The sequence below is a fragment of the Chenopodium album genome, chromosome 5, assembly GCF_948465745.1.
Source record: "Chenopodium album chromosome 5, dcCheAlbu1.1, whole genome shotgun sequence".
Taxonomy (NCBI): domain Eukaryota; kingdom Viridiplantae; phylum Streptophyta; class Magnoliopsida; order Caryophyllales; family Amaranthaceae; genus Chenopodium; species Chenopodium album.
In genome coordinates this window covers 45,746,884-45,818,972 of record NC_137838.1, presented here as the reverse complement: position 1 = coordinate 45,818,972, position 72,089 = coordinate 45,746,884, and the positions used below count along the sequence as shown (strand labels likewise).

The 72,089-nt window shown below is 40.1% G+C and overlaps 1 protein-coding gene, 1 long non-coding RNA gene and 1 other non-coding gene across 4 annotated transcripts; 1 reads left to right on the top strand and 2 right to left on the bottom strand.

Moving 5' to 3' along the window:
- The first annotated feature begins 35,223 nt into the window (after positions 1–35,223).
- LOC145632087 (GTP-binding protein OBGC, chloroplastic-like) lies at positions 35,224–52,791 on the top strand. 2 transcript variants are annotated; one of them, XM_081684362.1, is made up of 6 exons: positions 35,224–36,310; positions 43,974–44,247; positions 45,423–45,714; positions 49,934–50,108; positions 51,067–51,175; positions 52,184–52,791. In XM_081684362.1, the coding sequence occupies exons 1-6, from the start codon at positions 35,295–35,297 to the stop codon at positions 52,277–52,279; spliced, it is 1,962 nt and encodes a 653-aa protein (XP_081540488.1). In that variant the 5' UTR covers positions 35,224–35,294; the 3' UTR covers positions 52,280–52,791. The 2 variants fall into 2 exon arrangements, with proteins under 2 accessions (XP_081540488.1, XP_081540489.1); XM_081684363.1 differs by having other exon boundaries at positions 35,225–36,310; positions 49,949–50,108.
- Positions 38,852–41,760, bottom strand: LOC145630710 (uncharacterized). Its single transcript, XR_014112197.1, has 2 exons — positions 41,287–41,760; positions 38,852–39,232 (listed from the first exon to the last, which is right to left on the bottom strand). It is a non-coding gene; the product is annotated as an uncharacterized LOC145630710 (long non-coding RNA).
- A 7,482-nt stretch (positions 52,792–60,273) lies between the features above and the next one.
- LOC145633423 (small nucleolar RNA R71) lies at positions 60,274–60,380 on the bottom strand. The gene has a single exon (XR_014112749.1). It is a non-coding gene; the product is annotated as a small nucleolar RNA R71 (small nucleolar RNA).
- Between the last annotated feature and the right edge of the window lie 11,709 nt (positions 60,381–72,089).

The following is a 72,089-nucleotide window of genomic DNA, read 5'->3' as shown; positions in this document are numbered from 1 at the left end:
GTCTGACGGGTTGTCGTACCGTGGCACGGGAATGTTCACAGTGGCACGACAATTTCCGGGTGGATTTTCCAAAAAAAAAAAAATTTTGTCGTGTCACGGTACAGTGCACCGTCTGACGGGGTGCCGTACCGTGGCACGAGAATGTTCACAGTGGCACGGCAATTTCCATCGTGACACGGTGGATTTTCCAAAAAAAAAAAAAAAAAAAATGTCGTGTCACGGTACAGTGCACCGTCTGACGGTGTGCCGTACCGTGGCACGGGAAAGTTCACCGTGTCACGGCAATTTCCACCGTGACACGGTGGATTTTGGCAAAAAAAAAATGTCGTGTCACGGTACAGTGCACCGTCTGACAGTGCCGTACCGTGGCACGGGAATGTTTACCGTGACACGGTGGATTTTCCAGTAAAAAATTAAAAAAAAAAAAAAAACATGTAAAATATTCCTTTGACACGGGATTTTATCCCGTCTGACGGGAGAAGTTCCCGTGTCACGGCAAAAAAAAAATAAAATAAAAAAATTCTCGTGTCACGGCAACAAAAAAAAAATCCCGTGCCACGTCAGCATCTACAGTGGCACGGGAATGGTTTTCGCGCCACGGGAAACTCTACCGTGTCACGGCAAATTTCCACCGTGACACGGTGGAATTTTCAAAAAAAAAAAAAAAACAGCGTCAATCAAGTCTTCCGTGTTAATTTGGTCCTCGCGTCAGTCATTTTGGTTATTGTTCACATGTCTAGCCATACGATCATACCCCCGAGTCTTATGACATCACTTAGTCACTCACGAGTCAAGTATAGTCCACACACTTTCTTTATGTTCCGACTCGAGTCATGTACCAGGTCGTTTATGATCGTATATTAGGTTCATGCACCCTTTTTTCGTCATAATAAAAAATGAGTGGAGTTTTCTCACCTGTTTTCAAATGTCTATTTTTTTTCCTTCCTTTCCTATCTTGAGCAATGAGTCAAACAATTAAGTGAATTATTTTATTTCACAGTACTTGGTCAAGGAACAGGGATAGATCAATACGGTTCGAGCCATTACCGCAACAATCTCTCAGATCTAATAGGCGTTCAAAGAGAACTTTGTCATCTCCGTTACTCATCACCTTTCAATGGCCACTAAAGAAGACATTGAGAACATCATCAAATCCATTGAGGCACTCTCTTCCATGATGCAAACCCTTACCACTAGGGTCACTACCATGGAACAAAACAAGGTCACTATTTCCACCCTTGACAAACTGAAGGAACAAATGAGTAAGATCTCTGAGGATTTCACTTATGTGGAACGGCCTCCCACTCCTTTGGATGTGAAGGATAGACTCCCTGAAAAGTTCTCCACTGCTGATATTCCAAAGTTCAAGCCTACTGACAATCCAATATTCCATTTGAAGGCGTTCTCTGCAACCATGGCTCTTAAGGGATTGGACGTAACACTCTTCCCTACGGTGTTCCCTCTCTCCTTAGAACATGCTTGCCAACAATGGTTTTATTCCTTAGATGCCAAGCATACTGCGACTTGGCAAGATGTCACCAAAAGTTTCATGAATCGTTACAAGTGTAACATTCAAACTAAAACTTCTGAACGTGAACTCTCCATTCTCAAACAGAAAGAGAATGAAGGCTTCACCGCTTACCTGAACAGGTGGAGGGAAACAGCTTCACTCTTGGTAGATCCTCCCAAAGAAAGAGAGATGGTTCGCCTCTTTATTCAAAATCTTACTCATAAATATAGGGAACATCTCAAATTTCTTCCACTAAACACTTTCGAAGCTGTATACGACATCGACATCAATATCGAGGATGAGCTAATAAAGACTGCTGGTAGTAACAATAATAACACTTGGAAAAACAAGAAGAACGACCATCCTTCTTCTTCGTCTTCTAAGCACGAAAATACTACCAACAATATAAGCCGAGTTGATATCAATGAAGTGTTAGCTCTTGATGCTCCATTGCCCAAGAAGAAAAGAACTTACACTCCTTTAGGAATGACTTATGATGCGGCCTTTGATCGCCTTTACAGTCAAGGCTTGATCACACCTATTGGGCCATTTCCAGAGCCAAAACCTGAAGAAAGGAGCGCAAAATGGAATCCCAATGCCTATTGCAAGTACCATCAAGGAAGGGGCCACACTACGGAGCAATGTTGGAATTTGAAGGATGTCATTCAAGACTTGATGGATGCAAACAAACTTCCTGTCCCTCCAGGCGGCAAGAAGTAATGAATACAAGGCACACAGATCCTTCATGCAAGATTTCATGATTTCTTTCTTTATCATTCTTCTCCATTCCCCCATTCATGTCTAGCATAGGTTTTCCACTTTGAATTTTTTATATGTTTCATGTGTTTCGTTCACCTTTTCCATTAATAAAATGAGCAATTTTCCTTTACATCTCGATCATAGAATTTTTCATTCATTCATTCATTCTCAGTAAAAAAAAATTAAAAAAAAAAATCAATTACCGAACTAAACCCAAGGTACACCAATGACTTGAGGCACCTTTGCAACCCTGTCATTCCCTGTTAACCATTCAATCACATTCCATTTCTTCATCAACCACTTTGAGCCTCGTCTAACGTTTGGCCTTCATTTCTTCAGCCCACATTCACTTAACCCTGGGATTGGAAGATGTGTAATTGTATAACATTCAAAAAGCAAGTAAAAAAAAAAGAAAGCAGCAAAGCAACAATAAAACAATGTCTAAAGGCAAGTGTTCCAATGTCTTTGATATGAACACGTCTCAAATTGCGTCTCTCATCGAGTGCTTGGTACCGTGCCTGAGAAACATGAATGCTAAGTGAGTGATGGACCGCATGATCTGAGATTGCCTACATTGATTCAAAAGAATGAAAAAAAAAAGTTCAAAGCAAAAAAAAAAATATGTTGAAAATAAACTTGCAAAATTCAAAATTTTCAAATACACAATTGCATATCTTGGGGATTCTCTCGAGTCTTGAGCCTTTTACCTCTTTCTTCCTTAAACCATCAACTTAACCACATTACAACCCTTGAAAGACCTCTTTGAGGTGTACATACACTTGTGCAAAGTTCGGTTAGAGCTACGTTCGGCCTGATTCCTAACGGATACGTAGGCAACCTCACATCGAGGTGCGGCCACATTCATATTCATATCCATGCATGATCGAGTCAAAGAATATCCAATGCTTATCCCTACCCATTTAGAGCTAGACTTGGGGGCTTGAACCCAAATCACATTAGCTTACCCAGCCTGAAGAGTCATCATCTTTAACTCTTCTCACATCTCTTTCCATCGCTATAACCCTTGCAGCCAGCCTTAGTATCACATTCACACACTTCACTCACACATCCATATCCATATCAATCATCCTTCCCTTTAAGAGCTCTTTATCATGAAATCTTGTTTCAACACTGTGCATGCTTCATCATATTTAAAGACAACATTCAGTAGAAGAAACATTGCATACTTGCTTAGCTTCCTGACCTGAGCAATGTTCATTGTTTCGCATAATGTGCTAAGAAACATTTATATATCAATGATTTTTAATCGTGCTTAGCTCCTTGACCTAAGCAACGTTCATTATGCAATAATCACTATACGTGCTTAGCTTCCAGACCTAAGTGACGTTCAAAATCGCTTCTTTACACCATATATGATGCTTAGCTCCATGACTTAAGTTCATTCATCTATCGTCTCACATGATGTAATTGTCCTTAGCCTCCTGGCCTAAGAACATGCATCATGCATACATTATTTTCAGGACAAACAATTCAATCCATACGAATCATTTCGTCTTGCTCAAGGAGGAAGTTCAAAAATTCTCTCCCTTTTCATTATTTTATTTTGGGGAAGTTCAAAAAACTTTTTCCAAGTTTTCATCGAAGGAAGCTCGAAAATAAAAGTTCAGTTTTCACATCTTTCTTTTTCGGGAGAAAGTCGGTACCCTCCACTCATGACAAAAATTGACGGAAAATTTTCGCTTTTGCATCTTCGTTTGCTTGTGTCTGCACACACACATATATACACACACACACACACTCACAAGTCATACACATGTCATGTCAGATCAAGTCAAACTTGGTCAAGTTAGTGGTCAAGTCAATCACAGTATATACGAGTCCATTGGCAAATTTATTTTTGCAGGTCTTATCTACAGCCCACGTCCGGGGACAAGCGGACTATCTACAGCCCACGTCCGGGGACAAGCGGACCATCTACAGCCCACGTCCGGGGACAAGCGGACCACCATCATTTCATGACGCAAGGTTCTCGATACAGAGAGACTTGCAATCTCATCACCTTTCGACTTTCCTCGAGCATGGAAAGTATTATCCGGTGGATTTTTCTTCAAGTATAGAAAACCGCCAAGTCGGCTTTCCTCAGGCTTGGAAGGCGTTATCGGTGGATTTTTCTTTAAGTATAGAAAACCGCCAAGTCGGCTTTCCTCAGGCTTGGAAGGCGTTATCGGTGGATTTTTCTTCAAGTATAGAAAACCGCCAAGTCGGCTTTCCTCAGGCTTGGAAGGCGTTATCGGTGGATTTTTCTTCAAGTATAGAAAACCGCCAATTCGGCTTTCCTCAGGCTTGGAAGGCGTTATCGGTTGATTTTTCTTCAATTATAGGAAAACCGCCAAGTCGGCTTTCCTCAGGCTTGGAAAGCGTTATCGGTGGATTTTTCTTCAAGTATAGAAAACCACCAAATTCCTTTGTCGGCTTTCCTCAAGCATGGAAGGCATTATTGGTGAAATTCTTCAAGCATAGAATGACACCAAATTCATTCATCGACTTTCCTCGGGCATGGAAAGTATTATCCGGTAGCTTTCTTCAGGCTTAGAAAGCTACCAAACTCTTCAGTCGGCTTTCCTCAAGCATGGAAAGAATTTCAACAAACGTCATCCGGTGGATTCCTTCAAGCATAGGAAAATACCAAACTCATTTGTCACCAATACACTGGTGCCAGATATGTATTCTATCCCTTTACTCTTTTATCTGTGGAATTAACATTTTTCTACAGGTATCGGCATATACAGAATGATTTAGGATCGCAGAACGTCTCAAATCATTCTCCGTCCCTATCAGCTACTTTGACTATCGTTTTCGAAACTGACGTTTCTACAAACTCAGTCAAAGTGAGGGCTTCTGTAGACACTTAAAAATGTCTCCCCAAAACCAAACCCGATGATGAACAACCTTTCACCGCCACTATTGGTCGAGTTTAGTATTTAATCCCGAGAGTGCTTAAAAAATCGTATTTTATTAAAAGGTCCATGGATTAGTCTTGATGTTTGGTCAAAGCATAGTTTTAATTTCAGCCCAAACTTATTAATTAATTTTAAGCCCAAACCTTTTTATTTTATTGTTTTATTATTTATTTTTGGCCCAATCGCTTTATTTATTTTTATTTAATTATTTTCTTATTTTAGCCCGAATAATAAAAGTCAGAAAAAAGCCCGAAATTATCAATCGACACTTAAAAAGCCGAAAGAAATTAGGGTTAAAAATGAATTTGGACGGAAAAATGGACTGGAAGTTCCCGAGCCACGGCAGACTGCCACCGTGTCACGGGAACCCTTCCCGTTTGACGGTGGGACTTCCCGTGACACGGGAGGTCTGCCGTGACACGGGACGTTCCGTGTCCTTTCCGCGTAAACCCTTAATGCGTTTTTTATCCCATTTTCTGAAAATTTCCCGCGACACTCCAAAACTGTACCGTGTCACGGGAAAATGTACCGTCTGACCGTGTCACGGGATACTTTTTTAGAGTTTTTTTTTATCATTTTAGGGTTCCATGTGCTCCCTCAGCACATTTTCCCTATAAATACCCCCTCATTTCTGATGTACGGGGGCAACCAGAATTTTATTATTTTTATTTTCTCTCTTCTATGCTATTAACCTAAACACTAGCCTACCCTTTTTACTTCAAAATCCCTTCTTCAAGCACTCAAAGGAGTCCATATTTTACTCGAGGTTCTGTCCTTAAGCCAAGGCGTGAAAGGTAGAATCGTTTGAGGGTTTGGCCCCAAAATCAACCTTATTTTATTTAATTTAATTTAGTTATTGTTTTATTATTTCCTTGAAGTTACTAACTCGTTTATTATTTTGTAGTTGCAAACAAACAGAATCAAAGTAAGGATCATGCTCCTTTTATTTTTATTATTTTTCTAACGATTTTATGTTGTTGGAATTGTGATTAAATTGGTTTTAATATTAATGTTGTTTTATTATATTTATGATCACCATATTGCATGTTTAAAGGGAATATGTAATTGAAAATCACGCCTAATAAGATAATTTGGACAACCGGCTTAGGATCCTTTTTAATCTTGTTATTAAATCAAGTGATCACAAATATTTTCGAATAATGTGTTGCATTAATATTAAACTAATTTAGTTAAATAATAGTTTGGAGCGAATTGAATTATTGTTTGTATGCCTTTGAGATCGCAGGAATGCTTTTCAATATAAGAATCGAGTAGAGGCCAATACGGGCGAATGTGACTCCATGACTCACTTCGTACCATCATCCTCGATCCTCCTTTCGTGGTTCCGAACCATATGGAGTTAGTAATCTCATGGATTATGAATGGGGTGTAACCTTCACGGGTCAATCGTTGTTGCCTTCGTTGTCCCTTATTCGTGGTTGCCTTTTATGATCCGTGAACGGTTTACAAGTTCCTTAAAAACTTGTTGGCGGCTCCCTACTTTATTTGTCCCTAATCGTATTATGTCAGTTACCACTTCCTATGAGTGCCAAGCATATTCACAACATGCTTTAACGTAGGCGCACTTCGAGCGACGCCTACATCACCAAAAGTCAGGCTGGCCCAAGTAAAGGTCAGTCGGCGAAGAAGACTCCTCCAGAGAAGGGGAAGTCAGTCAGAGACCGGCAGCCCACTCCTCATCCAAAGGAGAAGGCAGCGGGGACCATTGATTGGTAAAAAATTCTCCTTCCTGGGAAGAACACCAATAACACTCGCCGGACTCAGCAGCCGGTGAGAAGTAAAAAATCAACTCTTGATGCCCGGGAGATCATTAACCGGAAGAGAAACCAATCGCTGTCTAAGTTGGCTTCAACGTCGAACTTTCCAGACAGCTTCAACAATATTTCTGCAGGGAGTGCACCCTCCTTGCATGAGAGTCAGACAGACGGTAATACCGTCCATTCTGGCCCTCACATGATTGGAGTTGTACCGTATGTGCCTACTCAGGCTTACGGACAGTATCCTCCTCACTTCATGCAGTCGGCCTTCTTTGGAGGTCAGGCGGCATATCCAAATGTCCAGCCATTGGACTGGCAGCTTCGTCTGCTGCGCCTGGGTGAACAGCCTTCTGCGTTCACCCGGGAGATAACCGAGGCGGCCTAGCCGGCCAAGGTTAAGAATGTATTGGTTGGTACCTATGATGGTACCACCAATCCGAAAGACCACCTCATGGCTTACACCAACCTCATGCATCTGCAGGGGTTGGATGATGCCACTTGGTGTCGATGTTTCCCGGCTACATTGAAGGGCATTGCCCAACAATGGTTTGGTAATCTGCCAGCCGGGTCCATCTATAGCTTCAGAAAGCTAGCCTTCCTGTTTGCTTCTAACTTCTCAATGAACATCCCTGCTAAGAAAACAAGCCTTGATTTGAGAACTGTTAAGCAGGGAGAGAGAGAAGGGCTGCGCTCATATGTCAGGCGGTTCAATCTGATCAGAATTCAGATTCAGGGACTGTCTGATGAGGTAGCTTTTACAGACTTTTTCAAAGGTCTGAGAGACGGGTCGACCTTTAAGTTCGACTTGGTCAGAAAAGGGGCTTTCACCCTACAGGCGACCCTGAGGGAGGCGGAAAGCTACATTCAAGCTACCGACATCTGCTCGCCTGGTAGCCAGTAGGAGTCTAAAAAGTCCGACAAGCAGAAAGACAACCGGCCTGCTCAGCCGGCTAAAAAGAAAGAAGAAAGCAAAAAGAGAAAAGAAATATGGGCGGTTAGTGATTCTGACCAGCCGTCCCAGAAGAAGAAGAAAGATTTTAAACCGTACGTCCCCAAGTACGAGTTTAACAAGGACTGCAATTCCATCCTCATGGAAATTAAGGACCGGCTGTCCCTAGAGAAGCCGAATCCAATGAAAAGTTACATTCAATCAAGGAACAAAAATAAATTTTGCCAATACCATGAGGAAGTTGGCCATGACACCAACGACTGTTTCAGCCTTCAAAGGGCGTTGGACCGTCTGGCTGACAAAGGAATGTTGAAGTCCTATATTTCTAAGTCCCCAGCCGGGGCAAAAAAGAAAAGCAAGGGTCAGTCCTCCAAGACTACCCCCCAGCCTGCTAGTAGCTCGGATACCGACAAGGAGCCGGTCTACACAATAGCAGGCGGGTTCTCCTGTGGTGGCCCTACCATCCGGGGCACCAAGAGCCATCTTCGAAAGATGGACAAGGATGAGGATGAGCAGGCGTCTGCAAGCACCTCCTTCCTAGACGTCTTGATTACTGAGAAGGATAGGGGCAGCGTCCGCCGTCCGCATGATGACCCGGTTGTCATTGAATGTAAGGTTGCCAACCAGCTGGTTGGACGGATCCTTATTGACACCGGCAGCTCATCATACATCATCAGCCTCCGGTGCCTGCAAAATCTGAAATACAATGTCAGCAGCATGCATCCGGTCACCCACCCCTTGGTTGGTTTTAGGGGTGGGATGGTCTACCCAGCTGGAAGAATTGACTTGCCCATCCGGCTGGGAGAGAAAGGTCAGGGACAACATATTGTCGTCAGATTCTTGGTCGTTGAGGAGTTGACCGCCTACAACATTATCCTTGGCCGGCCAACCCTCAACGTAGCCAAGGCAGTAATCATCCCGTCTCTGATGCTCATCAAATATGAGAGGGATGACGGCTCTGTTGGTTCCTTGAATGGGGATCAGAAGACGGCCCGGGAGTGCTATCTCTCGGCCGTTAGGGACACTGTGGCCCTAGGCGGTCAGGAACCAATTCACCTTGACAATGTCAAGGATGCCGATCCAGCACCTGCCCCACCAGCAGCCGGAAAGAAAAGAAAGGCACCTCTGCTGGTGGAGGTGAAGAAGGAGAAAAAATAGCAATCACTGACCGGTGAACGGTCAGATGAGCTCCGTCCCCAACCGGCTGGTGAAAACATTGATCTCGTCCTGGATGACAGCCGTCCAGAACGTAGTGTAAAGGTTGGGACTGTTGCTCATGCTACTTTGGGTGCAGACTTGCACCTTCTGCTGAAGGAATTCAAAGACATTTTTGCCTTTGAAGTGGAAGAGATGCCAGGCGTCAGCCCGGATCTTGTTGTCCACAAGCTCGCCGTGGATCCTAAAAAGAAGCCCATCCGGCAAAAGAAAAGAAACCACTGTGAGGAAAGAAGTCAGGCGGCAACTGCCGAAGTCAAAAAGCTGCTAGACGCCAGGTTCATCCGGCCTTGTAATTTTCCCGACTAGGTGGCCAATGTGGTCCTTGTTAAGAAACCGAATGGGACCTGGCACATGTGTGTTGATTACACAGACCTCAACAAGGCGTGTCCAAAGGATAGTTACCCGCTTCCAAAGATCGACAGTCTGGTCGATTCTACAGCCGGTCACGCCTTGATGAGCTTCATGGATGCCTACTCCGGCTTCCATCAGATACCCCCTGTGGAAGAAAGATCAAGAGAAGACGGCCTTCGTCACTGATCATGGGTTATTCTGTTATACTGTGATGTCGTTTGGCTTGAAAAATGCGCCTGCCACTTTCCAACGGATGATTAATACGGTCTTCATTAATCAGATTGGGAGGAATGTGGAGGCGTACATTGACGATATGATAGTCAAATCCAAGCTCCAGACGGATCACCTTGCTGATCTCCGAGAAACATTCACCACCCTCAAGCGGCATAAGGCTATGTTAAATCCTAAGAAATGCATCTTTGGTGTTGAGTCTGGGAAGTTTCTCGGATTCCTGATTGATCAAAGGGGGATAGAAGCTAACCCTGAAAAGATACAGGCGGTGATAGACATGAAGTCACCTCGTTCTGTCAAGGAAGTGCAGAGACTCACCGGCTGTCTGGCCGCCCTGGGGAGGTTCCTCAGCCGGTCAGGCGACAAGTGCCTCTACTTCTTCCAAGCAATCATGAAGAAGACCAGATTTGAATGGGGGGATGATGCTGAGACGGCATTCCAGAGGTTGAAAGAGCATTTACATTCTCTACCTAGGTTGGTCAGTCCTTTACCTAGGGAGACGTTGTACATGTACTTAGCCGTCTCAGATCATGCCCTCAGTGCCATTCTCCTTGCTAAGCGAGACGGCGTGCAGCTCCCGGTTTACTTCATTAGCCATGTTCTTAAAAATGCTGAACTCCGGTATCCCATGGTGAAATTTTTGGCCTTGCTCTGTATATGGCTTTCAAAAAATTGAAGCCCTACTTTCTGGCACATCCGGTAGTGATTTACACCGACCAGCCACTCAAGCGGCCAATGTCTACCTTGGACTCTTCCGGGAGAATGTTGAAATGGGCTATTGAAATGCAAAGTCTTGAAATCACTTACGAACCAAGAAAGGCAGTGAAAGGTCAGGCGTTTGCCGACTTCATTGTTGAAATGACCCGTCCGGTGGCTCCGGATAATCTTGATCAGGTTTGGAAAGTGTATGTAGACGGGAGCTCTACAAAGAACGGCTGTGGTGCAGGCGTAATCTACGAGTCTCCTGAAGGGGACAGATTTGAGTATGCACTACGCTTCAAATTTCAAGCCTCTAACAATGAGGCGGAATATGAAGCTCTGCTAGCCGGCATTCGCATGTGTAAGGCGGCAGGGGCCATGAAAATTGACGCCTACTCTGATTCTCAATTGGTTGTTAGCCAGTATGAGGGAAGCTACGAGGCTACTCATCCGGCTATGATTAAATATCTTCAGGCAGTCAAAGAAGAGACCAAGGCACTTGAGGAATTCCGACTGAGTCAAGTGCCTAGGTCGGAAAACAATCAGGCGGATGCATTGTCAAAACTGGCGTCTTCCGCCTGCCATGATACGCCTCGGTCAGTCTTCTGGGAAGTTCTTGAAAATAGAAGCATCTATGAGGACCCCATTGGAATCCTGGACCGAAGCTCTACCTGGATGGATGGCATCCGGGCCTATCTTTCAGACAGCACACTTCCTGATTCGCCACAGGAGGCAGCCGTCCTGAAAAAACGAGTTGCAAGATTCGAGTTGAAAAATGGAGAACTCTTCAAGGCGGGGTTTCTAAAGCCTTTGTTGAAGTGTGTCACCCCAGAAAAGGGGAAAGAAGTTCTCGAAGACTTGCACTCGGGATTCTGCGCCTCTCACATAGGCGGCAAGTCCCTAGCCGTCAGAGCCAGACGGCATTATTTTTAGCCCACTCTTGAGGCAGACGCCAAGGAGTTGGTAAAGAAATGTGACAAGTGCCAAAAATTTGGCAAACTCATTCACCGTCCGGCTACTAATCTGACGGCCATCCACAGCCCAATCCCGTTTTCAAAATGGGGCATGGACATTCTAGGTCCTTACACGCCTGCTCCAGGCGGAAAGCGCTACATCTTGGTGGCTGTGGATTATTTCACCAAGTGGGTAGAAGCTGAGGCGGTTAAAAACATCAAAACCTCAGACGTGATTTCCTTCATCTGGAAAAAAATTATCACCCGGTATGGGGTACCTATGTCTATGGTGTTTGATAATGGTCCTCAGTTTGAGACGCCTCAGCTAAAAACTTGGTTGGGAGATCAGGGGATCTCAAGCTATTTTGCATCTGTTGGCCGGCCCCAAGCAAACGGCCAAGTTGAAGCCTTCAATAAACGCATCTCAGACGGCATTAAGAAGAAAATAGAAAGATCCGGTGGCTTATGGGCAGAAGAGTTAATCCATGTCCTATGGGCCATCCGGACAACAACAAAAGGGGCAACCGGTGAAACCCCATTTCTCATGGTTTACGGTGCTGAAGCCGCCTTGCCCATCGAACATTACGAGCCGACCCTCAGAGTCATGCTATATGATGAAGAGGCAAATTGGGAAGCAATGCGCTTGGCATTGGATTCACTCCCAGAACGGAGGGGCAATGCCGCCTTGCATCATGAGATTTACCGTCTGAGAATGACGAGAGCCTACAACAAAAAAGTACACAAGCGTCTTTTGAAAGTTGACGACTTAGTGTTACGAAAAATGGAGGCAACCGGTAGGGCCAATGAGCTGGGGAAGCTAACCCCAAATTGGGAAGGCCCCTACCGGATCTATGAAGAAGTAAGGGATGGCACCTACCGCCTGGAAACTCCAGACGGCAGGCGTCTGCCTAGAACTTGGAATGTAGACAATCTAAAAAAGTACTAATTCTGAGATTGTAATTGTAAACTTTTTGTTAACGAAGATTCAGACTCTGTTTGCAAAATTGAGTTATTGTCTGATTATCCATCTGGGTAATACCCAGACGGACTCTTCATTTACCTAACTAAGTTTGATACTTAGTAAAGGTTACATATGATGGACCGCCTAGGTAATACTCAGATCCCTTGTTTATTTAAGTTTGATACTTTGTTTATTCAACTACTTGATTATCCGCCTGGGTAATACTCAGACGGATTCTCCATTTATCTAACTAAGTTTGATACTTAGTATGATCAAATATTTGCCTATCCGTCTGGGTAATACCCAGACAGACTCGTTTGTTTAAAAAACTAAGTTCGATACTTAGTGTAAATTCAATACTTTGACTAAAAACTAAGCACAAAAACGTTTAGTGGCTATACAACCGGTCTCAAACAAGACCAGAGGCTAAAATGGCCTAATGGTTGCTCATTTTATAAAATCGCCTGTCCCAACATGGACAAAGGCGTTCGGCGACACCCCTCCGGGTGCAATCGTCGCAGAGAACAGTATTTGTCGGTTCTACGTACCCATGCAGACGGCAAAAATTGAACGACCAAATTGGTCAACTCATAGCCGTCTGACCAAAATGACCTGTGAAGAATGATCAAGTTGCCGAATACCGAATGCCCTGGGGCATCAGTCGGTCACCGGCTGAAGATCTCACTTGGTTATTTATTCCAAAATTGCAATTCCTACCTCAATTGGGGCGAAGGAGTCGTGCAATGGCAATAAAATCTTTACCAAGACGGATAAGCACCGTCTGGGTAGTGACTGGAACGCCTGTTGGTGTACGGCTGTGCACTTGGTTTGGGGCAATCACTATTGTGATTGATTGACTTGCAAACATATCGTGCTCTTTACAGCATCAGACGTTTTCAAGTCAATCAACCAACTCCACTTGAAACCAACCACACAGCCGTCCAGGGGCAAGGACAGCCGGACTATTGATTAGTTAGGCAAAAATGAAAAATCGCCGCATGCTTCTGATAAGTTAGGCAAAAATGAAAAATTAAAAATGATCAAAACCGACTCAGTCGGTGCATTTCATAAAGACCACCCAACCAAACGGTTGTAGTGGATTAAAATGTTAACCAGACCCCGTCCGGGAGAAAAAGAAATTGTTAATTGACCCGGCTCCTCAGCCGGTAAATACAAATTTACTCGGCACGCAGGCCGGAAAAACAAGTTTTGGCATACTGCCGCTGAATAAAAGAAAAAGACAAAAAACAGAGATTGGCATACTGCCGCTGAAAAGTCACTTCTGGCCTGCAGGCGGCTCCTCCTGGTCCTCCTCCTCATCATCTGAGGGTATCTCCCGCGCTTCACCCGGACCAGGTAGCTGAGGTACGAGGGGCTCATTGTTGGAATTAACCCAGGTACTCTCAGCAGCCTTCTTCTAGGCCTCCTCTGCCTCCTTCCGGGCCGTCTCAACATCAGTCGCCCGCTGCTTGGCCGCCTCTAGATCTGACTCCAGCTGCTGGATTCTAGACGCTTGTGTCATAATGATTGCTTTAGTTTCAAGTTCATTTACGATAGTTGAGTGTAAAGCAATATTGTCAGCGTCTATGGCGGACTTCTTGGCCCTTTTTACCTCTTCCCGTTTGCGGGAATAAGGACGTTTGAGCCCGTCCACCCGCAGCATAGCCTGCAGAAAAGCAAGCGGTGTGAGTATCGCAGGCGGGATAAAACACTTGGAAAAAATAAAATTGAATTGACAAGTTTCTTACCTCAGCCAGAAGGGATAGAATGCATTCAAGATTGAACGTCTCTATCCCAGGGATACTGTCTTTATCCCTCTTCCGGACGGCTTCCAGCATGGCCTTGGCGTGCTTCTGGACGTCTAGCCAGCGGGGAGATTGATCTGCACCACAATCAATATGTGATGAGTGCGAAACTAAATCAGCACCTATTTGTTGCCGACCGTCTGAAGATGACGTCTGTTGAGAGTGGGATTTCACCCGCAAAGGCCTCCCCAGCTCAAGCGGGGATTCAAAATGGTTCTTACCTTTAGAGCCAGCCAAGCGGGAACCGCTTGCAGGCGTGGAGAACCCCCCGGTCGCTGTTACGGGGTTAACGAGGCTGAGGCTCAGGCTGCCGCCTACCTTCTCGTTACGCCCTGCTATCCGCATCTGCTGATGCCCGGATGAGGCGCCAGGAGTTAACGCAGAGGTGGATTTTTTTATTTTGTTGAGAACGGCAAGGGTCTCCTCCCTAGCCCGTTTGAGTTGTTTCTCAAACGACTTTCCAACCTCTCCTCCCTGCAAAAATAACCAAAATTAAGGTTAGCATCCGGGAAAAATGATTTTAAAAGATCAACTTATGAAAGGGTCAGGCGTTTGTTACCTTGGCCTTGACCTCAGCCGCAGCCTTCTCCGCAAGCGCCTTGCGGATGACAGTAGAGGATCGCTTTGGGGCTTTCTCCGTCTGCAACATGTTTAATGCTTCTTCTGCAAAAAGAAGGAAATTGGTCAATATCCTAAATCAATTGTAGTAAAAAGCTACTACAGACGGATATACACTCAGGCGCATACGTTTGGAAAACATGTGCCCTAGCCCGCAGGCGGCTAGGAAGCACTCGTCCCTGAACCAGGCGCTCTTGGGGATCCAGTTCTTGGGGACCTTTATTGTCTCCCCGGTTGACAAGGTCGCGTCTGTGAGGCCAAAAAAGTCTGCCTCAATGATCTTGTCAAAGTCTTCCTCTGGAACCCGGGGAAGAGCACACTTCCAGCCCAACAAGTCGGGCTTCTTATTGTACAGAAGGAATTCATAATTCTCCCGTCTGGTTGGAGCTGACATCAGGAAGAACCTGTGCTTCCAGCCGTCAAATTTCGAGACCTTGTCCAAGGTCATCATATATTGGGGCTGCGTGGTTAGAGTGTACCACGCCCTCCAACCGCCTGGGCTTCTGCTAAGATAATGCATGCTAGCAAAAGCCTCCCAGCCGGGGTTAAGCCCTTGAAACTCGCAGGCGGCAACATACCCCAGAATGTTTCCAAGAGTTGGGGGTAAGTTGCCAGACTCCGAGGCCGTAGCCTCTCAAAATTGCCTTCACCAGCGGAGACCAGCCTTGAACGCCGCCTCATTACAGCCAAAATAGTTGTTGGCGTTCTCCTGATCGTCCTCCCATGCGACGGTGTCATTCTCAAGCGGCACCCGGATCCTATACCTGTCTCCAAGCGGGTGCATTTTAGTGAAATTCTTCAAGTTCTCCTCCATTTGGATCCGGTCCTTGGAGGAGACGTGGATGTTGAAGGGATCATCCTTCTCGTTCCACCTTTTCCTTTCTTCCTCCTCGCTATCCGGAAGCGGGGGTAAATCGTCACTACTCTCAGAGGTAAAGGCGGAGTTGTCGCTCTCCGTCTCCTCCTCACTTTGACACAAGGGGGCAGAGACGGCCTCGTCGCCGCCTTGGTCGCACTCTTCCAAAAAAGAGTCAGCAGGGGTTGAAGGGGCGCGCGGAGGGGATCTCTCCAGAGCCGTCTGGTCACCCTGACCGGACGTTTCTCCCTCAGGCGTTTGGCCGCCTGAGCCTTCGCTCTTGTAATTTGGATCAGTCGCCGTCTGCATTGTCCGAGCCATTGTGTCCTGCACAGACACGTAACTGGTCGAAATCCGAGGCAAAGGGTGGTCCCAACACCCCGAGACGGCACTCCCAGTCCTAGACTCAGCCGTCCCTGGTGACCGGCTGGACTCTAACCCAGGTCGTGCCGTGTGTGTTGGTGATGCATCCATTTATTGCAAGAAATATGTACAAGCGGTGAAAAAAGAAAAAGAGCTGAGGGAGGCAGAGACGGTACCTTTTGAAGAGATATCTGAAACTAGGCGGGTCCGGCTGGGTCTCTGGAGGACGAGCTTTCTTGCTTGCGCCTGACTCAAACGGATGACTTCTGCTCTCTCAAAGTTCTCTCTAGAAAATTTTTTGTAAACGTACCAAAAATTATGAGGGTAAACGGCTATATATAGAGGGTAAATACGGGGGCATTTTCGTAATTTACCCGAAAGGTGAACGGTTACTCTTTAATGGTAAAAATTACCGCCAATCGGAGCGTGACATATGTCACAGATGCCGCGTGGCGTGCCACGTCACATCTGTGAGGGGCAAATGTTTAGGGTAATTTTACCCCGCCACGTGGTCCAATCAGAGGATGACACGTGTCAGTCTCAGGATGGCCCAAAGTGGACCAATCTCTGCTTGACACGTGTCACTCCAGAAAACAAGGGAAAAAAGTCGGCCTTTAGGCCCAAATCCCGAGAAAGCCGCAAAGCGGCTCAGCCCACCACTGATTAGAGTACAGTGACCTAATCAGGGGCACAAATCCCAAAGACCCTATAAATAGGGAGATATCCCTCTTTTTGAGGGGACGTTTTATCATTTATTACACATTTACTCTTTGATAGAGACATCCTGAGCTTGGAATCCGAGCAGATCCCTACCTAAATTTCCGCACTTTTTTCTCCCTTCAAGTTTCTAACTTGTGCGTCGGAGGCGGAGCACCACCCAACTGGTGTCTCCGTTTGTTTTGCAGGTACAGCTCACCCCGGATCAGTCTTCGTGTTGTAACTCTCCCGAGGGACAAAAACACCCAAAACACGTAGCGAAAGCCCTTTATAATCTAATTAATCAATGCCTGATGATTGCTTATTATGATTTGCCCTGGATTATTGTTTATTAGTGAATCTATGCCCTAGGTCTTTTAATATTTACTTTCTCCCTATTTTATTTCCTCCGATCTTATTCTTCGTAGTATAGACTTTATTTACAACAATATTGGTTACCTCGATAATTTAGATTATAATAATTAATTAGGAGTAGAAAGACTTGTTTCCCTGTGGATTTGACCCTACTTCCCTATCTACTTTAGTTAGAGGACTTAGGTAATTACTTTTGATTAGGGGATACGACTTTACCCTGTCAAAATTTTGCACCGTTGCCGGGGAAACGGGGGTTTTATTTTTATTTTCTGATTATTTTTTGTAGTCTAGATTATCCCCTTTTGTCTCAGAGAACGTTAGTTCTTTGAGGCACTTCTCATATTTGTCTTTTAGTTCCTTGTTTATGCCCAGGTGTTCCAGATCAGGTTACATCCCATTCGATCCTTAGATCGAGCGCTCTTTTCATAGGCAAAGGAAAATCTATAGACAAATTCTGGCGGGTTCTGAGGAGGACAACAGTCGAAGAGATCCTCCCTCTGATTCTAGTGACACAGAAATTCCTTCAGATTCAGAATCAGAGATGACGACCCAGAAGAAACTTAGTGACTACTCGCAGTCGAAGCTCACAGATTTCCCGCACCTTACTCCCACTCCGGCGCTAGATGGAGTTTAGTTTGAAATCAAGCTCCAATTTATCACTATGATTGAGAGGAAGCAATTCAGCGGAGCTAAGGGTGAAGATCCTAATCTTCACATCGCAGATTTCTGCCAATATTGTAACACCATTAGACAAGCCGGGGTCACGCAGGACCAAATCAAGGAGATTCTTTTCTCTTTTCATTATGTGGAAAAGCTAAATTATGGTTTAATGGTTTGAATAGAACTGCACTTGGTATTACTGACTGGGAAACTCTTGCTTTGAACTTCTATAATAAATATTATCCTGCAGAGAGAACAGCGGTACTAAGGAGTGCTATTCAGAACTTCGCTCAAGAGACGAAACGCTATATGAGGCTTGGGCGAGGTTCAAGGATCTAAAGAGAGAATGCCTCCACCACAATCTAGCACAATGGCAATTAATCCAAGCATTCTACAATGGACTTAGAAATTCTTCTAGATCAGTTCTAGATTCTGCAGCCAGTGGGAGGTTCATGAATTTAAATGTGGACGATGTAGGACAGGTTATCGAAGACATGGCAATACACAATTCCCAATATAGGAATCCGAGAGGGTTTGCAAATAAAGGAAAACATAATGTCGATTCCGTATCCTTTTTGCAAGCTCAATTAACGTCTATTTGTCAAAAATTAGATAATCTTACTACTACTCCTAACTCTGTAGCTAATGTTTCTACTGTTGCTAACAATGAAGCTTTTTGTGAAAATTGTGGAATTGTAGGGCATTGGGAGCAAGATTGTAGGAGCTCTATGGAACAAGTTAATGCCTTTCAAACCTATAGGCAGAATAACCCATATTCCAACTCTTACGATGTCGGTTATCGAAACCATCCATATCTTTCGTACCGGAGTACCAATGTACAAAACCCTCCACCTCCACAACAACCACAACAACAACCCCCACCACAACAAAAATATTACCACCCAAATTCCGGCCAGAAAAGCCAAGCATCACCCTCATCATCTTCCGACCCTGCCATGACAGAAATTAGAGCAATGCTTGCCAATATGCAAAAGCATATGGAGAGTAGGGATGCGCAAATTGATTCTATTTTAGCCCACAATAAAATCATGGATAATCAAATTGCACAACTTTCATCTACCCTACAATCCCGTCAGCAGGGAGCTCTACCTTCACAACCTATCCATCCTACAGATCATGCCAATGCAATCACTCTAAGGAGTGGTTCACATTATGATGGACCTCCTATGCCAAAGGAAGATAGACCAGTTCCTGATCTAGATTCCTCTATACCAAACGCTAATCCTGCTAACCCTGCAGGGCTACAAATAGATACTAACTCTACTAATGTTTCTGTGCAGGGTAAATCTCAGGATAAGGGAGGAGATGTGCAGAGCCCGGTTATCAAACTACCATTCCCTAATAGACAATTGAAGAGTAAGTTTGATAAACAATTTGGTAAGTTCTTAGAGGTGGTGAAAAACCTACAGGTAACAGTTCCTTTCACTGATTTAATCACTCAAGTTCCTGCTTATGCTAAATTTATGAAAGACATTCTGACTAGGAAAAGGGCCTTTAATGAAGTAGAAACTTAGCTTTCATAGAGGAGTGTAGCGCTCTATTGCAAAATAAATCCCCTCCTAAATTAAAGGATCCCGGTACTTTTTCTATCCCTTTTCATATAGGGAATGTTTTTATTGATAAAGCTTTGTGTGATTTGGGTGCTAGTGTCGGTGTCATGCCATCGTCTGTCTGTGCTAAACTTAATATGGGAGAATTAAAAGTTACTAATATAACTTTGCAAATGGCAGATCGTTTTGTAAAATACCCCTTAGGTATTTTAGAGGACGTCCCTGTCAGAGTTGGTAAATTTTTTATTCCTGTTGATTTTGTTGTGTTAGACATGGCAGAGGATACGCAAATACCCATTATATAAGGTAGGCCTTTTCTCCATACTGCAGGAGCTATTATTGATGTGAAAAATGGCAAACTAACCCTTTCTGTAGGTGACGATAATGTTACTTTTAATTTAGGGAAAGTTTTGAAAGGGCCTATGCTAGAGGAAAATTGTTGCTATATTGATGTAATTGATATAATGGATGATATTTGTGATGATAGCTTGCCACAGGTTCTTGCGAGGGATCCCCTAGTGGAAGTTCTCTGTGGGAATTTATCTAAAGACAATGCAAGTGTTTGGGGTAATGAGGTACAAGATATTGAAAAAGCTCTTTCCTTAAAAGAGTTAAGCCCCAAGGAAACAATGAAGGTAGTAAATTTAGTTCAAGAATCGAAACCTGCAGAGGTCAAGAAACCTGAGCTAAAACCTCTCCCTTCTCATTTAAAATATATTTTTCTATATGAACAGGAACTATACCCCGTGATCATCAGTACTGCACTTAATGACCTACAAACTTCCTAACTTCTAGGGGTTCTTCAAACCCTTAAGAAAGCTATTGGGTACAGTATTGATGATCTCAAGGGTATTATCCCTGATTTTTGTATGCATAAGATACATCTAGAGGACAACTATAAGCCCTGCATTTAACCCCAAAGAAGATTAAATCCCAACATGCAGGAAGTAGTCAAGAAAGAGGTTATGAAACTACTTGATGCAGGTATTATCTATCCTATTTCTAACTCCAAATGGGTAAGTCCTGTGCAGGTAGTGCCTAAAAAAGGTGGGATGACTGTGATAACTAATGAAAAAATGAATTAATTCCCACTAAAACTGTAACAGGGTGGTGTATGTGTAATCCCCCGTATTTTTAAATATTTTATAAATGAAAATTTATTTTATTTATAATATTTATTTGTTATTTTTCATAATTTAATTTCAAAAGTTTCAAATTATTAATCTGGGTCGAAAATTATTTGAATAAATTATTTTATGCACCTTTATTCTAGAATTTATGTCCAATCATACAAGCCTAACCCATTTGTTTACTTAATCGACCCATTATTATTATGAGGCCCAATCTTTCTTTTTACCCTACAATAATTCTCTCCTATAAATATCCCATGAATCTTCAAAAATTTCCCACACAAAAAGGTTAGTCTTATTTTCATCCTCCTTTGTTTCTTTATTTTGCTTAATGTTAATTTAATTGTTTTGGGTTTTGATTTTAGTATAAAGATTATATTTTTAGTATCAAATTATATTTTAATGGTATAAAGATTATAAATTTCAGATTATATTTATGTTATAAATTTCATATTTTATGAATTATAAACCTAGGGTTTCAATTTATTGAAAATCATGATTTTAGGGTTTTTATGAACAATTGATTTAGGGCTTTTATAGTAATGATGTTTTGAAATTTTGGTGATTATAACTACTGATTAGTTTAACTTAATTCCAGATTATTTTGAACACATAGATTCGTGTTTTAATTTTTAGATTTCCGTTCGTTAATATTAATCCCGTTTTAATCCCGACCAGGTTCTAAACTCATCCGATTTTGACAAAAAAGTAGTGTTTTCCATGTGGAAACCACGTTTTAAGAAAGACTCACTACCTTTGGTAGTGAGCACCACCCTCTCGAGGCCAAATTCAGCCTCTAAATATGATTTTCGGGCAGTTTTTGATTTTAACGAAGTTTTTACATACTTAAAATATTATCCTTGAGTTTGATTAATAAAATTAATTATGTTTAAAGTTAATTAAGCATAAATATATGTTTTATTTATTTTAATAAGTTTTTCATCATATTATATTGTTGAAAATTACTTGGGATAGTAATATTAATTGTTGGTTGTTTTCTAGGAAGTGATTATTCCCTAGGAGAATTTTAAGTGATTAAAAGTGGTATCTGGGAGCTTTGGTTCGATTTAATTACCACTAAAGTTACTTTAAAAGTTTTTGGGCGCCTAATGTTTTAAATCTTATGATTCTGGATTTTATGACGTGATTTAAGGTTAAACTTTAATTTCAAAAAAATTATTTTATTTTAATTAAAATAATTCGGCAGTTTAAATAAAATATATGTATTTTTATAAATTACTATGTTATTAATTATTTTTGAAATTAGTTGAATCTGCGTACTTATTTTATTCTTTGATCCTTAGTATTATTTATTTTATTTTATGTGTGAGATTTGGGTAGTCTTAAGAAGGGCATATAGGACAGATGATTTCTTTCTATGTGCATTATAATTTAATTCTTGGTGCCATTTATTTTGAATGTAGTTTTTATGCAAGTTATATTTAATTGTATATGTTTTATATAATCATGCAAATTTGGGTGTTGTGATCACCTAGAATCATGTGTAAGGATTAAAGAATACAATATAGATTAATTTGTGATGATTTGTGCAATGTAATGTGTATGTATGGATGATCATTATATGAAGCATGTAATTATGTGACTATTTGGTTATGCTTATTTAATGATGTTATTTATTATTTATTTGGTGCTTTAGGTTATTGGTAAGATCTATATTTTTATTATTTAATATCTCCTTCAATTTTTGCAACCAATGAGTGTTTATTTGAGAAACCTTATGATCAAATTAGGAATGTACTTGGAGAATTGATGAATATATATATTTGGTGATGATAAACTACGCGAGAGGAGTGTATGAATTTTGCTTTGGTCAAGCCGCATACTTTAAGGAGAGTGGAGACCCTGCTTTTTTGTAGAACTAGGTAGTGAAAGATGAGTTTTTGTTGTTTTGAATTGCCATGAGAATTTGAGGAGCATAACTTTGGTGGAAAGAGAATAGGGATACGATTCGTGAGACAATTGACTTTTGTTGGGAGTATTTGAAAACCAAGTTGGAGAGAAGAAAATTTTGAGGAGCCCATGGATTCATAAACATGGAAATATAAATCAGGCCTTTTGGGTTAATTAATGTATTAACAATCATTATGGATTTAATGAATCGAGTATTTCCGTGAGTACAGTAATTCGATAAATATATGGCTTTATTAATGATATCTTGCTATACTTGAAGAGTGAGGAGAATTATAATAGACATTTGAGGATTCTGTGACATTTTAGGGACGACTTGTAATATGCTCAGTTTTCGAAGTGTAAATTTTTATTAATGAAAGTAAGTTTCATTTTGGGACAAAAAAATTCAAGTGGTGAGTAAGTGGTCTACACCTAACAATGTGACCGATATAAGTTGTTTATTGGGATTAGATGTTTAAAGAGGGTTGTAAAGGACTTTTGAGGATTGTTGTATATACATTGATGAAAGAGAGTTAGTTTGAATGAGATGAGAAGAGTAAACAAACCTTTTAACTCTTAAAGAACATTTAATCGTTGCACTTGTTTTAGTCTTGCCTAATAGGAGTGGTGGCCTTGAACTTTTTACTTAATGGATGTGTGTTGCAACAAAATGGAAAAAAATGATAATGCTTCTTGCCAAGACAAATCTTATGAGACCAATTACCCTACCATGATCTTGAGATTGCGTATATATTGTTTACATTGGAGATTCATTTGAAATACAGTGTCACCTGTAAGATTTTTACAGCTCTTAATAGCCTTTGGTTGTTAGCTAAGGAGAGCTAAAGAGATTATTGAGTGCCTATGATTTGAGCTATTCAAATTTGAGGAAATTATAGAATAACAAGTTATGGATAAATTATTGCAGAAAGAAGAAATGAAAAAGAAATGCCTAATGATATTATTGTGGTGAGTTACGGGGGCGTAACTCTTTTCTTTAAGAGGGGTAGAATGCGATGTAATTTCGCGATTTTTACCTCAATTATGCTATTTATTGCTTGAGTTTGCATTATTTTGCTTATTAATATGCACTATTGTTGTATTTACATGCAATTAAAGTATGTAAACTTTGGCCAAGTACGAGTCTATTAAGCATAAAGTTCAGTTTGTTGAGTATGCATGTTGAGAATCAATCAATTTACAGCAATATAAAACACAAAAGTTTGAATGGTTTTGGAAAATTTATGGCTTTTGGGTTAAGTTTCGAGGGCGAAACTTCTTTTAAGAGGGGTAGATTGTAATCCCCCGTATTTTTAAATATTTTATAAATGAAAATTTATTTTATTTATAATATTTATTTGTTATTTTTCATAATTTAATTTCAAAAGTTTCAAATTATTAATCTGGGTCGAAAATTATTTGAACAAATTATTTTATGCACCTTTATTCTAGAATTTATGTCCAATCATACAAGCCTAACCCATTTGTTTACTTAATCGACCCATTATTATTATGAGGCCCAATCTTTCTTTTTACCCTACAATAATTCTCTCCTATAAATATCCCATGAATCTTCAAAAATTTCCCACACAAAAAGGTTAGTCTTATTTTCATCCTCCTTTGTTTCTTTATTTTGCTTAATGTTAATTTAATTGTTTTGGGTTTTGATTTTAGTATAAAGATTATATTTTTAGTATCAAATTATATTTTAATGGTATAAAGATTATAAATTTCAGATTATATTTATGTTATAAATTTCATATTTTATGAATTATAAACCTAGGGTTTCAATTTATTGAAAATCATGATTTTAGGGTTTTTATGAACAATTGATTTAGGGCTTTTATAGTAATGATGTTTTGAAATTTTGGTGATTATAACTACTGATTAGTTTAACTTAATTCCAGATTATTTTGAACACATAGATTCGTGTTTTAATTTTTAGATTTCCGTTCGTTAATATTAATCCCGTTTTAATCCCGACCAGGTTCTAAACTCATCCGATTTTGACAAAAAAGTAGTGTTTTCCATGTGGAAACCACGTTTTAAGAAAGACTCACTACCTTTGGTAGTGAGCACCACCCTCTCGAGGCCAAATTCAGCCTCTAAATATGATTTTCGGGCAGTTTTTGATTTTAACGAAGTTTTTACATACTTAAAATATTATCCTTGAGTTTGATTAATAAAATTAATTATGTTTAAAGTTAATTAAGCATAAATATATGTTTTTATTGAAGTTTCAAGTGTTGGAAATAGTTTCTAAGTACTACTTTTGATGTTTTATAAAGAGGGTTTAATCACCCATTAAAAAGAGAGATTTTAGGGGTTTTTATATAATTTTTAGATTTTTATTAGACTTTGAACTTGCTGTAATTTCATGTATAAGAGTGTATTTTAAGGTTTTTATGAAGAAAAATTTAAAGAACTATATATAAGCCTTTAATTTTAACAAAAGGGAAGGTTTTAAAGTGTTGTTTGATTTGGATTTTGAAGGTTTTAAAGTAAGTTAGTATTGCTGTAAATTTGATTGATTGGGTATTGATTGAGATGTTATTATTTGGCTTAGGAGAGGAGTTTATTGAAGGTGATTTCTAGTTAGTAAAGTGGCATACTAATTCGTTTGCTCAAGGTACGTACAAGTTACAAAACCTTGCTTTTAGGTGCATGTTTAAGGACGGATCGAGAACTTAGTATCATGTCTAGGGATGACTGGGTTAAATTGTTTGGTTATACTTTGTGAATTTCCTTTGACGTGCACTATTCCTTATTGTAATTATTGGTTATGTTCTAATTATGCAAGGTGCGCTTAGAGGCAAAGGTATGTGATTGGTGAAATGACTTAATTATTACTCATTCATGATTTAATGAAATAGGATGAGTAAAGGAATGGTTCATGTCTTATAAGACAAGGTTAAGAGTTTGGGGTGCCTTATGCACTCAAGGTGTTTATACACCGAGGTAGTAAAGGAATAAATAATAAATGTTGCTTGCCACTAATAAATCAAGAATTGAAATTGAAAAGTTGCTTTACTTGATTGAATTGATATTGGATTGATTGTATTGTTATGCATATGAGTCATCACCAAGTCTAAACCTGTAAATCACGTAAAGTGCAAGATGGATGAGCAATAAAACTCTGGATTGGTGCACTTCTGGAGTAATGACAATCAGGGGTTGGGGTACATGGGGTATTAGCCGTGTACTTTTCTCGAGGCCGTCTGATCTACGAGTCTCTTATTTCAAATATTTTTCAAAACTAGGAGTTAGGTGAGATCTCATACTAACTACGGTCACGGAGTCGCGCCCGTGGTCGTTGGATGTTTATTGATGTTTCCGAAAGGAGGCATGGGGTTTTTCTTTTATTGATGTTCCAAATGGAGCATGGGTTGGACAACCTTGTCTATTGCGTAATCCAATGAATAAAAATAATGATTTACCTATTATTAATTAATGGAGTCTTAGTAATATAAATAGTTGAGTCGTGTGTTGAGTCTATAATTTAATGATGCATGATGATTGATTATTAGTAGCATGTTATGGAATTCTTAATTTATTTTGCAGCTTGTATGTACTCAGCTTTGCTGATTGCGTGCTTTGTGTGTCTTTCTTTGGTCATGGCCTTCGCCTTTCAATGACCCTGTGACGATCCAATTTTTACACTTGTAATATTGGGGAGCAGAATTACCACAGGTTCTTACACATGCAGCATTCATCAGGGTTGTGGGATCTTGAGTAGAGAGTTGGTTGTTTCATTTTATTTCTTTTGCAAGTTTGAATTTATTTTAATTCGATTTTATTCGACACTATTTCTTTTGGGTTTGAATTTATTTGAACACTGAATTTAATCACTTACTACTTTTATTGGGTTTTGAATAAGGGCCTTAATGGTTCCAAGTTGTATGACTTAATTTGGTTTCATTCGTTGGTTTTGAAACTTATTTATAACTGATTTAGTTTTTCCGCTGCTATTTTCTGATAAAGCCTTAACGTTTGAACACGTGGCGGTAGCACGCCAGTAATTCTCTTGAATATTGTTCAGGGTCCTCAGAGGTTTAAAGAGAGAATTATTGGGGTGTTACAGTATGTGTATTGATTATCGTAGACTAAATATCGCCACTAAAAAGGACCACTTCCCTCTTCCCTTTATAGATCAAATGCTTGAGAGGTTAGCTAAACATAAATTCTTTTGCTATTTGGATGGGTATTCGGGATTTTTCCAAATTCCGATTCACCCTGAAGATCAGGAAAAGACAACTTTTACATGCCCTTATGGCACTTTTGCATATCGTAGAACGTCTTTTGGTTTATGTAATGCACCCGCTACCTTTCAACGTTGTATGATGAGCATCTTTTCTGATTTCATAGAGTCTATTATGGAAGTCTTAATGGATGATTTTAGCGTGTATGGTTATTCATTTGATTCATGTCTAATTAATCTCGCTAAAATTTTAAAACGATGTGAAGAATGCAATTTAGTTCTAAATTGGGAGAAATGTCACTTTATGGTGATAGAGGGAGTAGTTCTAGGTCACATTGTGTCTGATAAGGGCATACAAGTAGACAAATCTAAGATTTCAGTGATTGAGCAACTACCTCACCCAGTTAATGTTAAGGGAGTTAGAAGTTTCTTGGGTCATGTGGGGTTTTATCGCCGTTTTATCAAAGATTTTTCTAAAATTGCTAAACCACTAACTCAACTTTTGCTCAAGGATGCTCCTTTTATTTTTACTGACGAGTGTCTTGAGGCTTTCAACAGGATTAAGCAGGCTTTGATATCGGCACCCATCATATGTGCTCCCGATTGGAATCTTCCTTTCGAGATCATGTGTGATGCAAGTGACTTTGCACTAGGAGCCGTGCTCGGACAAAGAAAGAACAAGTTTATGCATGTTATTTATTATGCAAGAAAAACTTTGGATGAAGCCCAAGTCAACTATGCCACTACGGAGAAGGAGTTTCTTGATGTTATTTATGCTTTAGAAAAATTTAGATCATATCTTGTTGGTTCTAAAGTCATTGTTTTTACTGACTATGCTGCATTGAAGTACTTGATAGCTAAGGCAGAATCAAAGTCAAGGCTACTCCGATGGGTTCTCTTGCTCGAAGATTTCAACATCGAAATAAAAGATAAAAAGGGAGTAGAGAACGTAGTGGCAGACCACTTGTCACGTATCAGGTATGATGAGGGTAAGGATTCTCTTCCTATAGATGATCTTCCCTGATGACAACCTATATGCAGTTGTAGAGCAACACCCATGGTATGCAGATTTTGCTAATTATTTAGTGGGTGGTACTCTACCTCCTGACTTGTCCTACCAACAAAAAAAAAGAAATTCCTTTCTGATGTTAAACATTATTTTTGGGATGATCCTTTTTTATTTCGTGAGTGTGCAGATGGATTGTTTCGCATGTGTGTTCCCGAATGGGAAGTCTACTGTGTGCTTACTAGTTTCCACACCTCACCATATGGAGGACATCATGGATCCACTAAAATGGTGGCCAAGATTAATGAGTCGGGTTTTTATTGGCCTACAATGTTTAAGGATGCTAACATTTTTGTGCAGGCTTGTGACTCTTGCCATAGGACTGGCAACATCTCGCGGCGGCATGAGATGCCCCAAACCGAAATTTTAGAAGTTGAAATTTTTGACGTTTGGGGTGTTGATTACATGGGACCGTTCCCTTCTTCAAAAGGGAACCGCTATATTCTTGTCGCCGTCGACTATGTATCCAAGTGGGTTGAGGCCATCGCCACTCCTACCAATGATGCCAAGGTGGTCCACAGACTTTTCAAGAAGACTATCTTTCCAAGATTTGGCGTGCCTAGAGCGATAATAAGTGACGGAGGATCTCACTTTCACGAGCGGAAGTTAGACACCCTCCTCAAAAAGTATGGTGTCTACCATAGGACAGGTTTAGCCTACCACCCCCAAACTAGTGGCCAAGTTGAAGTTTCTAAGCGTGAGATTAAGGCCATTCTAGAGAAGGTGGTGGCAAAGTCAAGGAAAGATTGGAGCGACAAGTTGGATGACACCCTTTGGGCGTACAGAACTGCATTCAAGACCCCTGTAGGTACCACTCCGTATAGACTCGTGTACGGTAAAGCATGTCATCTCCTGGTCAAATTGGAATATAAGCCATATTGGGCTATTAAGGAGCTCAATTTAGATGCCAAACTAGCGGGAGAAAAGAGGTTACTTCAACTTAACCAAGTCGATGAGTTTAGGTTGACGGCCTATGATAGTGCTCGAGTCTACAAGGAGAAGACAAAGAGGTGGCACGACAAGATGATCCTTCCGAGAGAATTCAAGGAGGGTGATAAAGTGTTACTGTTCAACTCTCGACTTAAACTATTCCTAGGAAAGTTAAGGTCAAGGTGGTCGGGTCCTTTTATTGTAAAAAGGGCCAATAAATTCGGTTCTGTGGAGGTTTTTGATGAACATGGTAACGAGTTCAAGGTTAATGGCCAAAGACTCAAGCTATATCATGAGGGGGCTACGATTGGTGCAGTTGAATTACTTCACCTAAGCGGTTCCGATTCACTTTGAGTTTCAATGTGGTAAGAGGGTCGTGCGGGACCTAGATAAACCAGCGCTTTGCGGGAGGCAACCCGTATTTCTTGCTTTCTAGACTAATATTTTTTTTCGTCATTTTTATTTTTACTTTTTCTTAGAGAGGTGAGGAGAGTGAAATTTTACCTTTCATGAGTGTTTTGTACAGGTTTTAGATCAAAAAGTACGGAAGTTTCAAGAGAAAAAGGCAAAGAAAGAGAAGCTCCAGGATTGGGTACGGGCCCGATCGGGCGAGGCTCGCCCGATCTCGCCCGATCGGGCGCGCACCAAGGGTCGGAATTAAGGAATATTTCGCCCGATCGGGCAAGGAGTCCCGATCGGGCGCAAAATATTAATTTTATCGGAGCTTTATTTCGCCCGATCGGGCAAGGAGTCTTGATCGGGCGCGCAAGTGAGGAATAAAATCAAGGGAATCTTCGCTCGATCGGGCGTGGGCGCCCGATCAGGTGGAATTTTGGAGAAATCGAGTGCCACAAAAAGAAATATCGGGCGGAGCTCGCCCGATCGGGCAAGCATATTGGCGATTTTCATGTTCGTGTTCGCGCCCGATCGGGCGCGCACTTTACAATTCAGCATGAACTACCTTCGCCCGATCGGGCGCGCCTATTTATCCGGAGGTTTATAACCTCCTTCTCCCTTTCTCTTTTCTTTTTCTTTCATACTTCTTCTTCCTCATTCACACTTTCTCTCTCTAAAACCTCCATTTTCAAACCTTCAACTTCACTTTCTTTCCAAGATCTCCTCAAATTCACCCATCAAAACCTTAAAATTTTTACATACTCTTAATCCTCACACCTTTCTCTACATTTTCCACCCACTTTCTCCCACTTTCTCTCATAGTTTCTTCTAACCCTTAGAGAGAGAAAGCCTCAACACCCAATTTTCCACCTACATATGGCTTCAAAACGTTCTAGACAACAAAGGGGCGAAAGTTCGAGGCAACAACAGCCAATGGTCGACCTGGAGCTTCAAGTACCGGGATGGGAGGAGGTTGTTATGACCTCGGCGGAACAACGGGCAAGGATGCTAAATCTCATCGAGAGACAGGTAATCTCAACCCGCTTTGTTCATCATCCTACATTATCTAGATTAGGTCTTGATAAATTTGTAGAAAAATTATTTAAGGGTATAGGCATGAGTGATTTCTTCCAAACGCATCATGATACATATGATTATTTAACATTAGAATTTATCTCTAGTTTTAATGTTATTAAAATGAATGCTATAATCACTCATGTGCAATTCCGATTATTGAACAACGATGTCCGATTAACTCTAAAAGAATTTGGGAAGTTGTTTGAATTGAAATCGGATAAACCTATCGAACCCTCCCAAGACCACATTGCCGTGGTATACAAGAGACTCACTAGGGAGGGTTTTGCTAACCTCCAACACGCCAAAGGGACGTGGATTCAACATCCCGTCCCAAAGTTTTGGCAAAGGTTTGCCAGCCTCACTATTTTTGGGAGGCATGAACCGGCAAATGTGAGGAGGGATGAATTAGAATTGTTGGCATCCTATGTAATCCCTAATGCTGAAAAATTAAACATACCCCATAGGATTGCCAATCACTTTCAAAGGGCGACCAATGCGGCCGAAACGGGTAGGTCTAGGGCACCTATCTATTTTGGTGGGTTAGTGACCCATATTGCCATCAAACACCTAGGTTGGAACCCGGATGGGCATAGGAAAGTAGCGGGCTCAAACCTCATGGACCTAGCTTATTTAGGGAGCCTAAACTGGGTGCAACCCGTGGGAGGTGACACTTGGTGGATAGTCCACCGACAATCGGGTAGGAGAGACCAAGACTTTACCTTACCCAACCCCGCCTTGACCAAATTTGAGAAGGGGAAGCCTTCTTATACATTTGAGATTAACGGTCAAGGCAAGGTTCAAGAACCTCACCTTTCACCACAACCCCACCAATCTCCCCAAGACCATTCCCCCCAACACCATTCACCACACTACCCACCACCTCCACCCTTCACCTATGGCATACCCACCTCCTCGGTCGACTATAACGTCGACCCCAATGCCCCTTATTACTTTTTGGCTTATAGGAGACAACTGGACCGTATAGAGATGGGGCAAGGGAGAGTAGAGGGCATGGTGCAAAACCTAGATTCTAGGTTAAGCACTTTAGATAGTCGGGTAGGTCACATAGAGAGGAACCTTGGGAGGGGTCTATACCCCATGTATGACGACTATTCACGCCGAGGGGCTATCCCCCCCGAGGCATTAGTTCCCGACTGGTTCCAATACCCCCAAGGAGGGTATTCCACCCCCGGAGCATTTGATACTTATGTAGACTACTCTTCAGTCCATGGATATGGGGGTGACGCTCCTTTTGGGGGTATGGGGGGAAATGTGAACCCTAATTACTTTGTAGGTGGTTCGGGTTATGGTGGTGCTAGAACGAGCCTGGGTGGTGCCGGCTCGAGCTATGGAGGAGGGTACGAGAGGATGGATGATGATGAGGAGTAGCTTCTCCTAGCTACCTTCCCAAGTCAATGAGGGCATTGCTTGATTTGGCTTGGGGGAAGATTTCTTGTATATATGGTAACTCTCTTTCTCTCTTCTCTATTTATTGCTTTCCTAGTGTAGTTTTTATTGCTTTCCTTTATGAAAAAATACAAAAAAATTTGAAAAACAAAAAAAATTCAAAAATTCGTTCCAATGAATTGTAAATCATGCTTCCCTGTGTCCCATACTTAGAAAACATTGTTTTGATTCTTGGTATATGATAATGATCTTTGTGAATTTGTTGATCATGATTTGAAGTTTAATTGTTTGGATTCCTAAACATGCGTCAATTTTGCCAACTATTTGTGAATATAGTGCTTGACTAGTTGATTTGGTAAGGAATGTGTGTTAGTTCCTGGTATGTCAATGAATTTGAGTATTGGTTTGCAACTATTAGTAATGTTTATATAGCTCAATATTATGCACATTGAGGAGGACGAAGGCATTTGTTCTCTTAGGAAGCCTTCAGACGATATTAGATACATTTGTTCCCTTCTTGTTACCCATGTTGTTTCTTGTGCCCTTTTATTGTTTATTTAGCCACATTACAAGCCTATATGAGCCCCATTGGTTACTAGTCCCAAGCTTGGCTTGGGGGAGCTATTAGTTGGTGAGGTGAGGGAGTTGTGGTGTGCATATCATTTGCACAATGTGGGAATAAAAGAAGAGTGATAGATCTTTGATATTATGATTGGAAAATATTGATGTTTTGTGTTACAAAGTTGAAAATTTCCAATATGAGGTAAAAAAGAAAAAAAAGAGCAAAGAAAAAAAAAAGTTGTTTCATATGTTCAAATGTTCTATTTGAAGGTTGTTCAAGGAAAAAAAAAAGAAAAAAATTCAAAAGAAAAAAAAGAGTTCAAGTTTGAAAAAAAAAAGAAAGAAAAAGAATAAGTGGTTCAAAGTTTGTTTTAATTCACTCTGTTCCATATTATCATATTTTGTGAGTGAATATGTAAGTGTTGGGATTGTGTTTTATATATGATTATTTGGTGAACTTTTGTGGAGTTGAGTTGTGATTGGAGATGTTTTGGTCATCACTTGTTGTGACCTTGAGTTTTATTAGGATATGGCTCCCTTAAGCATGGCTTTTCTCTCACATTTTCCTAAATTTATCCTACCCTTTACCCTAGCCTTACATTACAAGCTTTAAAGACCTTCCGACCTTTGTGCATAGAGTTGTATGAATGCGAAAGTGTTGTTTATCAATGCAAGTTATGACTTGACATATTTCGAGTCGACTTGTAGGTTGAGCGTTCATTGTTTTAAACACACGAGAGTGTGAGTTGGGAGGGCATTGTTCACAAATAAAGGGGTTGGTTGGAGAGCGATCGATTACATCTTTTACTCGCCACATAAATGAGAGTTGAGTGTGTGAGCACTAGTCTTTTAGATTATTTTATTAATTCCTAGTATCATGTTAGGATGTTTTATTGCTTCTTAGTATCATGTTTAGGGTAATAATTAAGTTTCTGATATCAATTATGATTTCTATGATGCTTCCTATTTCTTTTCTAATATTATGTTAGTATCATGTTAGGGCTAAAGCTTTGATCTTTAATATTTAGTGACGTGCTAGGGTTTGTTATTAATTTTGTTAGCATCATGCCTAGGATATTGCTAATAATATTATGTTTTAACATGATTATTTTAATTATGATGTTATTATTATGATGATTATTATGTTGCTTGATATATATTTGTTGTTATTGCTTGATCACACCTTTTATGCATGTTTAAATGGAATTTGTACCTGTAATCACGCTTAATAAGATAATTAATAATGTTGTTTAGAGTTAATATGATTATAATTCAAGTGATCGCCAATAATAGTTTTAATTTGTGCATTAATATTCAACCAACATAGATTAAACAGGTTTAGGGTAAATCTATTGATTGCATGTTAGTCAGAAAGCGCACATAAATGCGAGAAGAATAAAGTAGAGGCCTATTTTATAGGGCGAGTTCTTTCTCTTTTAGATTGGATTCGTACTTTCATCCCCGAACACCAGTCATGGTTCCAGACCTATTGGAGTTGACGATCTCCTGGATCGTTAAGGGGTGTAACCTTCACCCTGTGAACGGTTTACAAGTTCCTACAACTTGTTGGCGACTCTTTTGCTCTAGCTTCTTTCCCTTTGGACTCCACCATGCTTAAGTGTATGATCACAGTGGGGCTCAAGTTTGGGGTAATGCTTGAAATATTCCGTACAGTAACCTTCATGGGTCAATCATTGTTGCCTTCGTTATTTCTAAATCATGGTTGTCTTAATTAATCCGTGAACGGTTTACAAGTTCCTTAATAACTTGTTGGCGGTTCCCCACTTTGCTTTGTCCCTAATCGTATGTCAATTCCCACTAGTGCTAAGTATATACATAACATACTTAAGCAAGCGCGCTTCGAATGATGCCTACAAAATGGTGCGGTTTAGTCACGTGTTTTACATGGCTTAGATTGAATGTGATACCGTTCTTAAATGGTTTAGGTTAAACGAGTAGCGAGTTGTAAATAGTCTGATTATAACAAGTTGCGGTGATAGTTCGACCGTTTTGATATAGTGGTTTACAGGTTAAAATGGTAGTGGGTTGTAAATGGTTTAGGTATAACAAGTAACAAGTTTAAATAAATCAGATTACTTATTAGGTAACAGATTTTAAACGGTTCAATTCAAAGCGAATGAGTTACAGTTCAAAAGATTCGAGCCTATCAAGTTTTTGAAAAGTTCAAATGGTTTCCATCAAAATACATGTTAGGTTACTATCGGGTTTGAACCTAATCGGTTTGGATCGTCTACAATTTTGGTTGTGACGATTTGACTTGATATATAGTTTAAAAGTTATAAATACTCTCTCCGATTTTAAATACTTGCTCCATTTCTCATTGCGTGGAGTTTTAGGAGAAATTGGAGAAAGTAATAAAATATGGAGGTAGTAGGGTAAGGGGAAGAATAAAAAATTGTAAAAAGCAAAAGTAGTCGAGGGAATGAGAGGAGAGAGAATATGAAATTAATATAATTTGATTTAGGTTGGTTCCACTATATTAGAGAAATGAATTAAATATTGTAAAACATTTCCAAATAAGAAAATGGAACAAATATTTAAAAACGGTCGAAAAAGAAAAGTTAAACAAGTATTTAAAAAGGAAAAATTGTCAGGAACTATATGTTAAATAGGAGTATTTGGAAACAACTACCCACTAAAAAAATTTATCAAAAAAACTACCCTCTAAATTTTAAAAGTTAGAGACGCATTACCCATTTGCATTTTCCGACGAGAAAGGCTGGCGTGTGGGGCCCACTTTTTTCAATTTTTCTTCTGAAAATTCCTAATTGAAGAAGTGAAAACAAGTAGGGTATGCAATTCATAGGTAATTATTCTCTTTTAATCCATTAATTATGAATTTTGATGTTAGAGTGTAACGATTAGAAAAATTAGGGTTTTTAGAAATTGGGGATAATTTAAAATTGGTTGAATTTATTGCTTTTAATTCAAATTGCTTATCTTAGAGTTATGAATTAAGGTCCAATTTGTCATTGCATCGTGTCTTTTCAAAGAAAAATTGAAAAAGTAGGCCCATGCGCCGGACATTCTCGCCGGAAAATGCAAATGAGTAGTGCTACTCTAACTTATTAAATTTAGGGTAGTTTTTTGGATAAATTTTTTTAGTGGGTAGTTGTTTCCAAATACCCCTATTAAGCGTGTAGTTCTTGATAAATTTTCCATTTAAAAATTAAGAGAGTAGTTGAGTTCCCCCTTTCAATACATTTGACAGCTCTAGAAATCGAAATAAAAGAAAAAAAAAAAAAAAACAGGAAAAAAAAAAAAGTCCAAACCCGCCAAAAAACCTATCCGAAAGTAGACAGTCTCAGTTTTGCTCCACATCAATGTCTTCCGTATCCATATCCTTCTCACCTCTCGCCTTATCTCGCCCCAATAAACCCTATCGCAGGAACCTCCCTAAAAACCCTAATCCCCAAATCCTTTCCAAATCAAAATCAAAATCTAAGTCAAAGTCTAAATCTAAATCTAATTCTGGTAACTTAGACGAAAAATTATCATCAACGTCATCAATTGCCATTGAAGCAACCACTTATACTCGTCTCCCACCTAGAGATGACTTTCTCGCCTCTTCTCTCATTGACACTTATCGAGAAATCAAGCTTTCTGATTCATCTGTTGTTCCGAAGTTCGAAGAGGAGCAACGAATTAGCACTGGATTGAGGGAATTTAATCAGCTGGGAAATGGGGTAAAGCTCAGTGGGTTTAATTATCAAAACTATGAAATTCTAGATGATGAAGATTTAGAGGAAGAATATGATTCTGATGAGGAAGACATTGATTATGAAGAAGATGGTGAGTTAGTGGTTTTCGAAGGCGAAGAATTTGAGGGTTTACTTGAGGAGGATGAGGAAGAGAAGGAAAAGGGGGTTCCGGCAGTGATGAGATGTTTTGACAGGGCAAAGATATTTGTGAAGGCTGGAAATGGTGGGAATGGGGTGGTGGCATTTAGGAGAGAGAAATACGTGCCGTTGGGGGGGCCGTCGGGTGGAGATGGTGGTAGAGGAGGGAATGTGTATGTGGAGGTGGATGGGGCAATGAATTCGTTGTTGCCTTTTAGGAATTGTGTGCATTTTAGGGCTGGGAGAGGGGCGCATGGGCAGGGGAGGAATCAACATGGGGCTAAAGGAGAGGATGTGGTGGTAAAGGTTGCGCCGGGAACTGTGATTCGAGAGGCGAGGGATGATGGGGTTGAAGGCCAAGTGCTGTTAGAGTTGTTGCATCCAAGGCAGAAGGCATTGCTCTTGCCTGGTGGTAGAGGTGGCAGAGGAAACACTGCGTTTAAGTCGGGAATGAATAAGGTGCCAAGGATTGCAGAAAATGGGGAGGAAGGTCCTGAAATGTGAGTGTCATTTTCTTAAATTTTTGATAGTATATTACTTCTAGTTATTCTGATTTATGAGTACTTGTTGGCTTGTTGCTCTCCAATTAGTAAGATTGTAAAATATTGTGAGGCAAAAAGCTTAAGTGTATTCATTGATAGCCAAGAGTATATATAGCGTACATAGGAAAGCTAACTTATGCCAACTATACAATCAAATCATATCTTTACATAATTATCTTATTTCCATAAACTTATCTTAACACACCCCTCAAGTTGGAGCACTATGCGGACTAAAGATGCCCAACTTGGACAAGAAAGAAAAAATCAAACTGTCTTTTACCAAGTGCTTTGGTAAAAATGTCGGCCAACTTAGAAGAGGTAGAAACATGAGAGGGTGCGATAAGACCTTCCGAAAAAGCATCCCTCACAAAATGACAATCAACCTCAATATGTTTTGTGCGCTCATGAAACACCGGATTGTTAGCAATATGTAATGCCGATTGGCTATTACAGAATAATGGAATAGCCATGGGATGTTGTATGCCAAGGCTAAGCAATAAGCCCTTCAACCATTTTAACTCACACGTTGCAGTAGACATAGCACGATACTCAGGAAGATGTGGCAACGGTTGCTTCTTTGTTTTCCATGAAATAGGAGACTTACCCAAGAAAACCAACCATCCAGTCAAGGATCGACGAGTGAGTGGACAAGCTGCCCAATCTTAGTCACACCACCCCTGTAAAGTCAAATCACTATCAGCTCGAAGCAGAATCCCTTGCCCCGGGGTTCCCTTCAAATATCTAACAACCCTTAGAGCTGCTTCCCAATGCTCTACTCTTGCATAAACTGAGATAAAATGTGCCCCGAATATGCAAGATCAGGACGAGTCACGGCTAGATACACTAACCGACCAACAAGACGACGATACTGCAGGGTTTAAAAATACAGCTCCCTGCGGATGACCCAAACGATGATTCTGCTCCATAGGAAACCCCGATCAACCCGGCCTTAGAAATGATATCAAGAGTATATTTTCGCTGCCAGAAAATCAGATAAGTAAGCTTTAAATGCAAGCAACACAACGGAATTATTGCCCGATATAATGAGGTCATCAACATACACCAGAATAATCAGAGTAGGATTGAATAAAGCCATACCCTTTCAATGCCGCGGTTAATTTCGCAAACCAACATCTCGGGGCCTGTTTCAAGCCGTACAACGATTTTCGCAATCGACACACCAATTTCGGATTCGAATTCTCAAATCCAGGGTGCAATTTCATATATACTTCCTCATCTAGATCACCGTGAAGAAAAGCGTTGTGCACGTCCATCTAGTGAAGCTCCAGTTCTTCGATGCAGCTATGGCCAAGAAAGCCTCTAACAGTCGTCATCTTTGCAACTGGGGCAAAAGTTTCATTATAGTTGATGCCTGGCGTTTGATGATTGCAGAACACCACTAATCTCGACTTGATACATTTACCGCCTCCAGAGTCCATGTCCTATTGTCTTCCAAGGCTCTTATTTCTTCTTGCATTGACTTCCTCCATCCTTCGTGCCTCATTGCCTCTCGAAAGGATTTCGGATCCTGTCCCGAAATAATAGCTGCCAAAAAATTACAATAATTTGCAGAAAAATTGTCACAATTAATATAGTGTGCTATAGGGTAGGGAGTACTCGAGGATTGCTGCGGAAAACGAGTAGACTGAGATGGACTTTTAGCGAGCACGTCATGAGTCGCATAGTCTCGTAGCTTAACATGGAATTTTATCTCGAAAGCCACGACCCAATTGCTGCTGGTCCGTGGATAAGGGCTGTTGTTGCGAAGTTTTTGTCGCTGGAGTGTGAGCAATGTGCTGCAGCTGCTCGCATCATCGAATCTGCTATGCTCAACATACTCATCGTCAAAGTAAGGATCAAAAATTGTCTCACCATTCATGGGAACTATTTTTGCCGGCTCTATATTCACTTCCTTCGTATCAACAAACGGAAAGACGTTCTCAAAGAATTTCACATCTCTTGAAATAAAAAATTCCTTTTTATCAAGATTAAACAACCGCCATCCTTTCTTACCAAAAGGATACCCCAAAAATACACATTTTCGACTTCTGCTCTCGAATTTATCTCCCTTGGTTTTTTGATTATGAGCAAAGCACAAACAACCAAAGGTCCGAATAGGATTCAATGATGGCGGAAAGCCAAATAAAATCTCGAAAGGAGTTTTGTTATCCAACAAAGGAGACGGAGTACGATTAATAAGGTGTGCAGCAGCTAAAACACATTCCCCCCAAAAATAAATCGGCAACTGTGCTTGAAATCGCAAAGCCCTCGCAACATTCAAAATATGCTTATGCTTTCGTTCAACCCGACCATTTTGTTGGGGAGTCCCAACACATGAAGTATAAAACAAAACTCGGTAGCAGCAAAGTAATCACGTAAGCAATTAAATTTTGTACCATTATCACTTTGAACAGCCTAATAGCCGGAGAGAATTGTCGATCAACCATGGCAATAAAATTCATAAAATCACGAAAAACCTCTGTTTTATCATCTAACAAATAAATCCAAACAACACGAGAAAAATCATCTATTATTGTAAAAAAATAACGAGTTTCACAAGACGAAGCATGCCTATATGAGCCCCATAAATCACAATATATCTTTTCAAATATGTGGCTCGCTTTATTATCACTAGAGGGAAAATTGTCCCTAGGGTGTTTAGCCCGGAAACAAACTTCACACTTCTTATCTAAGCTACCCTTAAGACTATCAAGAGGAAGTAACTTCACTACATTCTCCGAAGGATGTCCAAGCTGCTTGTGCCATAACTCTTAACTATGATGTTGCTCCATCCACTGAAAGGTGTTGCACAGAATCACCTCCGAAGTAGTAAAGTCCATCTTGTCTAGTTCCCGTTCCAATCAGCTTCCCCGTTCGGTCCTGTATAGCACACAAAGAGGAATTAAAAGTGACAGTACAATGCAAATTATCATTTAATTGAGAAACCAAAAGCAAATTACAACTCAATTTGGGAACATATAGAACATGCTTTAGCATAATAGAGTCCGATAACTGAATTGAACCTTCCTCTACAAAAACGGTCTCACCATTCAGTAAACCAACCGCACAATCAAATATAGGCATTGTATCAAACAACCAATTGTTAATGCCTATGACATGATGTGAGGCTCCCGTGTCTACAATCCACATTATTATTGAACTTACCATTAAAACTATTTTCTGACACCTTAGTATTACGAACCACTGCTGCTATAGTCTTCCATTGATCCGCGGTGAAAGCCATGTTGCTGCCAGGGACAGCAGCTCCCATGCTGTTGCTCTGCGTGGCATTGGCTCGAGGTGTGCCTCAACCTCGACCACGCCCCCCTCCTTTAGTCTTGGTCTGTTAGAATCGGGATAGCCAATAATCTCATAGCAATTGCTAACATCATGGCCATTCTTCTTGCAGTGTGTGCAAACCAATGTCCCCGAGGCTTCATGCCCTATCTTCTTGTAGTTAGTGCAAGTTGGACGGTCTCCTTGACCACGCCCACGACCTGCACGTGGTGTAGCACGAACATTAAACCCAACAACCTTAGAAGGCTTGTCATTAGGGATCAATTTGGCCAACCTAACCCGTTCATCTTGAATGCCGAGTTGGTAAGCACGATCAATTGAAGGAAGAGGATCTTGCGAGAGGATATTTGCACGCAATTGGGAATAATACTCGGAGTATAAACCCATCAAAAAATCATGAAGCTTGGCCGTTTCTCGTCTTTGAGCATGCTGCTGACCCGCCGTACAATTGAAGCAGCAAGAACATGAAATTATAGGCTCATCATTAAACAATTCTTCTCATAATGCATTCAATTTCCCATAGTACGTGGAAATTGACATAGACTTTGTTTGTTCACACTTGGCAATTGAGGACTTTAATTGTTGGATTCTTGGACCATTAACCAAAGCAAATATTGGTTAAAGATGATCCCACAATTTTTTAGCCTCCCTGTACTTCGTCAATGTACCTTTGACCTCTAGGTCGATGGTATTATATATCCATGAAAAAAGCATTGCATTAATGGTATTCCAGTCCGACTGAGTGCACGGTGGAGTCGGTCCGTTAATCGTGCCATCCAAAAAATCAAATTTTCTACGTGCCTCCAAGGCTATCCTTATATCTACAGCCCAATCATCATAATTATCTCCTCGAAGTCAAGTTGGGGTTATGAAATCACCGGTCTGTCTTGTGACCCTAAGTAAAACGGAGAGTTGGGTTTTATTTTTGATGGTGGCGGTGGCGGTGGTGTATCACCTGCCATTGAGTATTAGGGTTAAAAGAAAAACGGCTCTGATACCATGTAAAATATTGTGAGGCAAAAAGCTTAAGTGTATTCATTGATAGCCAAGAGTATATATAGCGTACATAGGAAAGCTAACTTATGCCAACTATACAATCAAATCATATCTTTACATAATTATCTTATTACCATAAACTTATCTTAACAAAGATAGATTATTAAAATTAAAATGTTGGTCAAATCCTTTCCCAGTTGTTAGGATAAACACACCTCTTGCGGAATAATCAATCGACCAAACAAACAACCCACAAGCACACACAAGCTACTAGTTTGTTCACGGGTCACACTTAACCCAAGCTATATGAAATATTCTCCAAGATCAACAAACCACCAGCAATATCAACACATATAATGCAGCAACTTAAGCAAAGAACAAGCATAAACAACCAAGCAAGAGACACAATTTTTACGTGGAAACCTCTTCGATGTGAAGAGTAAAAACCTCGGGACTTTAGGAGTCTACCCAAATTGTTCTTATTATGATCAAATGAATGTTACACAAACACAATTCCAAGTCTAAAAGATGGGTACTCAATTACCCAATAACAACAATCATAAGAACAAAACAGTTAAGGAAGAAATTAAGAGATAAAACCAGAAAATGGAGCTTCTGTCCAGAAGTCGTATCTCACGAACCAGAGCTGCAAATGATAATTCGACCGTTGAAAACGAAGCCCTAGATGTCCCGGACAAGTTGTCAAAATTTGAGCTAAAACGGATCATGGATGAGCTTCGATCGGGTTTGATTTCTGAGGCTGCGCAGTGAAAACCTTGAGCTGGGCTACTCTTGTGAACTCTTTGTATTTTTTCTTACACTCTCAACTAATTTGCTTCCCTCATTAACTCACTATGTCTGGCAGCAAGTGTAGTATGCAAGACCCTTTGTTGCCACTCATTTTTGCACGGTAGGCACACCAAAGAAGTCAAAGAATTAAGCTTCCTTGAGAAGCTACAAACTTGGGCCAAAACTTGACTAGTTGCCCCAAAACAATCACAACATAAAATGGGCTTTCCCACATAGGAAGGGACCCACAGCCTAACAACTCGTAGCCTAACATTAATGTTTGGGAATTCTTTATTACATGTGTGTGTTTGTGTTTATGATTTAACTGTTTTGTTTTCTCATGGGATAAGATGAGGGGAGTGCAAGACAATGATAATGGTTGAGAAAAAAAAATGCGCTTTGTAACTTATTTGTTGGAGATGGTATCGACTGCTTCCGTGCCTAATTTATGTTTATAGTCAAACATAGTATGTCTAAATATCTTATATGTCTATAATCATTTAATAATGAATTGAAATTATAATTTTGGTGATTTTATACATGCAATGAATGTGGTTTTCATCACAAGTTTGTTACCAATGTGCTTGGAGGAGGGTATGGATAAAGTATTTGGAGGAATAGGGTAGGGCACATCAAACATATCAAAGATAGCAACAGTTTAGCTTAATATCAGCTTTGAGGAGAAATGGTTTGCTTTAAAACCATCATTAAAGCTATTTTATCTGGATGTAGGATGTAAAGGTTTGAACTTTCCATTAATCAGTTTTGTTTCTCTATCCCATCTTCAATGTTGTTTTACGCAAAACGAGGAGGGTAGATCAGACATGCTTCCTTGAGGTTTGGGATTATATCACTCCACTGCTGTCATCCTTGCAGCTAGGAACAAACACTTTCTAGTGCATACGTTATGTGCGGTTGAAATGTTTAGTTTCATGTCGACTTTCTGAAATTGGATGGTATAGGATTTTACTTTTAAAATTCCATTTCTTCTATATAATTTACCTGTGTTCCTACTACCAATATTCTTGTTTGAATTTAGTCTGTAATACAACTAAATCATCGTATTCATGTAAATATTGTGAATTGTGGCTTGTGATAGGAATTATGGCTTACAACATCTTAGCTTCAAAGTCTCTCTTTGTATCCAATGTTACCTTACATCTATTTGTTACAAACAGGCATCAAAGGTAGGATTTTTTGCCACATGAATAACACTTTGCCTATTACAGTAAAGTATATAATTTTCTTGCTTGAATCTGAACTCTTTTAGGAAAAAATTCATCCACAAGAGCTCTTTGCAAGCTTCTACTGTTGCAACAATAGTCCCTACTTTTAATGTTGATAAAGCAACACATTTTTGGAACCTTGATTGCCATGATATAGCCCCCCCCCCCCCTCTCAAAATTCCTCATATAACCACATACTGACTTTCGTGAATCAAATCAATTTTCCATATCTGCAATTAATGTATATCGCTTTGACACCGGTTATTTTTATATTTTTTTATATTTATTTTTTTCTTTGATCCAAAGCACATTATTGATGTACCACATAGATGCCTTAGAATTCATTGCTTTCCAGTGTTCTTTCCTGGGTTTGAGGCGCTATAAATCAAGGTGCGTGTCAACAGAAATATGAGGCGCTCAACTAGGCCTGCTCACTGATCGGATATCCGAAGGATATCAGAAATTGATATCCAAATCCGATTTGAAAATTTCGGATATCCAAAATTTCGGATCGGATGCTTGGGATATCCATTATCCAATATTAAATAAAATTGTTATGACTACTTTCTAAATTTCACCAATTTTACCGTTTTTTTATCGCTAAGTTGTACAACATATTTTAATAAAATAGTAGTCCTTTTGCAATAAATATTATCATAAAATATATTAAGAATATTTTAATAAGTTGATAATACAAGGTTAGTTTTATATGAACAATTAAAATTTTTTATATATATTTCACTATTTTAGGCTTTATATTTCGGATATCTTTCGGATATCGGATATTTGAAATTTTGAAAATTAATATCCAAATCCGCATTTGATATCCGCTTTTTTGGATCGGATATCCGATCCAAAATGAAACTCGGATCGGATATCCAAAAATTCGGATCGGTTGCAGATCGGATTATCAGATTTTTGGATTCTCGGATAGTTTTGTACAGGAATATGCTCAACCAAGCACCTATAGGGATCTGGATTAAACCTCTCAACTTAACTGGAAATGACACAGAAATCTTGTATATAATAATTAAGTATATATACAACCTAGCACTGATATTTACATGCCAAACATTAGAAATATAGGAATCTTTATAAAAACAAAAGGGGATTTGTAACATAATAAAACTTTGGTAAACAATGTAATATTCCATGTAAGCCTAAATATTCTTCCATAATACAGTAGCAAAATGTATATTGCTGGTCTTTAGAAGTATTTGCTGTTTTTTACTCTCTTCTTTTTCTACTTATATATATGATTAGTGGCTTAACATAGTGCGTCAGTATTGAGATTAACGAATTTTTGCAATTAGGTGGTTGGAGTTAGAGCTCAAGCTGGTTGCTGATGTTGGAATTATTGGTGCTCCAAATGCTGGAAAAAGCACATTTCTTAGCGTGATAAGTGCTGCTCGACCAGAAATAGCAAACTACCCTTTTACAACACTGCTTCCTAATCTTGGTGTAGTTTCATTCGATTATGATTCTACAATGATTGTAGCTGATTTACCAGGTTTACTTGAAGGTGCACACCGAGGTTTTGGTTTAGGCCATGAGTTTCTGCGACATACTGAAAGATGTTCTGTCCTGGTACAAGAAATTTGTGAAATCTTCCTTGTTATATGAATTATTAGCATTTTAGTTTCAGATTCAAAACAATAAAATAACAATCAATTGTTTGGCATAATATATTGCTGACCTTTGTTACCACATCATGTTGGACATGAGTATGCATCCATGTGTCTCACTGGGTTAGTAAAAAAAATGATCTGCATCTTTAGTCTGAAATGAGTTGTCAAATGTTAATGTCCATGTCGAACATGAGTACGCATCCAAGTGTCTCACTGGGTTAGTGAAAAAAAAAAGGATTGTATCTTCGGTCTGAAATGAGCTATCAAGTGTTCCTGTCCATGTCGGACTATCAAGATATCACATAATCCGATATGAGTACTTGAGGTGCCATGATAATTTGAGTTACAAAGCAAATGACCGTTGGAACTATAAATTTTAAATTTGTACTTCACTTCAATTACCAATAAGTTTACTTGTATTTATCTGGTAAGGAAGAGATGTTTGAACCTCTCAATGTCTTTTCTGAATTGGTGAAAATGATGTTTCCTGAACTTAATTGGAATGAAGAAGAAAGGAATAATTAGATTCCTATCTTATGAGAATGATCTAGATCTGGATTATGAAATGCCTTTTTACCTTCCACAATAGGAACTTGATGTTGATGAGTTAAAATCTGAGCTGTGATGTCTTTTGACTGCTGGATAATATAGGGAACTGTTGTCCTGCTAATACGCTAGGTTCTTCTATACATGCATCTTCTAAGTTATGAGCCATGTGCTGCTTATAATAAACTATATGTTTTTACATCAGGAATATTAGTGTAGTATATTAATCTGGGCATTGTTCAATCATTTCATCTTACGGATGAAGTTCACTTCTATATTTTCTCAGACTTTTGCATCCTAGTATGGGTTACTTTAGCATCTTATCGTGTTGAACGGCCTGAACCCATGATCTGGACCTTAGGGGTCCCATAACCCAATTTTAGAAATGTGAACATGATGATCCCCCCAAAAAAGAAGAGGCTGTTTATTAATAATATGTTAGTTATGACTACATTTTTGTTTCCATTGTAAAAAGCTTAAAGAGTACGAGGGTTATAATAAACTATATGTTTTAATGTTTGTTGAGTAAGCTTAAGCTGTTTATTCCTACTTTTCCTGACACAAGTGCCTGTTTGCATTTTACTTCAGGTGCATGTTGTTGATGGTTCATCTCCGCAGCCAGAATATGAATTTGATGCAATTCGCCTGGAGCTTGAATTGTTTAACCCTGAACTTGCCGAAAAGCCTTATCTTGTTGCTTTTAACAAGATGGATCTTCCAGAAGCTTCTGAAAGATGGGAAGTTTTTAGGGAACATTTATTAGCCGAGGATATTCAACCTTTCTGTATGAGTGCTATAAGTAACCAGGGTACACATGAAGTGGTTTGTGCTGCCTATGAGCTCGTAAAGAAATTTAAGGAGGCTGTCAAAGAAGCTGAAGGTAAATTTTTGTTATTTCTCTATGTTGCTTTTAATAAGATTAAACCTGTTAGTGGTGAACTTTTATTTTATCCAGAAAAAATTAATCATACCAAATTCTTCCGCTATGGTACTTGCCAATTCCTTTTTCCAAAATCAGTAAACAAAGAAAGAAGGCGCCAAAATCAATTAGGTTCTTCAGCATAACACATTCTAACATTCCTTATTGGACATTCTTTGTATAGTGATTTGCCATCATTGTTAATATCATACTAGCTCTTAATAATTCATGGTCTTAAATAATTCTTCCTCCATTCTTTCTCAAGTGAATCAGAATATTATACATTCATACTCCTGTCTCACATAACAATTTTCATTTCTCCCCATGCTTGTCCCACAATAAACTTTCCATTTCTCCATCAAGTCGTGTCCACAATTATAAGATTGCTTTATTTTTCTTGGGAAATTTTACATAGTGGCTTTCAAGATTCATAAATTCTATTTGGTAGACAAAAACAAAAAAAAATGTCATAATTTCTAGTGGCATTAAAGATTTGCAAAACTCTATGTAGTGCCCTTATTTCATTAAATTGGGCTTAATCAACAAATTATGGCTAACCTTTTAACTCAATATAGTCAATTTCCTAACCTACCCTTTATTTAAAAAAAAAAAAACTTTTTTCTTTTTCTTTTTCCCCTTTCCTCCTCCATAACTACAAGCCACCTCCCCTCATGCCCCACTTCATTTTCCAGCTGCCTCCACCTTTCATCCCCGCCAAACAAACAACAACCTCACATGACCCCTACGAAACGTTTCCGGTCAACCCTTCTCGTCACGCCACCCCTTTGCATCCCTTTTTGATTTTTCTACCAACCCACCATAAAACCTTTTCAATTTCCGGCCAACCCAACCGAAAACCTTTTTGATTTCCAGCCAACCCCAAAAATACCTAGTCAAAACCCTCACCCACGCAAAAATCAGCTTGTTTAGTAAGCCAGAGTTGGGTAGGTTTGGGTTGGTTTCGGGGATGAGGAGCGGCTAGGGAAGGGTGGGCCAGGTGGTTAGGGGTCGGAGGGGTCGGAGGGGAGTAGCAGGGGAAGGGTATGGGTGGTTGGGGACATAGGATGGATAAAGGGTGATTGAGGTGGTCGTATGGTGAGGTGGTGGTGGTGAGTTAATAAGGGTTTAGGTTAAATTATTTAAGGGTTAGTATGGATTTAGGACTCAAAACAACCCTCCAGATAATTCTAGAAGTTTAGACAAATCCTAATGGTTTTAAAAATATAATTAATATTAATGGAATCTCCACATGATCATTGGGTCCACATATAAAACTCGGTTTGGGTCCAATTTAGCATTTTGGCCATAATTTACTCGTTATAACCCGAATTTGGGTTTATAATATATTGTTGAAAATCTCTTTTCAAGCCCCATCTAACTACACAATTATTGGACCCAGATTATGGACCAAATTAAATTGGTTTGGACGTTTTTATAAATTAGACATGAAATAAGTTATTTTAAGGACACAAAATGAATTATTTTGGTTATAACATTTAAAGAAAATGCTAGAATCAAAGAAATTCACAAGACTCCTCAAATTTTCACCTAAATCAATAATCAAAGACATGGTTTAGGGTTAAAAATTGATCCTAAAATAAAAAATGGTTAACCATTTAATGAAAAAAGTCACTAAATAGAATTATACCATTCTTGGGGTTCACTAGAAATTATGTTTTTTTTTTTTTTTTTTTTTTTTTTTTTTTTTTTGTCTAGCAAATAGAATCTTGAAGGCTACCATGTAAAATTTCCCATTTTTCTTCCTTCGTGGGATGATTTTAAATGGTCCCTCAATGAAAACAGTAAACAATGCCCACTATTTTGTATTCACCTACATTCAATTACACTCAATAAGGCCCTACCATCAACTCTCCTAAAACTATGAGCCCAAGGGAAATGGGAATTTATGGGACAAAATGATTGTTAAATGATTTAAAGTTATTTACTCTTCACCTTAGTCCTTAAAATTGTTGTCTATTCTTAATGTCTTATAAGAATCACATCTATTATTCATTTGCTTATTGCCAAATATCTATTATTTCTTATTAATAAAAATTCTTAAAATCTGATAATTGAAAATTACACATTAATGAATCTAACAAGATCTTGCCCGATAATTTCCTCTTATATATCAGCATAAAAATACAATCAATGTTCAGTTAAATCTAGAAGTTGATTAGATCAAACCTTATACCAAACCAGAGGTTGCAATGTTCACATTAGAACACCTTCAGCTGTTGAAAACATAACCTAAGTTTTATTGGTTTTTTAAAGCTAACTAGAAATATATATTTGGTACGTGATAGTGAAAGTAATTTGTTACAGTAGTATGGCTGGTTCCAAGCTACACCTCTCAAACTATCAAATCATAGATCTTAAGGGAAGACCTAAGCAAATGAGCTTAGTTGATTTGTGTAAAGTGACAAATAATTTTTTGTATAATTAATTTAAAGAGATAAAATAAGACAACTTGCTTTGGTCATTCGGCAGAACACATTGACTGGCTTTACAAGAATCTGCCTGCAGACTAGAGAGATTTTAATTTGCCTCTTTCTGAATTACCGTCATATCAATACTGTAATAGCCTTCTAAGATGATTGCAGAACAAGGTTTAAAGTTCCCTTTCCCTGCCATTCGCTTATTAAACATGTGTGGATCAAGATCCTTAGATCGATTAGGGACTCTTTTGCTGCATCCAATGTTGACAGGCCATATTAAACTTTTTGTCTGATTTGACTATCAATCTGTATAAGTCAATAGTATATGTGAAAGTTCTTTATTTTCTTCTACTTCTTTTTTTTTTTTTTTTTTTTTTTTGTTTTATTTTTTATTTTTTATTTTATATTTTTTAAATCTATTATTTTACGGCTATTTCACCAAATGCCACTGAACACTTTAAAAATTCACCAAATGTCATCGGACTTTTCAGAATTCACCAAATGCCACCGAGTTTTTTAAAAATTCACAGAGTGCCATTAATGACTAACGGCAGTTAACTCCGTTAGTCATTAGGCTAAATATGCCACATGGCATATTCTTATTGGTTCATTTTATTCTTATTATTATATTTATAAAAAAACTAAAAAAAAAAAAAAAAAAAACTTAACCCCAGCCACTCCCACCGCACCACCGCCCCTACGCCAGCCCAACCCCTTGCCCCCACCCCCACCGGCGACAGGCCAACATCCTCTTCGCTATCCCTTCCCCCTGATCCTATGCCATCGCCACCATCTCTTTCCCAGAACCACCTTCCCCCCACCCTAAAACCCCTCCCTCCACTTTAAAAATACCTCTCTCCCCTCCCACCGTCGCCCAGCCCCATCCCCTATGCCGGCGAAGCTAATTCGCCCATCCCCTTTACCATCTCCATCCACTTTCACCCCCCTTAAACCACCATCCTCGACACACTAAAACCGCAAAATTGAAATCTCCATAATCGAAACCCTAAATTTCGATTTTAAGGTTTTCGATTTTAGGGTTTAAGCGAGGTGGTTTAGGGGGTAGAGATGGGAGGGGAAGGGGGGCAGTTTGGGTTCGCCGGAGCGGGGAGGGATTATTGGTCGCCAGCAGTGGGGAGTGGAGGGGGCTTTGGTCATTCGGCGGTGGGGAGGGGAACTGAGGTATTTTCAATGGAGAAAGAGAGTTCGCGAATCGTGTGAAGGGTGGCTGGTTTGCGTCATCGGCGTGGGCCAGCTTAGCTGGGTCGCCGCCGCGGTTGGGACTAGCTTGAGATGGGGATAGGGTGATGGCGGGGATAGGGTGATGGCAGTGACAGATGGTGGTTGGGGCTTGGTCATGGTGGGTGGGTTTTTTTTTTTTTTTTTAAATTTTTTTCTTAAGTAATTAATTTACTAATTTGATAAGCAACCAATCATAAGCCACCACGTGGCATACTTTGCCTAAATGACTAACGAAGTTAACTGCCATTAGTCATTAATGGCACTCGGTGAATTTTTTAAAAACTAGTTGGCATTTGGTGAATTTTTAAAGTGGCCAGTGACATTTGGTGAAATAGCCGATTATTTTATCTTCTTCACTAACACCAACTGATCAAAGCTAGCCGTCAAAGATTAAAAAGTCACGGATTGTTATTTATTCTCAAACAAAGAGAGAACAAAATTTTAAAATATTTTTCCACTGTTACTTGTTTATCAATCCTAACATTTAATTTACAAAATAGTGCTCAATATTACAGGTTGTGCTGCACCTATCAATCTCAATCATGTGGCTGAGGAGATAAAGAAAAAACGAGCTGTCCCTATAAATGATTTTGAGATTACTCATGATAGTAGCTCAAAGACGTGGCATGTGGTTGGTGATGGATTGGAGCGGTTTGTTCAAATGACTAATTGGCAGTATGTTCACAATACTTGCATCTATTTATTTATTTTAAACTTGTAATGATTCTATTACACGCACTATTCTGCCTTACTTTCACATCTTACACATGATCGGAGATATCTTTGAGGAAGTCATGTGTAACATTCCTAGGCCTGAAAGTACCTAGAGTTGAAATTTAAGACTGTTGGAGCATCTAATATGGTACCAAGGAGGTGCTCCTTAAAGCTACAATTTTTTGGATCTACTGAGAATTATGTACTGGTTGATAGGAAAGTCTTAAGTCCTGAAGATCTGAACAATCAAATAGGATATGGATGTTTAGAAAAATTCAAGTTGGCCAAGGGAATAAAGCTAGTTACTGGGCTTTGAGGCTTTGTTATCTTCATCTGAAATGTACAATGTTTAGCATAAATCAGTTTATATTAATATATATGTTTTGAATCATTAATAGTAATTTTGAATCAATACAATTTAGTATTATTGTGTAAAAGTAGTACCTTGATTTAAGAAAAATGTATACCTAGTAAATCAGTAATAACATGTTAGAATCAGTGAAACTAATAAAAATAAGGCTGAATTGATTAAAGATAGGTTTGATCAGGGAATATCAGTTTAATCACTAAATATCACAATCTTTAATACGAAGTAGTAGTTCAATCAATAAGAATATTTTTACAATATTGTGAAAATTAGGTGAAAAGAATAGGGCATTAGTTGGGTAACATTGTTGCTTTGGATTATTGGCCATGATTTTTTTTTTCTTATTGTTGTTTTATCACTTGCATGTTATCAGTTTGTACAAGAGATAGAGACTATTTTAATTTGATTGTTTTCTTTACCTTTTCTTATAAAATCTTAAGACTTTCAATCAGTTGGGTATTGCCTAAATCATCAGGTGGATGCCCATTGTTCTACCTCTAAGTTGTGTAAAATTGCAAACCGTTCCTTTCCTTACACTGTGTTTTGTAACAGGTATGTGGATTCTGAGAAAAGGTTCCAACATGTTCTTGAGGCTTGTGGTGTTAATAAATCTCTGATTGATCGGGGTGTGAAGGAAGGTGATAGCGTTAACATGGCAGGGGTATGTTGGAAGACTTATACTTAATTTTTTGTAGCCGTTTTTCTTCATCTTGCCTTAACTTTTTTTATTAACTAGGGATTCTAACGCGCTCGATGCGTGCGGTATGGCTAACCCTTATAGAAGAATTTTTCTTCGATGGCCTCTATGACCTATGCCTGTTTGGATAGTATTATTTAAGTATTTTCGTATAGACGATAAATGTGTTGGATGTTGTGTAATTGTACAATGTTCAAAACTTTAATTGAGCTGTTTTGATTTAGTGATTAAACAATAAAAAGATAAATTCTATATAGGAAAATGAAAAGAGCAAGGTTGTTTTAACTATTGAAATATACTTAATATCTTAAATTATTTTAAGGAATTTTAAGAGACAATTTTAAGGCTTTTGAACTGCGAATATGTAAAAGAATATTTTTAGGAATATAATTGTCCATGCACTATTTATAAGGTTTTTCAAACTTTTTTTAAGGTAGGGATCTACTTTCTCCATGTATTCTTCTCCCTTTATTCTCTTTTTATCTTCCTACGTTCATCTATGTATGTGTGTATTTATTTATTTATTTTTGACGGGCCATCAATAGGTTTTTTGTTTTCGTACTTTTGCTTTATTTCATTTATAGTAAAGAAAACTCTCCATTTTTCTCTCCTTTATGGCTTCACCCCCACCATATGGTTCCATTTATAGTAATTGATAATACGCATATTTGTTGATAAATTATTTTTCCAACTTGAAAAGTGAAAAAGGGAACCACTTTTCACTAACTTTCCGCTTTCTTTAATTTCTGTTGATACAATAAATAAGAAGAAAAAAAGAGAAAGGAGGGAATATCTATAACAATTTGTGCTGGTTTGTTTTTTGTGCTTCAGGTAATTTAGGTTTGTGTGGGTAGATGAGTTTGATTAGTCATGCTCTTTCTTCTCTTGTCTGAGTTACGGAAAGATTCTGTGTTTACCAGTTTTGATTATTATTGCCAAATGTGTCCTAACAAACTGTTTTCCATCATGCAGTTGGTGAGGATATGGTACAATGCTCCAGGAAGTATTGGCTCCTCAGGTGCAAAGAATAGATCAACAAATTCAATCAGGTGGCCTAACTGGAAGTGATCTATCCATCCATTACACGAATTTCAGCCGACGTTGCAAGCATGCAATGAACAAGGCATCTAAGAGGACGCATGATTGGAAAATCCACCAACTATATTATCTCGGTATTGTTCAATATGTATCATAATATAAACGCCAACTTAGCCTGTCTTCTAGCTATGGCTAGTTGATCCTGCAATCAATCGAATTTGGCACCCCATTCTCCCAACAAGGTTTCTTCTGATGTGCTTACCTCAAGGTAATCAAATGAGTCTTACTCTTAGGATGTTAGTTGATTTTATGTATCTCCTTATGTTTGAAGTTCCTTTTAGCTTCCTAGGTAGAAACGAGGTTAATTCCATTGAGTTTCCTACTAATTATGTATATTTGAGTTCAATTTTGTAGTTGGCTATTGTATGTTGAGTATATCTAGTTTGATTCATTGTAATTTTTTGATATGGTGTGCTTGCATGATCTTGTACAAGAGATATTCACATTTATTGAACTGCGTATATATTGGTATATCTACTTAATTCAGAGACTTGTGCTCAACGCTCATGTGAAATAGAAATGGTGTACAAAGCTTAAAACTCAAGAACAAATAAAAGCAAGAATTATAATCTCGTAGCCATTCATAGGCCAATTAATAATAACGTGCAGAATAACGTGAAAATCTCTGCTTTTGGGCGGGTAACATGTCAAGAGCCAAACAAATACGGAGTAATTTGTGAGAAATGACCTATTTAGTGATTTATGATGTGATACACACATGACGTTAAAAAACTCGTATTCTTTCTCCTCGTCATTCCCCTACACCATGTAATAAGAAATTAAAAACAAAGATCTATTTTTGAGAAATTTTGTGAGTTTTAGAGTTAAAAATTAAATAATGATATGATCTTGGATCAAGATCTAGACATTAGGTTAAAATAATCAAATACAAAGTAAGATTATCTAGCAAAATAACTTGATTCACTAGTCATAAAAGTCTAGAGAAACAAGGATTCAATATAATCAATTACAAAGTTGATATAGATTGAGTTTTTACCACAGAGGAAAGATCACAAAGAGCTTAACATGGAGAAACTCTCATATTTTTCAATAATTAACAAAGTCTAAGTTGTACATCATAAAATAACTCCTTTTATAATGAAGCAAACCCTAAATCTCATTAAGTCTAAATCATACAAAATAAAAGGTCAGGATTAATTATAAAATTAACTTCCTAAAAATTAAACAAACTAAGCCACATCCAAGTTAGGAATATCATCCAAATAATTCGTATCGAGCCTAAATATTATTCTATTTTGATCAAGTCAACATTAATCGTATTTGGCCCAAAAGTAGTGTTGATGCTCTTGCATCACCATGGAAACATCATTCTCTTTTCTCCTCCTTCCCCTCCTTATCACCCCTCCACCGAACCATCAAAATACTAAGCACTACCACCTAAAGATTCGCCACACCCTAGTCCTCACCACAAACTACCACCAAGGAAAACCTCAACCGCTCTAAAATAAACCCTCCCACCAACTGGAAACCCCTAAACAAAACCATCCTAGCCTTGGGGGGGGGGGGAAGGGGCAAACGACGTGTGGGAAGTGGCTGGCGGAAGAAATGGAGGGTTTTTTTAATGTCACTTGCATGACACGTGATAGTCAACACTTGAAGTATTTTGTCAATGGTCGGACTTGTCAAAAACTCGTATCTCATAATTTTTTCAAATTAAGGCCCTAGCCACCTTTTGTATTTAATGTCAATTTTTTAAACATAAATAAGTCATTAAAAAGGTCATACCATGCAAATGATTTATGACAATCATGTCCTTGTAGCCAAGAAACGGTTCTATAAATCATACTACACAATAATCTCAAGTGGTCATTAATCGTCCAACATTTGAATGACTTTGATTAGGGATATTACGATTATAATATTCAACATTCACTTAATAGTTATTTCTTTATCCAAAACATTGTCTTGATACCCTATTTTGAATATTCTCAAAATTGAATGAACTCATTATTTAATTCTAAACCACAATTAAATATAAATGGATTGATAAAAAAAAATATTGCATAAAATTTAAATTACTCAAAAACTGAATAGTTCAACATAGTGTTTTTCATTAAAATATCCAAAATTAATAAAAAAAAACATAACTAGGGAAATCAAAGCTAATCTCCAATGTGCCTGATTCCCATTGACTCAACATGCTTGTTGTGTTTCACTTGTGGCAAAGATTTATTGAGTGGATCGGCTTCATTGTCGTCCTTTCCAGTCTTACAAATTCTGATTTCACCCTCGGACTACCATTCCCTTATCATGTGTAATCGCCTTTTGACATGTTTGACCTTCTGATGTTCCCTTGGCTCTCTGGCCTAAGCAATAGCTCCATTGTTATCACAAAAGAGATCTATTGGACCCTTGATGGAGGGTACAACATCTAGTTCACCAACGAATTTGCGAATCCAAATTGGTTCCTTAGCTGCTTTAGAAGCTACCAAGTTTTCGACTTCAGTTGTAGAATCTGCTGTTGTGCTTTGTGTTTTGGGGTTTTTCGTGTCCTTCGGGAGAGTTACAGCTCAAGATTGGATTCACAAGGTCGCCTGTACCTGCACAACAAACGGACCGCCGGATGGTTGGTGGTCCGCCTCCGAAGATTAAGTTAGTAAAGTGTTCGGAATAAAACGTGCGGGAATTAAGTTATCTGCTCGGATTCCAAGCTCAGGTGCTGTCTGTTTCTTGAGAACGACAGCTCAGTAATAATTGCAATAATTAATGTAACGTGTCCCCATAAATGAGGGGAATGTCCCTATTTATAGGGTCCTTGGGAAGTGTGCCCTCCCTAGGGTTTGATGACCTAGGGATTAGGGCACGCCGTTTTGCGGCGCCCTCAAAGTTTGGGCCTTGAAGACCGCCATTTCAGAGACGATATATGAGTGACATGTGTCGCTCATCCTAAGAGGCCATTTGGGCGTCTCTCAGGGCGACACATGTCGCTCTCTTATTGGTCCACTTGGGATCATCAAATACCCCAGATCAGGGTTGTATCTGCCTAACACGTGTCACCATCTGGAAAGCCCAAGGTGGCGCCCCTTCCAGTGACATGTGTCAGGTTCTGATTCGGCCACTTGGCAGGGTATATCAATCAATCAATCAATCAAAGCCTTAATCCCAAAAGTGGGGTCGGCTAACATGAACCAAATTTGATTATTCCGTGTAGTCATCAACATAAATCTTTCTCCTCCATCCCTTACGATCCAAAACTTCATCCTCACGTAAATCCATGCACTTCATATCCTTCCTCACTCCTTCCAACCAAGTCATCTTTGGTCTCCCTCTTCCTCGTTTAATCCCTCCATGGTCCCACTCTTCCACTCTTCGCACCGGTGCACCCTCGGGTCTCCGTCTTACATGTCCAAACCAACGCAGACGATTTTCCCTTAATTTATCTACAATGCCCGCCACACCTACTTTCTTGCGAATAACCTCATTTCTAATTCTATCTCTTAAAGTGTTTCCACACATCCACCTTAACATGCGCATTTCCGTAACCTCCATCTTTTTAATATGCTCTTTCTTAGAAGCCCAACATTCTGTACCATAGAGCAACACTGGTCTTATGGCAGTCCTGTAGAATTTTCCCTTCAACTTTAAGGGAATGCTGCGGTCGCATAGCACTCCCGTGGCCGCTATAAAATACCCAAAACATTTGCCCCTCACAAGGGTCACGTGCTTGGCACATGACGCCTGTGATAGGTGTTAGGCTATGAATGGCCTAAAAGTTACTTTTTACTGTTCACTTAGTTATAGGGTTTTACCCTGAACATTTTACCCCCTCTATAAATAGAGAGGTTGACCTCCCTTGCATTCACATTTGCGTGAATCTTTGGGAGAATCTTTGAATTTTACTTGCAAAGACTTTGACTTCTTCAGCATCCGACAGTCGGCCCTCTTAGTTCGCCTGCTCAACCAGACGCCCCAGACCAACGACTCTTTTTACCTTTTTCTAAGGTAACCGCCTGATCCCTTCTTTACTTATTTCTTTGCATTTTTTCTTTATCAAAAATGGTTTCCCAAACGAACCTGGCACGGCCTAGATTAGCGATCATCCGGTCACCGGGGACAGCTGAATCTAGAACTAGGAGTGCCGAATGCTCGTTCGAGAACTTTCCTTTAAGTACATCTCCAAATCCGACAGTATCTGTGCCTCTGCAGGACACGATGGCCAGAACAAAGCAGACAACAAGGAGATATAGGACATATTGTTCTTGGTACCATTCGGACAGTGAGAGTGTCTTTTCTAACGGCTCCATTAGGGCGATTGTCTCGGAAATAAGTAGGGAACCCCCTAGCACCGTCAGCACTCCCAATGACTCATTCTTGGAGGAGTGTGATGAAGAATATGAGAACCCCTGGCTGAGTGGATCAGTGCCAGATGATGAGCAGGGGGAGGACACTGCTAGTTCCAGCCAGCGGGCCCCCAGCTCTTAAGAGAGCTCTGATGATGACTCTGCGTCTTCATCTTCCAATTACGCCCCCTTGACTCGGAGGAGGCGCATTCAAACCTTCAAGTTGCCAGAGAGTCCCTCTCCGTTGAGAAGGGAGAGAGCTGGGAGGAGCAGTCTGCTTTTAGGCGGCATGAACGTGCGCCTTATTATCTGCACGTCCCAAAAGGCAAGTGGAAGATCATGAAGGATGATCTTCCCAAATTTCTTTCTACCCATTTCATGGGACATGGGTTTCTTCTGTTCATGCCGGATGCTATTGACATGGTCACCTTGCCTGAGATGGCCTGCTATGGTGACCAGTGCTTTGGCTGCTACGAAGCAGCCATCCAGGCAGGACTTCGCTTCCCTCTTCATCCGGCTGTGGAGAGGATTTTGGACGGATACCAGCTGGGTATTTGGTAACTAGCCCCCAATTCTTGGCTCAACATTTTAGGCTACGTTGCCGCCTGTGAGATGCTGGAGGTGGTGCCTAGCTTCGAGGCGTTTTCTCACATGCATTACTTGAGTAGGACTCCCAATCCAAGCAGGATCGGCTGGTTTACTCTGACCAGCCACACCCGTTATATGATGACGCTGGGGAAAGAGAACAAGTGGAAGGATTGGAGAACTAAAATTTACATAGTCTCTTCCCCAGACCTCCAAAGAAACAAGCGGTACAACCGCTGGACCCAGTATCCGCTCCTCCAAAGAAAGCCCTTCCGCCTGTTCCTAGGAGGGCACAGGAGGAGATTTTTGATCGGGAACTTTTTGTGGCCGTCCGAATGAACAACGAGACCGGGTCAAGGAAGTCACCCCCCAAAGCTATATTCCCAGATTCGAGTGGCTCTCGGATAGGACATACTTGCCCACTTGCGGCCTTAGTACTCAGATGCCGAGAGGTAGCTGGCCGCATGAACTTATTAGCTTTGCTACCCATTTTGTTACTTATTTATTTCATTGCTAACTCTTTTTGTTGTTTGTTGCAGACAAAGCAATGGCCAAGCTTCCCTCTCACAAGAAGCCAACTATCTCTGCCGCTTTCTACCGCTCAAACCTCAAGTAGGCAGATGAACAGCTGTCAGGCGACACTCCTAAGGTAACGAACTGTTCAGCTCTTGCAAAATTTCTTCAATTAAATACTTAATATATTTTGTCTCTGATGTATTCATTTTATATAGTATTTTACCCCCATCCCTTGGTCATAATTAGTAGTGTTTTTGGCTCTTTAGAGCCACTTTTATTACTAATTGGTGTTTTCTAGTGTTTTCGTAGATTTGGTTGACTTTTGCAGGGATTTATGCTTTTGGAGTATTTTCCCGAGATATTTTGGAGAAATCACGAACATTGGAGAAGCACGACCAGAGTTTATAGCCCAGGGCCGGTTAGAGACATCGAACCGGTGATTAAGGGCTCGGTAGAGGTGATACCGGGGCGTTTGGACCGAGTATTCAAGACCCAAAGAGGAAACCCAGATTGGCCCGAAGAATTGGAGCCCAATCGAAGTCCAAATATTGGCCCAAATGATCCGCCCGGCCAAAAAGGCTGGCGCCCGGAGGCGCGCCCGGTCGGGCGGGAGGAGCGCCCGGTGACGCGCCCGGCCGGGCGCGAGATTGTTATTAGAGGTGAAAAAAGGCGCGCCCGATCGGGCGGTGCCTCGCCCGATCGGGCGCGTGTTTATTTAGGAAACAATTAGAGTCGTATTAATTTGTTTTAGTTTAGGATTTTTGTACGGAGTATAAATACTCCTCCGTAATACGATTTTAGGACGACTTCTTCTTCTCTTAATCCTTTCTCCTAGACTTTCTCTCTCTACTTAGTTTTCTCTCTCTTAATCTCTCTCTAAACCTTTGTTATTATTTCTTTAAATTAATTCCAGATTTACTTTGGTGACGATTTCTCTTCCCTTAATCTTAGTTATTTATTTTATTCCTTTGATCATGATTTATTTTATTGCTTTGCTTAGTTTATATTTAATTATGTGTGAGTAGTTTAATTTCTAGGGTTCATGGGGATCTAATAAATAATATGAAGGGGTAAATTATTGTTGTTGATTATCAATGCTAGATTAATTTCCTATTGATTGAATTAATGCTCTGTGACTAGATTAGGCCTGTCTTTTATGCATGAGTTTGACAATATTGATTCAAGAATCGAGAGATGAGAATTAATGTTTAGGTCTAGTTTCAATAGGCAAGTTAATTTATAAATGGTTAAGTCAAGATTCGAGAGATGAGATTTAATACCGGTAATTTAATTGTGTGATTGTAATAAGTAGCGAGAGCCCTTTACAATCTGGTTAATTGATGCATTGATGATTGACTATTATTGATTGTTGGTATTGCATGATGATTTCTTATTGGATTGTTTTAATGTTTTACAATTGCGGCTTGTAAAAGTATAGCAATATTAAATTGATGAATCGAGCAGATGTTAATTTGATATTAAAGGCTATTTTCGATAAGAACTTAGATCTAGTAAATTGCGAGAGCCTGTTAGATCTATGTTGGTTAATAAATTGCGAGAGCCTGTTAATCATGTTATTTATGCAATGTCAATGATTGATTACCCTATTTTACCCCGGAATATTATTTATTGGTGAACCTATGCCCTAGATCCTTTTATATATTATTTTCTCCCCTTTCCTACTCTTTTTAGTTTAGTTTCATATTCAACTTTTAATATTGGTTACTTAAATAATTTAGATTATAATATTTAATTAGGAGTAAAAAGACTTGTTTCCCTGTGGAGATCGACCCTACTTCCCTATCTACTTTAGTTAGTGAATTAGGTAATTATTTTTGATTAGGGGATACGACTTTACCCTGTCAAAATTTGGCGCCGTTGCCGGGGAAACGGTTTTATTTTTATTTCTGATTATTTTTGTAGTCTAGATTATTTCCCTTTTTGTCTCAGAGAGCGTTAGTTCTCTGAGACAAATCTCATATTTGCTTCTAGTTTTTGTTTATGCCCAGGTGTTCCAGATCAGGTTACATCCCATTCGATCCTGAGATCGAACGTTCCTTCCATAGACAGAAAAACTTCTACAAGCAAATCCTGGCGGATTCTGGTGATAATAACAATAATCACCGAGATTCTCCAACTGGTTCTAGCAATTCAGAGGCATCATCCGACACAGAATCAGAGATGGCGGTTCCAAAGAAACTTAGTGATTATTCACAACCAAAGCTTACAGATTTTCCACATCTCACCCCTACTCCGGCTCTTGATGGGGTTCAATTCGAAATCAAACCCCAATTTATAACGATGATAGAGAGGAAGCAATTCAGTGGAGCCAAGGGTGAAGACCCGAATCTTCACATTGCCGACTATTGTCAATATTGCAACACCATAAGGCAAGCCGGGGTCACTCAAGACCAAATCAGGGACATTCTCTTTCCCTTTTCTTTAACTGGAAAAGCTAAATTGTGGTTTAATGGTCTAAATAGAACTACGCTTGGTATAACTGACTGGGAGACTCTTGTTTTGAATTTTTATAACAAATATTATCCTGCAGAGAGAACAGCAGTACTACGGAGTGCGATTCAGAATTTCGCCCAAGAAGCCGATGAGTCTTTATATGAGGCTTGGGAGAGGTTCAAGGACTTACAAAGAGAATGCCCTCACCACAATTTAGCACAATGGCAGTTAATCCAAGCCTTTTATAACGGCATTGGAAATTCTTCTAGAATAATTTTAGACTCTGCAGCTAGTGGGAGATTTATGAATCTTAATGTTGATGACGCAGGTTAGGTTATTGAAGACATGGCGATACACAATTCCCAATATGGGAATCCAAGAGGATTTGCTAACAAGGGGAAACATAGCGTCGACTCTGTATCCTTTTTGCAAGCTCAACTGACCTCTATTTGTCAAAAATTAGATAATCTGAGCACTGCTAACGTAGCCAATGTTTCTGCGATTAATAATAATTCTAATGAGGCTTTCTGTGAAAATTGTGGTATTGTAGGTCATTGGGAGCAGGATTGCAGGAGTTCCGTGGAGCAAGTTAATGCCTTCCAAGCTTACAGGCAGAATAACACATACTCCAACACTTACAATCCTGGGTATCGGAATCATCCATACCTTTCCTACCGGAGCACTAATGTTCAAAATCCACCACCACAAGAACCACAGGTGCCACAGCAACAGCAGCAGAAATACTATCATCCCAATGCTGGCCAAAAGAATCAACCACAACAACCCCCCTCATATTCAGACCCTTCTTTAGGGGAAATTAGAGCAATGTTGGTTAATATGCAAAAGCACATGGAGAGCAGAGATGCGACAATTGATCAAATTCTAGCGCATAACAAAAATTTTTCAGTTTTAATTCCAAAAAATTTTCAAAATTCAAAACTTTTTATATATTTGTAATCCTCTCTTCATCCTCTTCACCCTCATACAAAAATTTTTCAGTTTTAATTCCAAAAATTTTTCGACCCATTTCTCTACATGGCTTCAAAGAGAGCAAGATCAATTTTTGGTAGGAGCTCCAGCTCGAGGGAGGAGTACGACCCAGACTTACAGCTCCCGTATTGGCCGACGATCCGGATCGTGAGCCGGGAACAGAAAGAACGTTTGGAGCATTTGGTCGGTCGTGAGGTAATCCCTTCTCGGTGGTTACACCGCCCTACCTTAGAATCATATGGTTTGTTTGATTATGTTAAACGATTTTTGAATGATATTGGCATGAGAAAATTCGTTGACATGCATTATCCTACATACCGAGAACTTACATGTGAATTTTTGTCCACTTTTCATGTTGTTAGTAGTAGAAATGGACCTAATTTATTTTTCAGGTTAAATAATAGAAATATTAGTTTAACTTTTGTTGAATTTTGTAAAATTTTTGAATTAAATTCTGAATTATCTCATCAGTGGCACGAAGATTATAAAATGGGTGATTTATATTTTGCTTTGACTGGTTTACCTGCCCCCGACCCCCAACATGCTAGTACCAAACCCATTCACCACCCTGTCCCAAAAATCTGGCAAAGGTTTGCGGGATTGTGTTTCTTAGGTAGGGCCGAGCCTCATAACGCTCAAACCAACGAACTAGCTATAATAGGACATTATGTATACGGGTTCGGGAAATTGAACATAGGCAGGTTCATAGTTCATCACCTGAGTCGGCATGCCACAACCAGCACCACTTCCAAGTCCCCTATCCGTTTAGGTGGTCTTATCACTCGAATAGCGGTGAAAAAGGCCGGTTTTGTAGTAGACGGACCCCACCAGCTGACTAACTGTGGACCAGATACCTACATGACTGCTAGGTATTTTGAGGATGTGGGGTGGGTTAGGCCGGATAGTGAGCAGACACCCTTTTGGTGTATTCGGACTGGGAACGAGCAACCTTTGCCCATTTTTCCCCTTCCCAGTCCAGACTTGACCGCCTTTCCCCCAGGGAAACTTTCCTATACCTATGATGCTTTAGTCGCCAACGCTAGGGGACAGGCACCACCACCACCACCAGTTTCACCACCTCAGCCCCAGCCCGAGGTGGCTTTCTCTCCACCTCGTATGTCTCATTCCGTCCCTCATGTTGACTCTGACCCAGTTTGGGATTTTCAGAGTATAGGTCAGGCCCTAGGACGTATTGAGCATGCACAGACTGACCTTAGGAGGATGGTGGGCTCTATTGACCACAGGTTAGGGTACCTAGAGAGGAACCAGGGTAGAGCTCTCTACCCTATGTACGATGATTATGCTCGTCGGGGCAACATTCCCGACGACGCTATCCACCCTGACTGGTTTCAGCCTCCACCCCAGGGGTACGGTAGGGATCCCACTGCCCGTGGTATTTACTCTGACTATTCTTCCTTTTTCGGGTACGGGCAGGACATTCCTTTTGGGGGACCGACGGGGGGGGGGGGGGGGAGTTTTCACGCTGACTATTTTGGTGGTAGCTCTTCTGGTGCAGGTGGTGCAGGTGGCAGTGGAGGTGCGGGCTTCGGCTCGATGGACGAGGATGATGAGGACTAGCTATGTTGGGCTAGTTTCCGAGCCAATGAGGACATTGTCTGATTCTGGCTTGGGGGAGATTTTGGTTTGGTATTTTTTCTTTTTCTCTTTTCTTTTATTTTTGGTGTGTTTTCTTAGGTTAATTTTTTTTTGTTTTCTAGGTTAGCTTTATTGCTTTATTTATATATAAAAATCCAAAAATACGTTCCAATGAATTATAAATTATGCTTCCCTGTGCCCCTTACTTTACAAAGTTGTTTTGATCCTTAGTAATTGATGATAGGCATTGTGGATTAGTTGATCATGATTTGATGTTTGATTGTCTTGAAACCTTAACATGCGTCAATTTTGTCCAACTACTTGTGAATATAGTGCTTGGCTAGTTGATTTGGTTAGGAAATGTGTGATAGTTCCATAGTTCCTGGTATGTCAATGAATTTGAGTATTGGTTTGCAACTATTAGTAATATTTATATGATTCATTATTATGCACATTGTGGAGGACGAAGGCATTTGTTCTTTTAGGTAGCCTCCAGATATTGTAGATACATTTGTTCCCTTCTTGCTAACCATGTTGTTTCCTTGACTTTTTATTGTTTATTAGCCACATTACAAGCCTATTTTGCCCCATTGGTTACTAGTCCCAAGCTTGGCTTGGGGGAGCTATTAGTGAGTGAGGTGAGGGAGTTTGTAGTGTGCTATTTATTTGCACAATTTGGGTGGGATTTTGAGAAGTAGTTTTGTTGATTGTTCATGTTTATTTTTGATGAGTTTGAGAGTTATATTTTCTTGAAAAATTAAAGCATGATATTATGAAAAAAAGAGAAGTTCAAAGAAAAAAAAATGTGGAAAAAATAAGCGAACTTCAAAAGAAATAAAATGTTCAAATGTTCTAGTTGGAGGTTTGTAAAGAATAATTTTGAGCTTCAATGGAAAAATTTCAAGTTTGGAAAATAAAGTTTGTTTATTCACTCTATTACTCCATTATTATATCTTATGAGTGAAATTGAAGAGTTGGGATTATTTATTATGATTGGAGTATATTTGGTTGATGTTAGAGTTGGTTGTGTAGGAGATGTTGGTCATTATTTATTTTGATCATGGTTTTATTAGGATTTGGCTCCCTTAATGCATAGCTTTTCTCTCACATAATCCCAAATTTATCCTACCTTTACCTTAGCCTTACATTACAAGCTTTAAAGACCCTCCGACCTTTGTGCATAGAATTGTATGAATGTGAAAGTGTTGCTTATCAATGCAAGTTATGATTTGGCATATTCGAGTCGACTAGTAGGATTGAGCGTTCATTGTTTTTATACACACGAGAGTGTGAGTTGGGAGGGCATTGTTCACATTAAAGGGGTGGTTGGAGAGCGATCGAGTACATCTTTTACTCGCCACATAAATGAGAGTCGAGTGTGTGAGCACTAGTCTTGAATTCTATATGCTCTTGTGGTTTGCTCTGTTTGACAATTGTTAGGGAAGAAAGGTAATTGGATGGACTTGATTGATTGACTCTAAAGCATGTTTATTTGATTTACCCTGAATCGTTTGTGCTTGATTTTACTTTCGGGGTGAAGCATATTTATTGATTCATTGATGAGATCTTTGCTTAGGGACAAGCAAAGGTTTGGCTTGGGGGAGTTTGATGTATTTATTTTATATAGTATTTTACCCCCATCCCTTGGTCATAATTAGTAGTGTTTTTGGCTCTTTAGAGCCACTTTTATTACTAATTGGTGTTTTCTAGTGTTTTCGTAGATTTGGTTGACTTTTGCAGGGATTTATGCTTTTGGAGTATTTTCCCGAGATATTTTGGAGCAATCACGAACATTGGAGAAGCACGACCACAGTTTATAGCCCAGGGCCGGTTAGAGACATCGAACCGGTGATTAAGGGCTCGGTAGAGGTGATACCGGGGCGTTTGGACCGAGTATTCAAGACCCAAAGAGGAAACCCAGATTGGCCCGAAGAATTGGAGCCCAATCGAAGTCCAAATATTGGCCCAAATGATCCGCCCGGCCAAAAAGGCTGGCGCCCGGAGGCGCGCCCGGTCGGGCGGGAGGAGCGCCCGGTGACGCGCCCGGCCGGGCGCGAGATTGTTATTAGAGGTGAAAAAAGGCGCGCCCGATCGGGCGGTGCCTCGCCCGATCGGGCGCGTGTTTATTTAGGAAACAATTAGAGTCGTATTAATTTGTTTTAGTTTAGGATTTTTGTACGGAGTATAAATACTCCTCCGTAATACGATTTTAGGACGACTTCTTCTTCTCTTAATCCTTTCTCCTAGACTTTCTCTCTCTACTTAGTTTTCTCTCTCTTAATCTCTCTCTAAACCTTTGTTATTATTTCTTTAAATTAATTCCAGATTTACTTTGGTGACGATTTCTCTTCCCTTAATCTTAGTTATTTATTTTATTCCTTTGATCATGATTTATTTTATTGCTTTGCTTAGTTTATATTTAATTATGTGTGAGTAGTTTAATTTCTAGGGTTCATGGGGATCTAATAAATAATATGAAGGGGTAAATTATTGTTGTTGATTATCAATGCTAGATCAATTTCCTATTGATTGAATTAATGCTCTGTGACTAGATTAGGCCTGTCTTTTATGCATGAGTTTGACAATATTGATTCAAGAATCGAGAGATGAGAATTAATGTTTAGGTCTAGTTTCAATAGGCAAGTTAATTTATAAATGGTTAAGTCAAGATTCGAGAGATGAGATTTAATACCGGTAATTTAATTGTGTGATTGTAATAAGTAGCGAGAGCCCTTTACAATCTGGTTAATTGATGCATTGATGATTGACTATTATTGATTGTTGGTATTGCATGATGATTTCTTATTGGATTGTTTTAATGTTTTACAATTGCGGCTTGTAAAAGTATAGCAATATTAAATTGATGAATCGAGCAGATGTTAATCTGATATTAAAGGCTATTTTCGATAAGAACTTAGATCTAGTAAATTGCGAGAGCCTGTTAGATCTATGTTGGTTAATAAATTGCGAGAGCCTGTTAATCATGTTATTTATGCAATGTCAATGATTGATTACCCTATTTTACCCCGGAATATTATTTATTGGTGAACCTATGCCCTAGATCCTTTTATATATTATTTTCTCCCCTTTCCTACTCTTTTGAGTTTAGTTTCATATTCAACTTTTAATATTGGTTACTTAAATAATTTAGATTATAATATTTAATTAGGAGTAAAAAGACTTGTTTCCCTGTGGAGATCGACCCTACTTCCCTATCTACTTTAGTTAGTGAATTAGGTAATTATTTTTGATTAGGGGATGCGACTTTACCCTGTCAGTCTCAAATACTCATATACTTAGAATTATTTTCAGGGTGGCTCATCAAAGCCTGCTCTCTCTTCTCTACCGGACCCCAAACTGCGCATGCAGTTGGTTGGCGATGTTTCCCAGAATCGTAGGAAACACGTCGCCACATAGCCTAACGAGCACCTCTTCCCACACCCAAACTCCAACAACGCCGGACGCTCAACAACGAGTGTCGAAGAGTGGCAAACAGCCACTCACCACTGCTGGCGGCAACGAAGCCGCAGGGGGAGAAGGAGGTAAATCATCTGACCATCCGACCATGCGCTTCATGAAGTGAAACCTTGTTCAAAGTGTTAACTTAGATGTATTTGTATTGATAGATGCCCCAGTGAGGCCAATTGTCCTCTAGATGGCCAGACGGATGCTCAGGACGCTTGATCCTGAGGACAAGGCTGCCGTCACAGGGATCGGTATCCTTGACCTTGATGGCATTCGAGCGCTTCTTTGCGAAGTAAAACTTCTTCTTATAACTTGGTTAATATTTTTTGTCGAATGGTTTCTGATGAATTTCCTTGTTTTGGACGACTGCAAGCTATGCTGCGCGTGAGCGGTTTCAAAGGGCCACTCAATGAGAAGACTAGGGAGGTAAAGGCAGCGAATGCTCGGGTCGCCTTTACTCTGGACAAAGCTCAGTTTGAGATTGCTCAAAATGAGATTCTGACACTTGATATGTTGTATTCCCAAGCGTCAGCAAATCTGTAAGTCCAGCAGAACTTGGACGCAGCAAAACAGCGGGTGAAGGAGCTTCAGGAGCAGGTCAAGGGCCTTAAGGAGAAGTTAAAGACTCTCAAGGAGGCAAAATCCAAGGCGTCTAACCTTGGGGAGACGGTCAAGAGACTCCGAGGGCGGCTGAGCAACCAGGAGACCCAACTCCGGACCATGTATAGGTCCTTGATGGAGGAGGAGAAACAAGCCTTGGTCAAACAAATAATGGACGATAATGAGGTCATCATGCGTGCAGCCTGGGCAGCTGTTCAGCCGTCTGTCGATTATCAAACTGGAAAGGCCCAGTTTTATAAGGAAAACGACGAGTTCATTGCCCGACTCCTTAGGGAAGCTCAAGAGGCGGCTGCCCAGAATGCCTTCGAGGGGTCCAGCTCGTTTGGCGGCTCGTGTTTTGGGGACAAGGAGGATGATTAGGAGGAAGATGAGGAATCAAAGGAGCATGCGCCTGAGGACAAGGCGAATGCCAATGCTGAGAAGCTCCCCTGATCTTTAAGCTTTATGTTTTTTCTTTCAGCGGCCGAATGGCCATTTACTCTGATTTTCCGGCCTGCGTGCCGAGTAATTAATGTATCTTTTACCGACCAGGGGGTCGGGTGATTTGACAATTTCTGGCTCTGCCAGTTAGCATTTTCAGTCGTCAATTTTGACGGCTGTATATTATGAAGCATCCGGTTGTTTTACTGGTTTTATTTATATTGGTGTTTATGCTTTTATAATTTTCAAAGCTTCCAATTTTTATGCATAGAATTTTGGCTAAGTATTTTAACTTGTATAGTATGCGAACGTTCTTGCCCCTGGCCGGATGTCACTTGGTTTCGGTTGAATGGATTGATTGACTTAGAAATTTTTATACTTTAAAGAGTATGAATAGTTTCTGAGTCAATCAATCACTATGGTGATTGCCCCAAACCAAGTGACAGACGACCATATAGAGTAAAAGGTTCTATAAATGCATCCGGCCAAAGGCCTCCAGTAATATGGAAAAATTGCTAAGTTTTTTAACTTAACATTTCAATTAAGAACATATTAGTCCGCCTGCCTTGCCCCATAGTAAGGACAGGCGGTAAGATAGCCTCTAATCCTGAAACAGTGGCCGTCATCCGTCTGTACTAGAACAGGCGGTAGACTCGATGCTTTTTAGATTTCAAGTTAGATTAAATCAAACAATTGCGAGCGGTGCCTTAGCGCATTCGGTAAGGTCGCTTGTTGTTTTCGTAGAGCAATGTGCCACCCAAATGGGAGATGCTTCTCCTCGACGAATTCGCCAGAATGGACGTCGCCGGTTGCCTGACTCATGTTGGAGCAGACAGTCGTACTCATGTTGGAGCAGACGGTTATTAAAAAAATATTCATTTGGCCATTGGCCTCGGTGAAAAAATTGAATAGCCACTAAGTCATTGACTTAGCTTAAAATAAAAGATAACTAAGTTAAAAGCTTATTTATTCATCCGGCCATTGGCCTCTCGTCATTTGGACGTTTAGCTACTAAGTTATTGACTTAGCTTAGGGATAAGTTTAAGACCGACTGCTTTGGTGCAGTCTTTTTTTTTTGGGCGTCTGCTGTTGGGGTAGACGATCCCGAAATTATATTTTGATTAAGAATGTGCTTAGCCGTCTGCCTATTGGGCAGGCGGTAGCTCGCAGAATCTCGGCGTTGGCCGTCTGCACATTGTGCAGGCGATATTCCAACGTCGCTATTAAAAATTTTGGTCCGCCTGCACAATGTAAGTAGGATCCGCAAGCACATAGTGTAGGCGGAATCCTTTATTGTTATGAGCTTGGTCTTTCTGTACTTTGTGCAGCCGGTGCTCAAAATAAAGAAAAGAAAATAAAGACAAGTATGAAATGAAGGCAAAATTTCATTAACAAGTTAAAAAAACTTTACAAAATTTCAGAAATAATACTTCTTTAAGTTATCTACATTCCAGGTTCTGGGCAGCCTCCTGCCGTCTGGTGTTTCCAGGCGGTAGGTGCCGCCTCTTACTTCTTCATAGATTCGGTAGGGGCCTTCCCAATTTGGGGTTAACTTCCCTTGTTCATTCGCCCTACTGACTGCCTCCATTTTTCGTAACACAAAGTCCCCAACTTTTAAAGGACGCTTGTGTACCCTTTTGTTGTACGCTCGAGTCATTCTCAGACGGTAGATCTCATGGCGCAAGGCAGCATTGCCCCTGCGCTCTGGGAGTTAATCCAATGCCAAGAGCATGGCCTCCCAGTTTGTCTCTTCATTATATAGCATAATCCGAAGAGTCGGCTCATAGTGTTCAATAAGCAAGACAGCTTCTGCCCTGTACACCATGAGGAATGGGGTTTCTCCAGTCGCTCCTTTTGCAGTTGTTCTAATGGCCCACAGGACGTGTGGTAATTCATCCGCCCATAGGCCGCCAGCTCTATCAATTTTCTTTTTAATGCCGTCTGAGATTAATTTGTTGAAGGCTTCAACTTGGCCGTTTTCTTAGGGTCGGCCGACTAATGCAAAATAATTGGAGATCCCCTGATCTCCTAACCAAGTCTTCAGGTTAGGAGTCTCGAATTGAGGACCATTGTCAAAAACCATAGACATAGACACCAAGTCTTCCAGATGAAGGAAATCACGTCCTTTGTCTTGATGTTTTTGACCGCCTCTGCCTCTACCCATTTGGTAAAGTAATCCACAGCCACTAAGATGTAGCGCCTGCCGCTTGGAGCAGTCGTATATGGTCCTAGAATGTCCATGCTCATTTAGCAAAGGACACAGGACCGTGAATGGCCGTCAGGTCAGTGGCAGGACGAAGGATCAGCTTGCCAAACTTTTGACACTTGTCACATTTTTTAACCATCTCCATAGCATCCGACTCTAGGGTCGGCCAGAAGTAATGTAACATGGCCCTGACATTTAAGGATCTACCGCCTATATGAGAGGCGCAGTATCCGGCATGCAATTCTTTGAGGATTTCTTGCCCCTTTTCTGGGGTCACACACTTCTAAAGAGGCTTCATGAAACCTGCTTTGAAGAGCTCTCCTTGCCTTATCTCAAATCTTGTAGCCCGTTTCTTCAGCACGGCCGCCTCCTATGGTTAATCTAGGAGGGTGCCGTCTGTTAGGTATGCCTGGATGCCGTCCATTAAAGTAGAGCTTCGGTCAAGTAATCCAATGGGATCCTCATCAAATATACTTCTCTTTTCCATGACTTCCCAGAAGACTAACCGAGGCGTTTCACAGGAGGCGGATGAGGCCAGTTTGGATAGAGCATCCGCCTGATTATTTTTTGATCTGGGCACTTGGCTTAACTTGAAGTCTTCTAGTCTCCAGCTTCAGCCTTGACCGCCTGCAAGTATTTGATCATAACCGGATGGGTGGCTCCATAGACACCATTGTATTGACGTATGGCCAATTGAGAGTCAGAGCAGGCGCCAATTCTTGTTTCCCCTGCTGCCTTGCACATCCGAATGCCAGCTAACAAGGCTTCATACTCGGCCTTATTATTTGAGGACTGGAACTTGAACTGTAGTGCATATTCATATTTGTTCCCCTCAAGAGACTGACAAATTACGCCTGCACCACAGCCATTCATCGTGGAGCTTCCGTCCACCTACACTTTCTAAACCTGATTGATATGATCCGGCTCAACTGGCCTTGTCATTTCAACAATAAAGTCGGCGAATGCTTGCCCCTTTATTGCCTTCCTTGGTTCGAAAGCGCTTTCAAGTCCCTATAGTTCAATATCCCATTTGAGCATTCGACCAGAAGACTCCAGGGTTGTCATTAGCCGCTTGATCGGTTGGTCAGTGTAGAATGTGACCGGATGTGCCAAGAAGTATGGTTTCAACTTCTTAACAGCCATGAAAAGGGCGAGACCAAATTTTTCAACCATGGGGTACCGAAGCTCTGCGTTTCTAAGAACGTGGCTAATGAAGTAGACCAGGAGCTGGATGCCGCCTCTTTCAGCTAAGAGTACAGCACTGAGGGCATGATCTAAAATTCCCAAATACATATAGAGCACCTCTTTGGGCAAGGGACTGACCAACCTTGGCAAAGAGTGTAGATGCATTTTCAGCTTTTGGAAGGCGGCTTCAACATCATCCCCCCATTAAAATCTAGTCTTCTTCCTGATGGCCTGGAAGAAATAGAGGCACTTGTCACCTGACCGACTGAGAAATCTTGCCAAAGATGCTAGACAACCGGTTAGTTTTTGAACTTCCTTTACAGAACGGGGCGACTGCATGTCGATTACCGCCTGTATTTTTTCAGGGTTGGCCTCTGTCCCCCTTTGATCAATCAAGAATCCGAGAAACTTCCCAGACTCAACAACAAATACATACTTTTTTGGATTAAGCATGACCTTGTGCCGCCTGACTGTGGCGAATGTTTCTCGGAGGTCAAATAGGTGATCCGCCTGTGTTTGGATTTGACTATCATATCATCAATGTATGCCTCTACACTCCTCCCAATTTGATCAATGAAGACTGTATTAATCATTCGTTGGAAAGTAGAAGGCGCATTCTTCAAACCATGCGGCATCACATTGTAACAGAATAACCCCTGATCAGTGACGAATGCTGTATTTTATTGATCCTTTTTCCATAGGGGAATCTGATGAAATCCTGAATAGGCGTCCATAAAACTCATCAGGGCATGTTCGGCTGTAGAGTCGACCAGACTCTCGATCTTTGGAATTGGATAACTATCCTTCGGACATGCTCTGTTCAAGTCAGTGTAATCTACACACATGTGCCAGGTGCCATTCGGCTTCTTTACAAGCACAACATTCGCAACCTAGTCGGGGAAGCTACATGGACGAATGAACCCAGAGCTGAGTCTAACAACTTTTTAACTTCGGCGGCTGCCATTTGAATTCTTTCCTCACCATGTGTAGAAACCCATTTGTGTCTCCTTAAAATCAAACCCGGTGATGAGTACCTTTTACTTCAAATCATAATCGAATGAAGTGAAAGTGTGGAAAGTCTAATGTTGCGGATAGTTTTAATTTCTTTTCTTTTCTTTTCTGTATTTCGAAACCTATTTTAAGAAAACAGCCAATCCAGTTTGGTTGGTCCACAATATGGGTCCAATAATGGTGTAGTTGTATGGGGCTTGAAAAGAGCTTTCCAACGATATATTATAAGCCTAATTCCGACGAATAATGAGGAAGTTATGGCCAAATTACTAAACTGGGCCCGGTTTGAGCCTTATATGCGGCCCAATGATCTAGAGGAGGGCCTAATATGGATTTATCATTCCTAATGCAATTAGGAATGGTTTTAGTCTTCTAGATTCTTCTAGAAGGTTCTTTTCATTCCCAATTCAATTAGCATTGATAAATTGAC

Coding starts and splice junctions, on each gene's coding strand:
- LOC145632087 (XM_081684362.1), top strand. CDS start 35,295: ATGTCTTCCGTATCCATATCCTTCTCACCTCTCGCCTTATCTCGCCCC. Junction 45,715..49,933: donor GGCTGTCAAAGAAGCTGAAG/GTAAATTTTTGT, acceptor TTTACAAAATAG/TGCTCAATATTACAGGTTGT. Junction 51,176..52,183: donor ATAGCGTTAACATGGCAGGG/GTATGTTGGAAG, acceptor TCCATCATGCAG/TTGGTGAGGATATGGTACAA.